The sequence below is a fragment of the Oryctolagus cuniculus genome, chromosome 2 (genome assembly GCF_964237555.1).
Source record: "Oryctolagus cuniculus chromosome 2, mOryCun1.1, whole genome shotgun sequence".
NCBI classification, from domain to species: Eukaryota; Metazoa; Chordata; class Mammalia; order Lagomorpha; family Leporidae; genus Oryctolagus; species Oryctolagus cuniculus.
The window spans coordinates 193,941,761-194,013,094 of NC_091433.1; the positions used below are offsets into that span (position 1 = coordinate 193,941,761).

Consider the following 71,334-nt stretch of genomic DNA (forward strand, 5'->3'; position numbering starts at 1 on the left):
TCCCAGGAGCTGCCCAGGGGCCCCCCTGGAGCACCTGGTCACTGTGCCCCTGGGCCTGTGCACCCCGCACTGAAAGGGCAGCAGGTGCACGAGGTGAGCAATGCAGTCTGGGAATTGAAGTTCAGGGCAAGCGTGGGAACCGTGGGTTTTAGCAGCACCTCTGAAACCACGGGGAGTGCCGAAGCCCGGCATCAAACGCCGGCTCGACCGCGGTGCTTCTGCAGGAATCCCTGCCCCACAGGTGAAAGTTTTAGCTGCTGTTGTCCCCGGGGCGTGGCACAGCAGGCGGGACATTCCACAGTCACGAGATGACTGCTCCGGCGAGCTCAACAATGCGGCATCTGTGTGTGTGTGGCGACTTCCTCCCGCGGAAAAGCTCCGGCGCGTGGAGAGGAGCTCCCCTGCCCCCGCATGCCTCCCCCCCACACACACAAGGCTCAGTCAGGGAGTCTGGGACAGAAGGCCCTCAGGCCACAGGAATGCACACAGCGTGGGCTGTCCGTATCCGTGGGTTCTGTATCCGTGGATTCAATCACCTGGGATCCAAAAGATCTGAACTGTAAGTGGGTCCTGCCTCTGAATCTCCCTCCCTCCCTCTCTCTCTTTCTCCCTCTCTCTCTTTCTCTCTCTCTCTCTCTCTCTCACACACACACACACACACACACACGCACACACAGCCTGTGAGGGATAGGGTGCTGTAGCAAACGTGGTGAACACTATTAAGTCAGTGATAGGAGACTGGCAGAGGTACAGAGACAGATCTTTCCTTTAATTTTTTTTCATAGATCTATTTATTTGAGAGGCAGAGTTACAGACACAGAGAGGGAAAGACAGAGAGGTCTTCCATCTACTGATCATGACCCACATAGCCACAATGTCAGAGCTGGGCCAATCTGAAGCCAGGAGGCAGGAGTTTCATCCAGGTCTCCCACGTGGGTGCCGAGGCCCAAGCACTTGGGTCATCTTCCACTGCTTTCCCAGGCCATTAGCTGGGAGATGGATTGGAAGCAGAGCAGCTGGGACTTCACCTGTGCCCATATAGGATGCTGGCACTGCAGGCGGAGGCTTAGCCCATTACACCACAGCACCAGGCCAGATCTTTCTTATAAAACAACACCATGATAAATATATATTGGTATCCCTAAGAGCTAATAGAAGGTAGCAGAAGAAATACACAGAAAGTCTATACACAGTGGGAAAAAAACCTCTGACTAACAGTCTGGGATGGTCTATGAGCCACGCTGGGTACCTCCCCCGTCCACACCTCCTCTCCTGCTGCCAGCATCCACACCACTGCATCCAGGGACAAAACCTCAGCGTGTGTTAGGCAATGATATAACCAGGACACGGCACCTGATGGTTCCGGTCAGGCCTATGAATGGCAGCCCACAGGGTCCACCGGAGAACGCCCAGGCTTTGGGGGTGGGGTCTAGGCCTGATTCTGCCATTCATTATCCCTCACCTTTGTCACCTGCCCGAGATGGGGGAACATCTGGCTGGTGGGCCGTGCGGGGCCCACAGAATCCCCTGGTCTGGCCCTGCCAAGGCAACGGAGGGTGGGACTCGGAATCCAATAAACCCACAGCAGGCTGATTCTGTACGGCCCATGAATGACATCACGACTAGCCACATGCCCTCAGTGGAAAAGGACTTCCCTCTGCAGACCCACAGCTTGAGGCCAAATCACGTGGGCACGGAGAGGGCCCCAGCGGAGCTGTCTGAGTCCAGTGTTGGGGCACTGGCAGAACTCATTGCTGCACCCCTTCCCCTCTAGTGCTGTGACCTTTCCTTGCCAAGGTCAATATGAAAGCTATGACAAGTTGGCCGGTGCCGTGGCTCACTAGGCTAATCCTCCGCCTTGCGGCGCCAGCACACCGGGTTCTAGTCCCGGTCGGGGTGCCGGATTCTGTCCCGGTTGCCCCTCTTCCAGGCCAACCCTCTGCTATGGCCCAGGAGTGCAGTGGAGGATGGCACAAGTGCTTGGGCCCTGCACCCCATGGGAGACCAGGAGAAGCACCTGGCTCCTGCCATCGGATCAGCGCAATGCGCTGGCCGCAGCGCGCCGGCCATGGCGGCTATTGGAGGGTGAACCAACGGCAAAAGGAAGACCTTTCTCTCTGTCTCTCTCTCTCACTGTCCACTCTGCCTGTCAAAAATAAAATAAAATAAAATAAAATAAAATAAAATAAAATAAAATAAAATAAAAAGCTATGACGAGTGAACTCGATGCACCGCTAAGGGCACAGGTGCCGTGGGGAGGGCGTGGAAAGTCATCGCAACATTTTCTAGCCTTTTCCGCAGATTTTCTGTTTTTATTGATCTCTCAAAAACACAACTGACATCATTTAATTTTCTCTTGAAAGTTAAATTCAAATACTTTCTGACTGCAAAATGTCCACGTGCAGTCCTGGGTGTTGACAGCTCCGCAGTCACCATTATTGAAAGTCTTTACTTTTTCACCATGCGGTGAGTTTCCTCGTCAGCTTCCCTGTGAGCCGTGGGTCTGTCCCTGCATCTCTGTGGAGACAGGAACACAGGCAGGGGAGGAGCTGCGTCTCACCAGGCATCGCCAAGTTCGTTTTTCATTTCCTTCTGCACAAGCCTTAGCTTTGACCTTGAAGGTAGATGCCTCACGGATGTTTTGCTTTTCGGGAAGTTAATGTGAGAGCATGGTGCTTCTTGCCTAGGATATTTAGGGGCTGTAGGACTCTTCGTGAAGAAGTAAAGCAGTGATAAACAGCGACAAGGAAGCTGCCATGTGCTCATTCTTCCCTGCAGAGCCTCACTGCCATTCACACAGTCCCTGGCGCATGCGTCCATTTGTCCTTCCGTTTAACATACACACTGGACAACCACCTGCTCTGTCCAAGGACCATGGCGGGACAATGAGCCCCACGCAGAATCTCCAGTCGGTGTCACACCGGGGTTAGTGCAAGGTGCTTGGGACATGTGGAAGACGTGATTGGGGGCAGTGGTGTCTGAGCCGCACCCTGGAGCACCTGGCCCTCAGGGACCCCGACAGTGAGCTGACTGTGCAGAGCAAGCAGGCTCCCGGGCCACACAAGGGGCTGACTCTGTGCCTGGAACGAGCGCTGTCCAGCTCTGCTTGGTCCCCATCCGGACTGAGCCCCACCCGACTGAAATGTGAGTGAGCATCTCCTCGGCGTTGAACTGAGCGCTTTTCGCAGCCCACGGGTGTCAGCCGTGTAGCATGAGTGACAGGTGGAGCTGACCCTGTGCTCGCCCTGCCTGGCCCCGGCTCCCCACCTCTGGGCTCACAGGCGGCAGACCCCTGCGGCTCTACACCAGGGAAGGGCCCTGGGTGTCAGTGAGCGACCCCCTCCCTGGTCCTCTGCTCTTTCTTCCTCAGGTCTAACCAGAATGGGGGACTCCCCTGTCTGTGTCTGCCCCCTGCCTCCCTCCCTATCCGTCGCCCACCGCTTTCTCATTGAACTGACAGCGACCGCATCCCACACGGGGCAGTGCGCCTGTGCGCCTGGCTTTGTGCTCGATGGTTTGTTTCTGTTTGCTGAGCCACCCTGCTCTCTGTCGGGGAGGCCCCGCCTCATTCACACAAGGGCCTGTGAGCAGGGAGAGGGGCATAGGTGTGTGTGTGTGCAGCACCTGTATGGTGTGTCTGTAGGTGACGTGTGGCATGGGGTAGGCTGGGGGTGTGGTGAGGTCTGTGTGATGTGATGTATGTACACGTGGTATGTGTGTGGAGTGATGAGGTATGTATGTGGTATAGAGTGTGTAGTATGACATGGTATATATGCATGGGGGGTGTGGTGTGGTGCAGGCCGGTCATGTGTGGGGTGATGAGGTATGTATGTGGTATAGTGTGTGTAATGTGACATGATATGATGTGGTATGTGTGCATGGGGGTGTGGTATGGCCCAGGCATATCATGTGTGGCATGTGTGTGATATGATGAGGTATGTATGTGGTATAATGTGTGTAGTGTGACGTGATGTGACATGGTATGTGTGCATGGGGGTGTGTGGTGTGGTGTAGGCATGTCATGTGTGGGGCGATGAGGTATGTATGTGGTATAGTGTGTGTAATGTGACATGGTGGTATATATGCATGGGGGTGTGTGTGTGCAGCACCTGTATGGTGTGTCTGTAGGTGACGTGTGGCATGGGGTAGGCTGGGGTGTGGTGAGGTCTGTGTGATGTGATGTATGTACACATGGTATGTGTGTGGAGTGATGAGGTATGTATGTGGTATAGAGTGTGTAGTATGACATGGTATATATGCATGGGGGTGTGTGGTGTGGTGCAGGCCGGTCATGTGTGGGGTGATGAGGTATGTATGTGGTATAGTGTGTGTAATCTGACATGATATGATGTGGTATGTGTGCATGGGGGTGTGGTATGGCCCAGGCATGGCCTGTGTGGCATGTGTGTGATATGATGAGGTATGTATGTGGTATAATGCATGTAGTGTGGCGTGATGTGACATGGTATGTGTGGATGGGGGGTGTGGTGTGGCCCATGCATGGCCTGTGTGGCATGTGTGTGGTGTGGCCCATGTGCGGCACGTGTGTGGTATGATGAGGTATGTATGTGGCGCAGTGTGTGTAGTGTGACATGGTGTGACATGGTATGTGTGCATGGGGGGTGTGGTGTGGCCCATGCATGGCCTGTGTGGCATGTGTGTGGTGTGGCCCATGTGCGGCACGTGTGTGGTATGATGAGGTATGTATGTGGTGCAGGTGTGTAGTGTGACATGGTGTGACATGGTAGGTGTGCATGGGGGTGGTTGCTGCATGTGTGTGGTGTGTGTAGTTCGTGTGTGGTGGGCCAGGAGCTGCCGTGAGGGCTTTGCCAGGTGGTCCCTGTGATTCGGCCTTGGCATGGGGACGGTGTGGAGGTGCGGAGGAGGCAGGGCTGGGAGCAGGTGCCGAGCCTCACTCGTGCTCCAGTGGGTGAGCCCCTGTCCCTGAGCACTGCGGGTGCGCCGGGGCAGCTCTGGGAAGGTGGATCCCTGTCTCTGCCAGGGGAGGTCAGCAGCCCGTTCCTTTGACAGAAGGGACCCTGGGGACATGGGAGCAGCTGGCTGTGTCCGGGGCTGGGCGTGGCTGGGACGCGGCCTGTAGCAGCCTGTGCGAGCCGCTCAGCCTGGCACTGGCCGAGCCTCTGGGAGAGGCCTGGACGGAGCACTGTCGGCGGGGTGCCCAGCTCTTCCAAGTCACCGCATTGCAGCTGTGGGGAGCAGGGCTGCCTTATTTGGTTGCTCAAGCCGGGACGCTGCTTGGCCGGCCTCCCCGGGGTCCTGTCTCCACCTGCACATCCTAGGCATCACGAGGCCTGTGCTTTCTCAGCGCGAGCCGGACCTGCAGACAGCAGCTGGCCCTGGGCGGGACTAATTTGGTCATGGGGAGCTCCGTGGGGCGACATTGACTGGATCTGCTGGGAGCTGACACACAGCCGAGCAGCTGGGGGCAGGCAGACGCAGGGAGCAGGGCCTGGCCACCCTGACGATGGGGACGCCTGGCCAGGGACATCTCCTAGCACCAAGTGTCCAGAGCTGCTCCCCCGTCCCTGTCTCTTGCCCGTGTGAGGCCTCCAGCCCACTGATGCACAATCCCTGGCCACGCTGAGCAGCCTTGGGGTGTGGGAGACAGCACTTGCCCTGCACAACGCAAACTGGTGCTTAATGGAGCCACCACGTTGCAGAGTCCTGGGTGGAATCACAGCTCCATCACCTTGGTTAGACCAGGAGTCACCGAGCAAACCGTCAGCTCCCGGCTGAACGCCAACAGCCTGGCATGAAGGAAGATCTTGGTTTCGGACATTCATCTTTCATTCTGGGCTCCCCAGATGTATGACCATCACGAGTGAGGAAGAGGTGAGGTTTCCCCTGGCTGCGATGTTGGCTGCAAGTGTTGTCTTTGCCCATGCGTGCCAGGGCAGCCTTGGGGATGTGCGCACGGCGGTGTTCCCATAAGACAGCCTGCCCGCCAGCAGGTGCCTCGCTGGACGGGGCTGCAAACCGGAGCCTGCCCATCCTGCTTCCCCTCCTCACCTGCGGCTGGGTGCTCACATGCCCTGGACCCCAAGAATGAAGATGTGGCCTAAAAGCCAATAGCTATTAGCACCGAGTTTAGATTTTATGGAGGGAAGAGGCCAGAAGTCATAAATAATTATGTAATAAGTAGCAGGTGATGGTACGTGATGATAAAAAGAAAAAACACGCACACGCAGGAAAGCTGGGAGGGGAAGAAGTGCTGGCATCAGTCCCAGCTCTTTCCAGATAAAATGCGATCCCGCCCAGAGCCCCGTGAGGACAGGGACCCGGCTGTCTCACTTGTCTTTCTGTCCCCAGTGCCTTCTGCAGCACCTCCCTGTCATGGTTCCGGCAGCTGGCCTGAGAGAAAGGAGCCCAAGACGTGAATTTTGAAACAGACGGACACACGGATCTCTGTGGTCTGGAGGACGGTACCCCTGGTGGGAAACACTAAGGCAGCAGGGAAATCCAGCTACTCCGAGGGGGCGGGGCGAGCGTTGTGGCACACACGGCAGATGGGCCTCCGGCAGACCCTCTTGGAGTGCCAGCTGGTGCTTCCAATCCGCCTCCCTGCTAAGGCGCCCGGGAAGCAGCAGCTGACGGCTCTAGCGGCTGAATTTCTGCCACCACAGGAGAGAGGAAGATGGAGTTTGGCCCCTGGCTTCAGCTCAGCCCGGTCCTGCTTGTTGCGGGCACCTGGGGAGTGAATCTGCAGGCGTGACACCCCTCTCTCTTTCTCTTTCTACCTTTCTCTGTCACTCTGCCTTTCAAGAAAATAAAATAAGTAAATGTGAAGTAAAAGAAGAATCCTGGATGTAATTATATCTGATCTTTATTTAATAAAAAGGAAAGGGAGCATACAAAGGTAACATAATTACTCTATAGCTTCCGTATATGCAATAAAATTTATTACAAGAAATAAAACCACACGGGCTGGCGCGGTGGTGTGGTGGGTAAGGCCGCCGCCTGCGGTGCCAGCATCCCATACGGGTGCCAGTTCGAGTCCTGACTGCTCCACTTCCGATCCAGCTTTCTGCTGTGGCTTGGGAAGGCAGTACAAGATGGCCCAAGTGCTTGGGTCCTGCACCCAAGCGGGAGACCTGGAGGAGGCTCCTGGCTTCTGGCTTTGGATTGGCACAGCTCTTGTCATTGCAGCCATCTGGTGAGTGAGCCAGAGGATGGAAGACCTCTCTCTCTCTCTCTCTCTCTCTCTGCCTCTCCTCTCTCTGTGTAGCTCTGACTTTCAAGTAAGTAATAAATAAATCTTAAAAAAAGACATAAAACCCATTGATGGCAAGAACAAAACAAAATACTTTGTAATAATCTAACATCTATGTGCCCTACGTACATGAAGGGGTATCCAGTAAGGCCCCCCACTATGAAGATGCCACGTGGCTGGTGTGGATGCACCCCATGCTTCAGCCCAGAAGGGAAAGGACCCCTTGCTCCTGCTTCCCTGGGCAGCCTCGGGTGCCAGGCGCTTGGACAAGGGCTCCGTGCGGCTCTGGCACCCTACGTTCCCTTCTATAAACAAACAACCTGCTTTCAGCCAGTGCCTTTCTCTTGACAAGAAGCACAGTCAGGCCTTTTGATGTTTCCATGAGAAAGGAAAGTAGGCAATTTCACCCATGAAAGGTGGTGTAACAATTCTAAATACAACGCCGTTACATTCAATCTCACAGTGCGCAGATGATCAAACACAGTGTATCTGGGTAGTGCATTGGTGGCTCAGACTCAAAGTGTCCATTAGCCTGATGGGACACATTAGTGACTCCGAAGAAACAATCACGTTAATGATGCAGAAAAGATTCGAGAGATTCAGTAAACACCTCTTATTTTTAAAATTCTTAAGAAACTGGAAGTAAATTTTCTTTATCATAAAAAAGAATACATCAAAAATTAAATCATGCTTGATGATGGATTATGGAGTATTTCATGTTAAATTTATTAAAAGATGAGATCTCTTATCACTAACCTCCTATTATTTAACATTTTCTTCAGGTACCAAAAATGTATTTTAATAGTAACAAAGAAAAGAAATAAGGAATATAAGAATTGGGAGGCGCCACAGCTCACTAGGCTAATCCTCTGCCTGTGGCGCTGGCACACCGGGTTCTAGTCCTGGTCAGGGCACCAGATTCTGTCCTGGTTGCCCCTCTTCCAGGCCAGCTCTCTGCTGTGGCCTGGGAGTGCAGTGGAGGATGGCCCAAGTGCCTGGGCCCCTGCACCCTCATGGGAGACCAGGAGGAAGCACCTGGCTCCTGGCTTTGGTTCGGTGCCGTAGTGGCCATTTGGGGGGGGGGGGTGAACTAATGGAAGGAAGACCTTTCTCTCTGTCTCGCTCTCTCTCACTGTCTAACTCTGCCTGTCAAGAAAAAAAAAGAAATATAAGAATTGGCAAGAGAGTAATGGAATCATTATTTTCAAATAATAAAGTTTTCTATGTAAAAATTCATTTAAATCTAAGAATTAGTAGATTCATAAGAATCATAAGTTATAAATGATACTGTAAGAATTAATGACAGCTTAGCAAAGTTACTAGATACATTAGTAACATATAAATAAAGATATGCTTTTATGCCAACAGAAGCTAACAGGGAGATGAAAATTCACTAATTATAATGGTGCCAACATCAAAAGTGGACAGGCAAGTCTGACCAAAGATCGTTTGGAAACGATGTTTTCATAAAAATTATTGATTTGGAGCCTCTCAGTCCTAGAAACGTCAGACACAGAAACTGCAACAGAAACCCCGCTAGGACACCGTAGCAGACGTGTGCGTGAACACGGGAGGCGGGACCAACCTGGCGCTAAGTGGTGAGAGACAGCTGGGCTAGAGCGGAAGGGAAGATGACACCCTGAAGCCAACGTCACGTTCAAGTGCGCTGTTTCTTGAAGACATTTACCATTAAGACAAAATGGAGATGACGGGTTGGAAAGGGCAAAAACAGCCCGGTGACTGCCTGGTGCCCACCCGCTCTTCACGCTGGCGTCTCGAGTGAGGCAAATTCAAGGAGAACCCATTGTCGTGGGGGTCTAGCTTGGGTTTACATCTCCTGCACCTTCGGAGAAACTCAAATCTTGAATCTGGAATTAAAATGATCCTAGAGATGCCCCTCCCCTACTCACGGTAATGAAACAGAAAAGGAGAGTCTTCTGTTAAAAACCTTGTGTTGTCCTGTGTTCATATTCTTCTAGTCATCTTGTTAAGTGTAATGATCGGAGCACAGAGGTGAACAGCCATGCAACAGAATGAGGTATAATGAGAGAAAACAAGACCATTAATACATAAGGAAGTGACCAGACCCAACCAGTCACTTGTGCTTCATATTAAAGTCTGAAGTGGGAGCCAAGGGAATTACTTACTTTAGTGTGTTCAAGGAGTATCATGTCATCTCCAAATGTCCAAATCATTGTGGAGACGATGAAATTCTCCACCAAACCCAACAAGACAGTTATGAGGACAAAAGAATTAGCACACAAGGGAAGCACAAAGTCAAATGGCCAATTTAACCCAAAATAGGAAAGCGGTTACACTACAGCAAAAGGTAGTATTTCTATTCTCCAATAGAAAACAAATATTTTCTGAGTGGATATGAAGAAGCAGATGTTGTGTGCGTGTCATATATTGCCTACAAAATCGCCCCTTCTTTGGTGACTTCCAACAACACGGTGGATGCTCTAACACTCGGTGTGGCCCCGCCGTCAAGACCACTCACGGGGCAGCAGTGGAGGCCCTGGTGGGGTGAGAGCCTGCCCCATCAGAAGCTCCGCTGGGGAGGGGTCTGAGTCCAGGCTCACGCTGTGGCTGTTGGTGGCGTCACTTCCTCAGGGATCTTGAACGATGGCCTCTGGCTATTAGCGGTTACCCCAGTTTCTGGCCTCTTCCAGGGAAACTCACAGCATCACCGCTGGTCCCACCAGGGTAACCATCTGAGAAACACCCGAGAGAGGGTTTGAGCGAGACATGAGTGACAGTTTTTACTTTTCATTATTTTTAAGGATTTATGTATTGGAATCTCAGAGTGGCAGAGAGAGCAAGAGAGAGGGAGAGAGAGAGGGAGAGAGAGAGAGAATGAGAAACACACACACAGAGATCTTCCATCTGCTCATTCACTCCCCTAGATGGCTGCAACAGCTGGGGCTGGGCCAGGTTGAAGTCAGGAGCCAGGAGCCAGGAGCTCCATTCAGGTTTCCCACGTCAGTGACAGAGGCCTAAGTACCTGAACCATCAGCTGCTGCTTCCCTGGCAAATTAGCAGGAAGCTGGATTGGAAGGGGAGCAGCCAGGTCCCAAACTGGCCTTTTGACATGGGGTGTGTCTCAAGTGGTGGCTTAACCACTTTTACCACAATGCCCACCGCTGTCACGTTCTTCTGTGACCTAACATAGGCTCCCCCCACCTCCCCAGACATGACTGCAGAAACCAGCGTGCGTTTTGGGAAGCTGGGGGCGATGCACGCAGCATCTCCAGCCTTCTGGGCACCAGCTGTTCTTCCTGCTCCCTGACCTCTGGCCAGGGGACAGCACTTTTGTAAAGGAAGGGGTGGCAGTGTGTGATGATGCCACAGGCACTTATGTAATTGAAATGATCTTGTTTTGGAATAGAGATGGCAAACGGGTAAGGGCTCCGGGGCAGCTGCTGCCGCCGTCGGTAGATACTCACCTGAACCGTGGAGGATTCCCCTCGTGGGTTTCCCTTCTGGCTCTCTTGGCCTCGCCCCTTCTCCCCTCCCCCACTATGTCTTCAAGTTGCCTTCTCTTCTTCCTCTGCAGATACTTTAATGCTTCCTCTCTCCAGGATCTCATGAAATGCATTTGCTGATACACGCTCTCTCTTCAAGGCTGGATTGCAAGAGTCTTGCTAAAGGCTGTGCACAAGGACACCTGTAGAACCTCTTGCCCCAAAGCCCTCCAACTTCTCCCCTGAATTCTTCTGTCGTACAAGGCCAGGGACTTGTGCCTACATGTCTGTGCCTTGCCCCGTGTTCTCCTGAGCCTGGACATGCAGTAGTGAATTAACTGGTGAGGTTGAAACGAATGTCCCCGGCCCCTTCCAGAATGTCTGTTTTCTGGGCTATCTGCTACCCTCCCTTTATTTCTTATCTCTGCCCACAAAGCATCGCGGGGCTATCAGCTAATCTGGAACAATAAGAATGGTTAACTTCTGCAGTGATGGTGAATTTTAATCACAAACACAGATGTTCAGATAATAAGATTTTCTGTAATGTATTCAAAGATGTTCAAGCATGCACGTTGTGGAGCCAAGTAGCGCCACGACATTCAGAACAGAGACAGTGCACAGCTCCGCCCCTTCCGCCCGGACTCCTGCCTCCGGGAGGTAGCCGCTGCAAACCCCGTAGTCACTGCTCACCTCTCTCTTTCTCTCTTTCTTTCTTTCTTTCTTTCTTTCTTTCTTTCTTTCTTTCTTTCTTTCTTTCTTTTTGACAGGCAGAGTGGACAGTGAGAGAGAGAGACAGAGAGAAAGGTCTTCCTTTTGCCATTGGTTCACCCTCCAATGGCCGCCGTGGCCTGCGTGCTGCGTGCTGCGGCCTGCGCACCGCACTGATCCGATGGCAGGAGCCAGGTGCTTCCTCCTGGTCTCCCATGGGGTGCAGGGCCCAAACACTTGGGCCATCCTCCACTGCACTCCCTGACCACAGCAGAGAGCTGGCCTGGAAGAGGGGCAACTGGGACAGAATCCGGCGCCCCGACCGGGACTAGAACCCGGTGTGCTGGAGCCACAAGGCGGAGGATTAGCCTAGTGAGCTGCGGCGCCGGCCTTACTGCTCACCTATCTCCATATGGCTTCTAGAGGCTTCTATTTCCCGATTTCTCCATTTCAGCAGCATCTGATGACTTCCAGTTACGAGACACGGTGACTCAGCATTTTCACACCAACGAGACACGGTGACTCAGCATTTTCACACCATGCGTAATGCAGGCACACGTGCTGCACCCACTCCCCCTTCCTCAAAACAGGTGCTTTTCTGGGCATTGGGGTCATCATTTCCCCCCCTGTAGACAATTTCGCCCTCACATTAATACTCTGCCTCTTCGAACCGTTTAGATTTCTAAGCAGCCAGGATAAATGTCCTCTTAACACAGGGAATTAAGTTTTCTTGAAGCTTTCCATAGGGAGTTTTCTATCTTCTTCTCTCATGATCAAGGCTTGTGTCCTGTTGTTCCCATGACAATTCCTTCAAAACCATCCTGGGAATTTGCCGACTCATGTTTTTCTGTTTTTGTCTTCTGGGTTACATGTCTCTTTCCTCTCTTTCGGGGGTTGGCCCCTCATTCATTGGCGTTCATCTTGCAGCTCAGATGTCATAGAGAGCAAGATCTAGAGAACGGACCTGAAGGCTCGTGCTCCCTTTCACACAGAGGTCGGCTTGGGTGCAAACAGGACTGCAGGCGAGAAAGCATTTTCCACATACACCCTGCAGACATTGCTCTTGTCTTCCAGCTTCTTCTGTCTGCTGGAAAACAGCCTTTACAATTGGCCTCTTGCTGAATTGAAGCAATGACTTCCCGTCTCTGGATTCTGGGGTTGGTCGGCAGTTCTCTCGCTGAGCTCCGTGTGCTCTGTCACATGACGGCGCCCAGATGGGGCACAGCTGGACACTGGCCTGAGATGCTGGGCCTTGCTCTCTTTCCAGGACTTTTCCCTAAGGGGCTTATGTGGGTGAGGCTTTGTCTCAAGGGGACACGGGGTTTGGGAGGCAAAGCCTCAAACGCAACAGCGGCTTACAAATCATGCCCTTGGTTAGGACAAGTTCAATGGCACAGCCCAGACTCAGCTGGAGAGATGATGATCCAAGGGCGTCGGGCATGGGAGGTGTGCTCCACCTGGTGACTTTAGCGTAAGCAGCTTTGGAGTCCATCTTCTGGCCCCAATGGCACGTAGCCACACACATGCAAAATATTCTAAAGCATCCTCTAACAAAACGCCTGCGATTCCAACATGGAGCTCAAATGAGCTCATGATCAACATCAGGTGCGGATGCGGAGCAGGCTCTGAACGTGTGTCTCTCTTTGGCCCAGGAGGTGTGACGAAGCCCTGCCGTAGGTGTTGGGGCTGTGCTGCATGCAATGGGCTAAGCTGCTGCCTGTGATGCTGGCGCCCCAAATGGGTGCTGATTTGTGTCCTAGTGGATCCACTGCCAATGCAGCTGCCTGCTAGTGGCCTGGGAGAGCAGCAGATGATGGCCCAAGTATTTGGGCCACGTGTTCCCCTGGGCGGCTTTCTCTGCCCCCTTCTTGCCAGCCGAGAGCTGGCAGCCCCCCGGGGGGGGACCCTGCAGTTCTGAACGTATAAATCCCCTCTAACGACGGTGATGGTGTTTGGCAAGTGTGACCCTGGCTATGCCACACTCCGGATTCTTTTTGAGAGAATCCTGGGTCACACGTGGGCTGCAGAAAGAACACACTCTACCATCCTTGGAAGTGTGTCCCTACGGGCGAGAGGATCTACCAAGCTGTGACCACATCCTTCCGTTCATCTCCACCTCGAGGGTCTTCCAGCGGTTCATGGGGGACACTCTCCATTTCCCAGCCATTCTGCCGCGTGTTTCGTTCCTGCTGAGCATCGTGGAGTCGTCTGGCATCGGACAGCTTGCCAGCCCTCCTGACGAATCCCTCCCTGCCCTTGCATGATTTACTGCTGTGCCTTCTCCCCGCCAAGCCTGCATGGTTTAGGTCACCAACTGCGGACAAAAAAATGCATCCGTGCAAAGCTCAACTCAGCTTGAGAAATAATGTCATCAGTATTATTTCCACCTAAAGATACAACTAATGGGAATGGTAGAGACGGAGTCTATTAACGCACTGCACGGACTTGCGAGCTGGGGTGCCGGTCCACCCAGCAGTGGCCAGCGTCCTCACTCTGAGATACCTGTCCTTATTGCCTCTCCCTGGAGCTTAGGCCAGGTGAGCTGGGTTTGCCTCTGCCTCTGGGTCTGGAGCTGCAGAAGCGCTGGCTCCCCGTGTCACCCCGGCGCGGAGCAGAGTGACCTCAGCCGGGCCGCCTGTGGATCCAGCTACGTTCTCATTTGTCATGTGGCAGGGTTGGGCCATCTGCTCTTCCTCACCTCTGCAAACCTTAACAGACACTGACACAACAAGCCGAGCCTTTAAACAAATCTCCCCCGGCTGGAAGCCGGACTGACTTAGCACCAAAAGGAGACAGCGCTGGTCCCTGGGAACGCTCAGAGACCCTCTTCACAAAAGGTCGGGATGGTTTTAGGGAAAGTCCCACGATTAGCCCAAGCTTCTATTTATTAAAACATTCAACCCTTAGGTAAACTACCTGGGCTAAATCATTATTTTTTTCAAATTCGCTGCTCATCCCCTCAGAGACGGAAGTGGCTCGGTTATGAACCCAGTTTCGATTGTGTTGTGTGAGAGACTAAGCAGGTGTCGGGTTAGTGGTGAAGACAACACTCACCGACTGAGCACAGCGTCATCTGTCTACACTGAGGCCTGCGTCCGTATCTACCCGGTAATTTCCCTTTTAGTCTCAGGTTCCACACAGACAAGGCAGGAGACTGCACAGAGCAGGCTACTATGGTCAGTTGAGAACAACTGTAAAGACAGGCAAAGAGAAAGCACAGTTTCCACGGCAGAAGGAACTCAGCTGTCCACGTAATTTATCTGTGGGTAGAGGAATTATGTACGAGATGGTCACAACTTATTAGACAGAAGACTCCAGCCCCGCCATGGGAAGACTCTCACCACCTCAGATCCTATTAAGTCAACATCAGCTTAACAACAGCACTTGTGACCTCTGGGTTCTCCTCGGTACCAGGCTACTTGGAAAATCTGCAGTCTTGATCCAATAAGTTAATCCTTAGCCTCAGGGTTCAGCTTAATCCAAGTTCACATTCAGCAGCAGGAACGAGGCTCAGTGACCCGCACGCTGTGCCCCGGGCGCAGGGCACTCCCACCAGCGCAGTCTGCCTGCTGACCTGGAGGGAGTGCACCTCCACAGATCAGCTGTGGAGTCAGGGTCGTGCACTTTGAAGGGCAAAGGACACACACAGGCACCTCAGCCTGCTCGGGAAGCCCTGTCACTCACCGGCTTTTTCCACAGGCCCTGAGGCTGCCCGTGTCCCGCAGGCAGGTTTCCTGCAGGTTTTGGGTCTTGTCCAGCCTGGCCCGTCCCCTGCTGGGTGGGCATGGTGACCCCTTCCTTCCTCCCGGCTTTTTCTTTCCATTCTGTGCCCTCTGGCAGATGGCAGGACGTGGCTTCTCTCGCTCCAGATCTAGTCTGAGTTTAATCACAGGAATCAACTTCACAAGACGTTTCAAGTCCATTATAAAGACTGTTTATATCATTAGATTTTCCCATCCAGAGTACAGTGTGTATCCCTGTTTATTTTAGAAATGCTTGTGTTTGTTTTCATATAATTTATATGTAAATGTTGAAAAATTTATAGCTGTGCTTCTCTTTTTCTTCGTGTGGTAATTTTGTCATTTTATCTTTTAAAAGCTTTTTGCTGATTTATAAGAAAATTACCGAATTTTGTGTTTCTGTGTTTTAACTGATGACTTTGCTTAAACAACCTATAGGGCCTACTGGTTTTCCAGTTAACTCTAGTGGGCTCTCTAGGTAAGGAAAAAAATCCAAGTTGATGCTTGAACTGTATTGAAGTATAGGTTTAAATATCTAAGAAAAGTCTAAATTATAATTAAATCTTTCTTAAAAATTCACTTTCACTCTCAAGGAAATTTTCATGTTAGATTGCTGGTTACAAAACATAAAACAAATATAATGAGTATGCACTTATTAAAGGAAAGACTGGACTTACACTGAGTTAGTGGTGGATAAATGCACTTTTGCATGTATTACAATAACAAACATAACATTTTTAACTAAGTTATGTGTTTTTAATTCCCAATAGTAGGCTATATTTTTAAAAAGTGGGATCTGCTATCCGCTGATTGGCAAGTTGCCGCGCTGAAGCCAGGAGCTCCGCCCAGGTCTCCCACGTGGGTGCAGGGCCCGAGCGCTTGGGCCATCTTTCACTCTCTCCCAGGTGCATTAGCAGGGAGCCGGATCAGAAGTGGAGCAGCCGGGACAGGAACTGGAGCATCACCCTTGGCTCCCAAGTATTAACTCTTTGTGTGCACGTATTTCATTCTCAAATCTTGGTAGCAATGTTGTCAAAGCCTTGAAAATGAATTGTGTAGCAAGGTGTGCAACTATAATCTGCATTTACTGAATGTTTTGGAATTCATCCTTTCCTAAATTTTGAAAAAAGTAAATTCTGTAGTATAGTCCTTATTAGCATTCTTGATACTGTTTTGACAACTTAAAAGGGCCCAATTACCCACTGACCAAGAGTGTAAAGTTACATTGACCCCGCATCTGATAGCCTAACGGGTTTGACACTCCAGTGTCTCTATTATGTAAACTTTATCATTGCTGATACTTCTATCTTTATGTGTGGTAGATTTGTTTCTTCATTTTCATTGTTTCAAGAGATTGATCCTGGGTATTTCTGTTGCATCTTGTTATTTTCTAAGTGTTGATGGATTTTATTTATTTTTATTTCACTCTTTTTGTTTTCCTTGGAATTGTCTTCTATTTCACAAATTTATTGCAATCAACATCTGGTTTATATCAATTTGTTTCATTCTGTGACAGAGTATTTGAAGAAATGAGCTTCGCTGACTCTGACGTTGGCAGTGCTCCCTATATTGTATTTATGGTAACAATGAGTGTTTTCATGGCATTGCTTTCAGTTGGCACACTCTTGTGTCTTCTGCTTTTATTACAGCATCGTTTCACAGACGCATGATGTGCAGTACCCTTGAATGGTTGTGCTGTGCTGGGACCTTAGGTGTCCTTGGGTGAATGCATGTGGGTGCTGCTGGCCTCTGTCTTTTTTCAGATTTATTTATTTATTTATTTGAAAGGCAGAGTTAGAGAGAGGCAGAGAGAGAAGCAAAGAGAGGAAGAGAGATCTCCCATCTGCTTGTTCGCTCCCCACATGGTCACAATGGCCGGAGCTGAGATGATCTAAAGCCAGAAGCCAGGAGCTTCTTCCGGATCTCCCACGTGAGGGCAGGGACCCAAGGACAGGGACCTTCCTCCTCTGCTTTCCCAGGGAGCTGGATTGGAAATGGGACAGCCGAGACTCGAACTGGTGCCCAAAGGGAGGCAGTGGCTTTATCTGCTACGGCACAGCTCTGGCCCCGCGTCTGTCTTTCACACCCCATCCTGAGCTCAGACAGCTGTGCATGGCGCTTTGTTCACTTACGCTGGGGTAAGATACGGCTCAGGTTCATTGTGCTTGAGTTCTGCTCTTCCGATGTGCTGGCCTCTGACCACACTAGAGCTGTGGAGACAGTCGGCAGTTCCGCGGGGTCACGTTGTCCATTACTGCTCAGTGTCGCTGCCCAGTTCTAAAGGATTCTTAGAGGGCCAATATCCCCAGGGATCGAGCTGTTCCCATGCACCCCTTTGTCTTCCATCACGCACCTGTAGTCTGGGCATCGGGGGGGGGGGGGTTAGGTGAGGGGCAGGAGCAGGGTGTGAGTGCAAGGGACTCAGTCACTCTGTAGGAAGACCCAGTCTCTGGTCTCTGTTGTCATTGCCTGGTTTTCTTTATGTTTTCGTTCTTTGGTTGGTTGTATCTTGACTTGCTTTACACTCAGTGCAAACCCTGGGCTCCCTAGAGAGAGCTAGGTAACAGGAGGGTGCTCAGCACCATTTCTGGGGCTATCTGACTTGGCTTGCCATGCAGAATAGACAGTGAGATACCCAGCACAAGAAGGGATTTGCTGGTGCCCACACGCAACAGAAGAGCTACTTACCCCCAAGTACCTGTTACCCCTTCTTCACTCGGCTTTCCACTCTTGCTTCCCCGTACGGTGTTGGTAGATTTGACTGATGTGGCATGGACATTGTCTGCCACAGCGAGGAGACGTCTTCTTTAATCTGTTGAGCAATGGGAAGAACTGGTGGAAATGGCTATCGACTGCAAGCGTCGGCTTTGTTGCTACGGGATTCGTTTCGGCCCTGCAGCTCATCTATAAAACCAGGGTGCGTGAGCTGGGAGGAGCAGAGGAGGCTGTTCCCACCACAGCAGCCTCTACGCCCGGTGCGTCTCAGTCCTGAAACGCCTCCAGAAGCCAGATTTGATTGGCAGGTGTGACACTGGGGCAACCTGGGCTTCAGCAATGCTCCTGAGATGTCACTGACTCAGCAAGTCTTTGTTGTGTGCAGGCTGTGGATTCACGGCTGAGAAGAGGATGCTGGGAGAGGCACGCGGCTCCTGCCCTCTTGGGGAGATGCTGCTTAGTGAGGACATAGAGAAACACAAGCCAGCAAGCTGCAGCGATGCCAGGGAGCAGCCACCAGATAAAGGCACCGGCTGGTTCACTACGTGTGATGAATTCAAAAAACAGCCAAGTTTTTAAAATAGTGAATACAAGGGACTATTGTAGGTGTGGACGTTAGGGAAGTCCTCTTCAAAGAGGCCGTATTAGCTGAGGGCCAAGCTACAGGCAGTGGATGTGGGTCAAGCAAAGGGAGACAGAATCCATGCTGGCACAGGGAAAGAGTCATAAAGCTCCAGCGGAAAAAGAAAAACAAAGCAGTCTGGAGACGTTGGAAGGCCGGAAAGAGCTTCTAGCCGGGGAGAAACAGCAGTGCAGCGAGGTACCCAAGGTCGGGGGTCGGGGGTCAGGGCGCAGCCTGCACGGTGGGCACGGGGGGTCAGGGCGCAGCCTGCACGGTGGGCACGGGGGGTCAGGGTGCAGCCTGCATGGTGGGCACGGGGGGATCAGAGTGCAGCCTGCACGGTGGGCACGGGGGGTCGGGGTGCAGCCTGCACGGTGGGCACGGGGGGTCGGGGCGCAGCCTGCACGGTGGGCACGGGGGGTCGGGGTGCAGCCTGCACGGTGGGCACGGGGGGTCGGGGCGCAGCCAGCATGGTGGGCACGGGGGGTCGGGGTGCAGCCTGCACGGTGGGCACGGGGGGTCGGGGCGCAGCCAGCATGGTGGGCACGGGGGGTCGGGGTGCAGCCTGCACGGTGGGCACGGGGGGTCGGGTGCAGCCTGCACGGTGGGCACGGGGGGTCGGGGCGCAGCCTGCACGGTGGGCACGGGGGGTCGGGGCGCAGCCAGCATGGTGGGCACGGGGGGTCGGGTGCAGCCTGCACGGTGGGCACGGGGGGTCGGGTGCAGCCTGCACGGTGGGCACGGGGGGTCGGGCGCAGCCTGCACGGTGGGCACAGGAGGTCAGAGCATAGCCTGCACGGTGGGCACGGGGGGTCAGGGCGCAGCCTGCACGGTGGGCACAGGAGGTCAGGGTGCAGCCTGCACGGTGGGCACGGGGGTTCGGGGTGCAGCCTGCACGGTGGGCACGGCAGGGTAGAATGTGGAGGCACTGGAGACTGAAGCAAGGGAATACAGTCACTTGCTTACAACTGGAGGACATTGCTTCCACTGCTGTCTGGGGCAGGAGTTAGAGAAGAGGAAGTTAGGAGCTCCTTAAAAGGCAGAGAGAGAGAGATTCCATCTGCTGGTCCGCTCCCCAAATGCATGCAATGGTCCATCAGTCAAGGCTAGTCCAGCCAAAGCCAGGAGCTGAGAATTCAGTTCAGGTCTCCCACAGGGCTGCGGGAACCTGATACTTGAGCCTTTATCTGCTACTTCATAGGGTCACAGGAGGAGGAGGCTGGACCCAGGAGCTGCAGTTGGGGTTGGATCCTGGATTCCTGCAATATGAGATGGGGCCTCAAACGCTGGGCCCAATGTGCGTGGGAATGCTGTCAGCACAGACACGGACAGGCCATCCCGTGTGAGCGCTTGAACCCAAGGCCATCGTTTTTTACTGAGTGTGAAGCCCCGTGTGGGAGGATGATAGAGACCGGAGTGACAAGGAGTCATGGAATTCCAGTGCTGGGAAAAGATAACTTTTTGCCACTGGGTAGGAGGCTTGAGATCGTGAATTGAGAGGGAGTCCATTCATGTGGTTTGAATTCTCTGCTGTGGATTAGAAACCACACTGACTAGTGGTGATTGGGGGGGGGGGGGTGCCGGCTCAGCAGGTGGTGACCCAGGGGCTCAGGTCATTTGCTGACAGGAGGCCTGCTCTGCAGCCACGCCCACCGTTTACCCATGAGCCAGCCGGGGCTTTGCTAACACTTCTTTCATGCCCTGGGGCAGCAGATCGTGGCTCCTTGGTCTGCCGCTTTTGAGAAGCTGCTAATCCTTACTCCAAATTTCCCAAAGAAGGCATTTGAAAAGTCATGGTCAGGGTCTGTCGTAGTTGGCCTGTTTGCATTGACGCTGCTCCTGGCTTTTCACTGCTTTCTGGCCCTTGCACCATCTCACGGCAGGTGGCTTTCTCTCTAACACTGGGCTATGTTGCTTCTTGTTTTGGATATGCACCACATGTGAACTCTTTTACTCAAAATGCTACCAGAAAATCACTTTTTTCTGGCTAATACCATATCTATTATAAGGGTCTTCCTTGACTCAGAGTGTATACCCCTCCATGTTCAGAAATGTGCACTTTCCCAGGAGAAGACCAGCCTTCCTCACCCAGTGAGGCTCCTGCTTAGTCATACCGGCCTTCACAATAGAATGCAAAGAAGAGACAGCATCTCTCCCAGATGAGAGCGTTGCATGCTGGTGCAGTGTTCTCACACCCTCCTTGCCCTCTGCACGGGCCGAGCACAGGCCATCAGTCATATGGATCCTTGGTGGACTGTGATGAGCAGAACAATATCGCTTACCCACAATGGACGTGTACTATGAGTGACAAAGATTTTCTAAAAATTTGATGTTTTGAATTGTTTGGCATTGTGGCCTAGCATTGCTCATCCTAATTTATAGAAATTGATAAAACAAAACAAAACAAAAAGGAATATACCCAAAATCATAGCTGGTGGGAATCCTCTGCTCTGCCAAGGGACAGTTGGATATTTATAGCATTGTTCATAGTCCATACAAAATGACCAGCTTAAAAATTAGCCTTAGGCCAGTGCTGTGGTGTAGCAGGTCAAGCCACTGCCTGCAGCACCAGCATCCCATGTGGGTACCGGTTCAAGCTGCTGCTGCTCCACTTCCAATCAAACTCCCTGCCAACGCTCTTGGGAAAGCAGTGGAGGGTGACATGAGTGCTTGGGCCCTGCACCTACACAGAAACCCAGAAGAAGCTCCAGGTTCTGGCTTCAGATTGTCCCAGCTCCCACCACTGCAATCATCTGGGGAGAGAACCAGCGGATGGAAAATCTCTCTCTCTCTCTCTCTCTCTCTCTCTCTCTCTGTATGTGTGTCTGCAAAAACAAGTAAAAACTTTTTTTTAATTTTTAAAAAATAGTCTGCTGTAGATTTAGGGAATTCTGAGTCCTGTCTGTGATTCCCTTGGCAGGGCCAGACTGAATGATTTCATGGACCTTATGTGGCCCACGGGCAGGACCCTCCCCACTCCTTCTATACAGCATTGATTTCAGAGACGAAGAGAGAGTAAGAACACTCTTACCAGGGCTTGCAAGGATGATAGTCTAGGTTGGTTTGCAGTGATACACAGTGAAACTCTTCCTTGGTACCCTGGAGGAAAAATACATCCCTGTAATATCATAGCTTTAGGTAATCGGATGAGAATAGAGGCTCTGATAGCTTGAGCTGGTTGCTAATGGTTACATTCAGCACAGATCTCTGAAAAGGAGATGAGGCTAGGAAAAGGTCGTCCAGTTTGGAAGCAAAAAGATAAAGGAACAGGATGCCCGTAATTCAGTGACTTGGAAACGTGTTGGAAAATGTAACTAATTCTCAATCTCTGACCTTTGAGAGTCATAGGTTGATTAAAATTCAGTCTTTTGACAAGGATCAAATGCAGAGGGTCATTATACTTCTTGTTGAACTACCAAAATTCTCTAAATTGCTTTCATTGGCACAATGATTCAGGTAAAAAAGGAACTGGCTTGGTTCCTCCATGAAATGTGCAAGACTCAAAGTACTAGCTATTAAATCTAGAAAAAAATGCATGTCTAAAAATAATCCTGGATGTGCCATTATAACCAAGCAGATATGAGAGAGTTACATTTTCAAAGATCCACTAGTCTGGACTTAAACTGAGGCATGGCCCCTGCTCTTGCCCAGGGATGGAGCATGCTAAGAAACATGCTAATGTCTAAGAACAGATACTCTACCGATCCTTGCTCCCTGGCCAAGTAGTATTGTTAGGGTCTAAAAAAAAGCCCACCGCCCGAGGAACGACTCCAAGAGACTTTTTCTCTCATGCAACCAGCAAAGGGTTAAATTTATTGATCCAACATGTTGGGGCCCTCTGACAAGGACAGAGGAGCAGTGAGGAACTACAGCATAGGGTTTATAAAGGCAAAAACCGCAAAATCGGGAGGAGGGAGAGAATACACGGTTGCTAAGCGGTTGCTAAAATCTTACAATCAGCAATTATGATTTTAAGACATAGACAAATCACATCTTCATTATTAGCCCAGGTAACCCAGGTGCAACCTTTCTACTTTTAAGCTTGAGCAATCATGCTAGGGGGTTTTTGTGCGTTGCCAAGGGTGGTGTAGTGCACTGCTATTGTCCGACTATTTGAGATCATAGTTTCAGACCAGAGTCTCACGGTGGGGGGGTGCATTCCCAGAATGGAGTCTCAAGTGCTCCAAAATGGAGTCCCTACTGTCAAGGTGCTACTTTACTCTGTCTTATTTTCACAGCTGCACCAGGAAGGTTTTTAAACCTGTAAGCTTAAGCTTAACTTTTGACACCCATACATATACAATTTTAACTCTTCAGTATAATTAAACAGAAGACGGAGCTGTGGAGGGAAGTATTTGCTCAAGGTATGAAGACACAGCACGAGGCTGTGAGAGGAGTGGTCGTCAGCAGGGTTTCAGGGTGCTGAGACGGACCATCCTTCCCTCATCGCATTCTGGATACAGAGAGGGAAGAGGTTGTCTGTTTGTTCTCACTGGTTTGTTTCTTTGTTGTTCACTTGCTCTGTATATGATCTCTGGAGCAGAAAGAGCTACAATCAGGCCTGCATCGATCTGATTGTGGGATCCGAGACTCTGAACTTGTTACCATGATGGGATGTTTGTTTCCTTTGGGAAGGAGTGTGTACTTGCAAACAAAGACAGGGTGAACTTAATATTTGTGAGTAGAAAGGAAGACGTGTGTGGGGGAGATTGTGTGTGTATATATATACACACATGTATATATGTGTACGTATATGTGTATATATGTGTACATATATGTGTATATGTGTGTGTATACACACACGTATGTATATATATTTAGCTGTGAAAGTGAGCATTGCCTTCACTGATGCGAGTGAGCAAAGTGACTTTGAGAACAAGTGAGGATGTTAACTCTGTAACATCTATGTGGTTTGCAAATATTTTCTTCCGTTCCACAGGCTGCCCTCTCATTCTGATTATTTCCTTTGGCAGTCAGAAGCACTCCAGTTTGATGTAAGCCCACTCGTCTGGTTTTCCTTCTGTTGCCTATCATTTTGACAAGATATCCAGGAAAGCATTGCCAGGACCAACGTCACGGAAATGTTCCTGTAGATATTCTTCTAGGAGTTTTATAGCTTCAGACCTTGCATTTGTCTTTCATCCATTTTGAATTTATTTTTGTGTGTGCTGCAAGACATAGATTCAATTTCATTCTTTTGCATGGGGGTTCCCAGTTTACCCAACATCACTTTTTTTTTTTTTTATTTTTTTTTGACAGGCAGAGTGGACAGTGAGAGAGAGAGAGAGACAGAGAGAAAGGTCTTCCTTTGCCGTTGGTTCATCCTCCAATGGCCGCTGCGGCTGGCGTGCTGCGGCCGGCGCACTGCGCTGATTCGATGGTAGGAGCCAGGTACTTATCCTGGTCTCCCATGGGGTGCAGGGCCCAAGCACCTGGGCCATCCTCCACTGCACTCCCGGGCCACAGCAGAGAGCTGGCCTGGAAGAGGAGCAACCAGGACAGAATCCGGCGCCCTGACTGGGACTAGAACCCCGTGTGCTGGCGCCACAAGGCAGAGGATTAGCCTAGTGAGCCGTGGCACCGGCCCCAACATCACTTCTTGAAGAGACAATTTTTGTGTTCCATATCAACCTAGGGTTGATATCAAAATATGTCAGAAGTTCCTACTACTCTATACTAAAATAAGTAATCACTCTAAAAGTAGGCAATGGGCCTGATTAGTCATTTCTCCAAGGAAGACATACAGATGCTGAACACGTGCATGAAACTGCTTGTGTCGGTGAGGCTGACCAGGGAGATCGATCCACTGGAAAACACACCGGTAGACACAGGCGTAGATACGTGGATACAGAAGCAGATGTAGACAGATGTGGATGCAGACGTAGGTGTAGACACGGGAGAGAGATTTGCATGGAATAGCTGCTTTGTGTGATTCAGAGACAGGACTTGCACAACCGACCATCTGCGGCTGGAGAACCAGGAAAGTCGGTAGTGTGGCTCGGTCCCAGTCCGGAGGCCAGGGGACCGGAGAAAGCGACGGTGCGGCTGTCATACAAGCTGTGGTCCTGAGTGCCGGGGGCTCAGTCCTGAGCACGGAGGCTGGAGAGACCTGCAGCCCTAGTGAGGGGCTACAGAAGGGACCCCAGCTCCCGGAGGGAGAGTGAATCCCCTTCCCTCTGCCGTTGTACTCCACTGGGGCCCTCAGACACTGGAGTGGCACCTGCCCGTGGTGAGCGAGAGTGTGTCTTCCTTACTCAGTCTGCCGATTCAAATGCCTATCTCTTCCAGAAACCCCTCGGAAATAGTGTCTTACCAACTCTCTGGTCATCCCTTAATCCAATCCTAAAACTGATGACCTCAGTACTACCGTAACTATTTACCAAAACTAAAACCTCAATGGAAATCTCACACCTATGAGGATGGCTGTGATACCAACAACAGCAGGTAAGAGGTGTTGGTAAAGATGTGGAAAAAGGGAGCCCTTGTACCCTGAGAGTGTAAAATGATACAACCACCATGGAAAACAGCATGACTCATTCTCAAAAAAACTAAAAATGGAGCTAGCATATGATCCAACAATCACTTCCGGGCGCATGTCCAAAGAATTGAACTCAGGATCTGGAGGCAGAGCCTGCCCCTCGTGTTCAGGGCGACGTTATTCACAATCGCCAGCTTCGAGTTTGTTAAACCTCTCTGAGCCTCTGCTCCCCTTTCCAGGAGCAATAGCTGTGCCGGAGCTGCTGTTCTCTTGTGAATTAAATCAGACAACAGCGTGTCCATGGTGGGGCAGAGTCCGTAGTTTGTGGGACAGTGAAAAAGGCTCGGTGCTGCGACCAGACATGAGAAATGTCGTCTCCAGCCCTGCGCAGCCTTGACGTGGGTAGTTAACACTGCATGGTGAGCTTTCTTCTCATCACCGGGAGAAGATCGTGCCTAAGTTTTAACTTGCACCACTTTACTTACTGGATGGTAAAAGCGATTTCAGATTGCGCCATTCTGGCAGCACCCTTAACTCTGAGCAAATCATCGTTTCCCAAAACAAAGTGGGAGACGCGTTGTACACATTCTTCACAAATCAAAATAAAGAAAAAAGTCCTTTCCATTAAAACTTTTATTTAACTGTCTGGGTTCCAAACGTGGGGAGGTAACACAGAAAATAAAAATAATGCTTTTTAGCATTCTCAGCTGCTGTAAAAACGCACACTTGTAATATTTAGGTTAAAAATTGGTTAGACTTCCAATGCACTGGCAAGCATAGGGGATCACTGCCATCCTGGGTGGGTACAGATGAGCCCTTAGCCACCGGTGAGAACCTGCAGTTGCTTTAGACAACCATTGATCCCTCAGACACTGACCACAGTCGGAATATCTCCAGGGCCACGCTATGGAGTTCCAGCTCTCAGGACCTGGCATCTCCGTCCGGTGACTCACTCCCAGGGGAAGCCTGGTTGTGGGTCTGACCCAACCAACCGCAGGCTGCAGCATTCATTCTCTGTCCGGGATCTGGGGACCAAATCTAAATGAAGGTGGCACCACCCAGCTTATGGGAAGTGCACAGGGAGCTGGGGCTGGCTGCAGCTTAACGCAGAGAGGTGCATGATGGGTGCAGGTGTATGGCCATTGCTGAAGGCACCTAAGCGGGGGGAAGGAGGTTGGGGGGTTCCCAGGGATAAACAGCTGATTCTCCGTGACTTGTCAGCAAAGGGTAGAGAAGGAGCTGTGTGCTACGTGAAGAGGGTCCCAGGAAATCTGCCCCTTGCCCCCTGTCAGATTCCCTAGGGTTTGAAAAGTAAATCCGCACCCAATGGGCACCATTTTGGTTGGCTTTTTCTATGCTTCTTGACCTCAGAGACGCTGAGCTGGCCAGTGTGTGTCAGTTAAAGAATCTGTTTGGATTGAAGAAAATACTGTTGGTGCACACATGACATACATTTCTCCCTCAGGGTTTGCAGGGAACTTGTTGCAAGACCTGCCCTGGTTACTGAAACCCATGGGTGTTTACATTCCTTGCATACAATGGTTTTTCATTTGCATGTAACCTAGGCACGTCTCCTTCTATGCTTTAAGTTGTCTATAGGTTACTTAGAATACCTGATACAAGGTGGTGAAGAGTTGCCATACAGTACTGTTTAGAGAATTATGACCACACAACCTGCACATGTTGGCTACAGATACATGTGTTTTTAAATATTCTTCAGTTAGTGGTTGGTTACATCTGCAGATGGGACCTCATAGATATGGAGAGCTTACTCCATTCTTCTTGTTCAAGCAGCACCCTGATCCTATTCCATCCCTCTTGGGACCTTTAACAGGCTCTCCACTGCCCACAAGACAGGGCCAGCCTCGGGGTAGTGATTTTCAGGGGTCAAGCAGTTTCCCCACAGATCTGTGTGCTTTTAGTTACAAAAATGCAAACTCCTGCTCATCATTTAGACTGAATTCAGGAATCTCCTGCTCCAGGCAGCCTTCCATGGCTGGTGCTCACGGAACGGACTCCTCCTTCTTATGCACTGAACATGTGTCTCCCACAATCCTCTGTGACAACCCCATTGTGCTCTTCCATAGCTTATAGCTTAGCTTCCTTCAGAGTCCGATTTATCTCCAGAGAGGGAGGAAGTTCAGGTGCTGATGTGTTCATGGTTGGCAGAGATAAGCACTTACACAAGTCTGTTGAATTGAGATAGAAAGTTCACCGTAAGTAAAGTGTGTCTAAGCCTTCCCGGAGTTGCTTCGCACCAAGCCTTAAGGGAGGAAGAAGATAGCAAAGGACCAGGAAGTAGATGTCCGACTTTGATTTAACCTCTTCACCATCAGTTCTCTATTCTAGGATGTCAAGCACTGTAGGCACCTTGGAAAGCAATGTCATTTCAAGTCATTATTGGGTTTCTCTGTACATCCAAAACACAGGGATCTTCAATGATTTCTTGGAAAACACATACCGTGTAAAAACTACACATGAATCTCAAAAATGTTTGTACCAAAACAAGCTTATCTTTTCATTCAATGTTTATTTTTCCACAGTGTCTTGAAGGACCCTCGTGGAGACACAAACCTGGCAGACGGAGGGGGAGCATGCAGCAGCCATGAGCTTGAAGGAGCCACAGCCTGTCCCTGCTCACGGAGACAGAAATGTTGCTTAGGGGCTAAAATCCTAGACCACGGAGGCCAGCAGCCAGGGTCCCACGTACGAGGGGGTCCCGGAACTGTTGGTGGCATCGAAGCCACAGTGGACATTCAGATTCCAGGGGACGTCACCGCCTCACCAGGTGCTGTTTTCTCCCATCAGGACCAAATTGACGGCTGTGCTTGAAGGGAAGAGCGTGCGCGGCAAGTTCAGGAGCAGGTTCTTCCCAGGCTGCTCCTTGGAAAAGCTACGTTGCTTTGCCTTTTTCCTTCACACGTGTAACCACCACGTGCCTGTAGTAACTCACAGTGGCCCCAGGAGCTGCGGCATGTAACATTATCAGTGGATGCTCTGCATCTGTGCAGTTCTTCCCGAAGGTTCTGCCCTGAAAGGACATTTTCCACAGTCGTCCTTGCAGGTGGCATGTGCACCTGCTTCCTGGAGATGAGCTTTCTGGGAACTGTTCTCATTCAGCTCTGGCACTGTCGCCTTCACATTTATCAGCCATCCAAAGAACATTTAAAAAAATTTCCTAAAAAACGGGATTAAAGGAGAATTTTATTTTGGTGCAAATAATTCTGAAATCAATGCAGAGTGTTATTCACAGTATACATTTTCCATGAACTTTTTGAAGACCTCTTAAGCATAAGAAACACATACCTGCCTCATCTTATTTGATCCCTATTGAATCCAAGGGAACTGAACTCATGGAGCCGATTTCTAGGACAGGAGAGGGAAAATCCCAGTCTTGGACCCTGAAACCCGTTCTCTAACATCAGGTGGTCCTGTTCTCTTTCTCCGACTGGGGTGAGGCTGCCCTGTTCCTTAGACCCCAGGTCCTCCATGTTACAGTCACTGAGGCAGGGCGAGGTTGTGGTCAGCTATGAAACTCAGAGTAAAGAGCTGAAAACTCAAGGACACCCAATTCCTCTTGCCGAAATAGGTAACTTTCGAAGACGCTCACCAACTTACCTGCATTAAAAACATATAGCTCTTCTTTTTCTCTCAATGAATTTTATTTAACTTAAAAAATATTTGAGGGGCTTGTGCTGTGGTATAGTGAGTGGAGCCGCAGCCTGCGGTGGCGGCGGCTGGCATCCCATATGGGCGCCGGTTCAAGTCCCAGCAGCTCCACTTCTGATCCAGCTCTCTGCTGGTGCACCTTGGAATGCAGTGGAAGGTGGCCCAAGTGCTTGGACCCCTGAACCCACGTGGGAGACCTGGAAGAAGCTCCTGGCTCCTGGCTTCGGATTTGTCCAGCTCTGGCTGCTGCAGTTCATTTGGGGAGTGAACCAGTGGATGGAAGATCTCTCTCTCTCTCTCTTTCTCTCTTTCTCTCTCTCACCCTCTCTCTATAACTCTGCCTTTCAAATAAAATAAATAAATCTTTTAAATAAATATTTGAAAGACACACACACAGAGACTGAAACAAAACCATCCACTGATTCACCACTCAAGTGCATACCACGGCAGAGGCTTGGCCAGGACAAAGTCAAGAGCCAGGAGCTCAGTGCCATCTCCACTGGTGGCAGAGTCCCAAGTACTTGAGAGCTGGCTCTCAGGCTGCATTTTAGCAAAGGGCTGGAATTGGGAGTGGATCTGGGACTCGAACCCGAGAACTCCAATATGGGATAAAAGCTCCCCAAGCAGCCTTCCAACTCCCACACCAAACACCTGCTCCTGTGGCTCTTTCTGGAATTTTCATTTGTTGATTTATTTGAGAGGGAGAGTTGTTTCCTCTTCTGGTTCACTCTCCAAATGCCCTCCATGGTCTCATCTGGCTGCGTTGAAGCTGGAATTGGGGATTAGATTAGGGCCCAAGGAACTGAGCCAGCACCTGTGCCTCAGCTGGGAGCTGCAGTCAGCAACGGAACCGAGATAAGGCCGGTGTGGGGTGCGGGTGAATTAGACTGGGTCTGAACTGCTTGGCTGCACACCTGCTCCCACGCTATTAGTCTTAGTCTACCCATGTAATCGGCTTGACTTGCTTTTAACAAAGACGTTTATTCTGTTTTTACTAATATGAATGCAATACTCAGTAAGAAAAAAATGAAAATGCAGTAATGTGAAAAAATTCAGTAACTCAGTGAAGAGATAACGCCTGCAGAGCGAAGTTGTCTGCTTTGCTGCCAAGGCAGCAACACAGCCCTGTGCCTCCGTGTGCACCCAGCCCCTCGGGCCCACACGTCCAAAGGGCCCCTGACACCTGGGTGACCACGATCCAGCGAGGGCACTGTCTTCTCTCCCTTGCTGGCTCTTCCGAGGACTAGGGTGTATTGCAGAACACGTAACTGGAATGCCGCCTGCAGACTGCAGTATCGCAATAGTCAGCTCTCTCTCCTGGAAGGCCTTGGAAGTGCCGTCTCCTCTTCCCGCATGTCCAGGATGGCGGTCAGCCCAGAGCCTGACGGTGAGACGTCATTGGGAAGACCTTAGAGGATCAGTTTTATTCTCTCCTCCCTACTCTGCCAAGTGCTTTGGGAAGGGCTTTTAAGCTCTCTGAGAACAAAATTGGGTCTGTTTGCTCATTGCCGTGTCCCCAAGGCCTAGGACTCTTTGAAGCACAATGTGGCATTGACAAAAGACAGTAATTCATTGTGTTTTTACAACAGCAAATCCATAAGGTAAGCATTTCTAGAAGCATTAGCAGCCTGGGAACGGAGGGTTAGAGAAGTCCAATCAGCCATCGAGATCACACAGGGTCATTTACAGACCAAGTCCTGTGCGCGTCCCCGTGCACAGGGTCCCTCACAGACCTATGCCAGTCCCTGTGGTCAGGGTCCTCTGCCTGCCTCTGCCACCTCCTTTCTGCAAAATGCCATTGTGACTTTTCTCTGACAGTGCATTTGATATGCTGGTGTGTGGTTTCAGACTGACTTTAATCCTGGCAGAGAAAAATATCACCAACAAAGGTCTCATTCTAGTCACCATTGATTCATGTGTTCTCATCTGACGCCAGCCTCCTTCCTACATGCTGGATTTCCTGACCAAAGCATTGTGTGTAGGCAGTTTATTTCCTCTGAAATCCTCTAAATAGCACCCTTTATTAAAAATAAATAAAATAGAAAGTCATTATTCATTCTTCCATCTTTGTTAAGCACTCCATGCTGGTCTCCCTCTGCAAACTGTTAAGCCACATTAAGGAGTTTGATCCCGAGACAATGGGGGGTTTTAGGACCTGGCTGACCTAACCACATTTGCTTTTCAGAACACCTATTTTTCAGAAAGATGGAGAACGATTGGAGAGAGGCACGCTTGGGGTTAGGGGAACCAGTGAAGACAGCATTGCATGACTCCCAGTGAAGGATCAAGTGTTGTGTGGCGAAGGCTTGCCCCTGCCCAGAGAAAAGTCTTGAAGTGTCCTTCTGCCCCCTGGAAACTGCTCTCTGAGCCTTGAGGATATCACGCCTGATAGCCGTGGGTTCATCCTGAGCCTGGGCTCACAGGTGTGGAGCCCATCAGTGTGCCCCGAGGGGAAGATCTGGGGCACGCAGCATCAGCTTAGCTACAGGGGCTACAGGCAGAGACCAACTACACGGGAGGCCAATCAGGTTTAGTGATTGAGCCCAGTACATTCTCCAGACAGCAAACAGCCTCCGTGGCCGGCAACGCCCTGTGCACTTGATCACACACCTGCACTGAGAGAGCAATGCTGCCCTCGGTTCCCCAGGAGTGAGAGATTCCAGGACCCGGCTCGGGCTCCGCCCGTGGACTTCTTCAGGGGCTTGGCTGTGAGGTGCTCTTTTGCTGCACTAAGTACCGCTGAGTATAACCACTTTCAATGAGTCTTTCCAGGGAACTGTTGAAAGTAGGCGTTGTCTTAGGAACCCCCAGTCATGTAGCTGAAGTCACATGGAATGGAAGTCTTGGGTTGGCTCCCCAGTTTTATAGTTGGTGTCAGAAATTAAAGCAATTGAGGGACAATTTCCTCAACCTTGACAGGTCTAGATCAAAGGAGTATTAGTGGGACTGGAGAGGAGCACAAGTATCCAAGTGGTATTTGGAAGAACTGATTGCAGAGTGCTGTGGTGGTTTGAATATGATGTGGTCCCAGAACTCACCCCCAGGGTCTATGTTAACAGCATCACAAAGGTAGAAACTGAACCCCACAATGGGGTTTGCAGGTGGGGTCTCTGGAAAGTGGTTGGATTGGATGAGGGCATGAGGGTGGGGTCCTTTGAGTGGATCCTGGTGGCTTTATAAGGAGAGGGAGGGAGACCACATGGATAGAACCTCGAGCACGCCCAGTAAGATGTGATGCAGCCCAGAGGTCCCATGGCAGGGCCAACCTTGTGTTGCTGTGTGGGCTTCAGAACTCCATAGCTATGAGCTCACATAAACCCTCGTAAGGTATTCTGTGTCTGATAATGCATTATAGTTGCAGAAAGCTATCCCATACAGCAAGGCTGGTGGTGGAGTGACCGTGTTGACAGAGAGGATGAGAGATGCATCAAGCACACACTCAGGTTCCGTAGGTGACAACGCTGGCTGAGTGTTTCGTGATCATCACGCAGCTTGATGCATTTCTATTCCTAATGCCTGGAGCAATCTGGGACACGTTAGATGCAAAACGAAGTCTGAATGAAGAACAGCCTGAGGCAGTGGGGAGGACCTCACAGACAAAGCAGAAGGGGAAATGATAGCCAACTGCGAGCGGACCACTAGTGGGAGATAAACACTCCTGATTCTTCATCCGTCTGGGAGGCGGACTCGGATGGAAGGCAGGTGTGGACTCACAGGAGGTCCCTGCCCTGTCCTTGCTGGTTTGCTGTGTGCTTACAAAAAGGGATTAAAACCACTCCAAATAGACACATTAAATCTCCTGCAGGTTCCTCTCATCAAGAATGTGGTTCTGCCGCAATTTGGGACTGTTGCTGCTCAAGCCATGGCACTGCTCCTCCGCTCTCGGGACACCTGCAACTCTGAGAGGTGGCCGGAAGAAACCCGCCGCCTCCGAGATCTCCTTTGGTTGCTCTCTGCTTAGACCCTGGCCACGTTTGCAATCATCCTCTGGTTACCACGACTTTGCTCTTGCGAACCATCGGTTTGATTTCTCCTGTTGCTGTCATAGTGCTACGTCTACATGGCGGCCACGACGTCTGCACTGCTGTGTACCTTCCTCGTGTTCGTATCCTTTGCTTCTTAGTAGATTTGGAGCACATGGATGTCTCCCCGAGAGAATTTTAGGGTCACTACTGTCTCATCGGTATTGTATGCACATGGAATTTATCAAATTGAACACAGTCAGAAGACTGGATAAAAATCCCTTTCCTCTGCTATCCAAGAGGTTTGGATACTCCCTGTGTAACTGAGACTAGCCAACAACAGCAAAAAAAGCCCTGTGTATTAACCCTTGCTTAATGTTTTACTTCGTAGGGAAATTAGCTATAATAACCGAGGCCAACATGCTGAGTGAGGCGTGGAATTCCATGTAACCATCGGCAATGCTTGTTTCCATGGGCTGGGGTCTCCTAGATGAAGGCCTTCCTTCTGCCCTGCCCTTTTGTGAAGTGGAGGCATAACCCCATTGACCACGTAGCAAGAAGAATGAGGTGAAATGACACTGTTGCTCTTTTTAAATGTTCTCTGCCCAGTCCTACATGCAAACTACTGAACAATAATAGTATATCTTGTTTCCTGGTGATAACAGTAAGTGCTGACATTATTGTGGATGACAGGGCTAGAGTCAGTGCCTCTCCTTTGATCCTGACCGCAATCTTGCCAGGTATGGTCTGCTATCACTATTCCAATGAGGAGCCTGATGGGACAGACGCTAAATTAAGTCCTGCAGTGGAACAGCTGGTTCCCAGCAGAGCTGTGCGCTGGACCTGGGCAGCCGTTTCCAGAGCTGTCATTTAGTCGTAGCCGTCAGTAGCTTAACTCCAGATTTTATTTCTTGGATCTGCTCACAAGGAAAGAAACCCAAGGCTAGTCTGAGATGTTAGATGATGGTCACTACTCCATTTTCCAGATGTGTTGGGAATATCTAAGAACATGTCACAGAGCACTAAATGTGGATTTTATTGCATAGATATTTCAGGAGGAGCAACACAATTCCACTGTTTTCCAAGGAAAATAGTCACCCCCTGTGGAGAGTACTCAGGGTATTTCAATCCTGGAATGATGTCTTGGTAGAAAATTAAAATGTCTGTGAGTTGGAAATCCAGAGTGAAAACGCTAACCAAAGAACCACCATGAGAATGATGCTGATAACTTAAAAAAAAAAAGAGTAGAAGTTAAAATATCTCATTAAAACTGCATTGCAAGGCCTTCACATGTGAGATGGCTGACTGCTTGCCTGCTGGGCGAGAGGCCCCGGCTACAGCCAGATCAGCCAGGCTCCCATAGTCAGCCTTACGCACCCTTACACCTGTGTGAAGAGAGGCTCCGGGCATGGAAGGGGCAAAGTAAACTCTTCGGCAAACTGCCTTGGTTTTGAATTCTGTCTCCAGCACCTGCTGACCGTGGGCATCCCTTAACTTGTCTAAACCTCAACTTTCTCATCCGTGAAGTAGGGGTTAATTGACAGCTGTGCCACAAATCGCTCCATGGACATGGCCTTGGCACCATTGCTGGTTCCCCGCCCACAGAGTCTGCCGCACTTCAAGAGGACTGAGCAAGATCACCCGGTGTGCTGTGTTCCTGATTTTCCCAGCTCTGGAGCAGGAGAGCATTGAATACGCAAGGACTTTAAGAAGTGCATAGTAGAGCACCGAAAAGGAAATCTGTGGAAGTGAAATTGACACTTTGAGAAGCAGTGACTTGAACAACCCTTGTCTTGACTGTCAAGGAACAGTTTTTTTTTTTTTTTTCCTTCTTCATACTATTCGTTGAACTCCTTACTTACAATAGAGTTAATCACATGTGTATAAAGTCAATTTAAAATAGACCTCAGTAAAAATGACTTGGAATAAGAGAGGGAGGAGGAAGTTTGTAACTGTATAACTGTATAGTTCTGCATACATTCCTATGACCTTACTTCTTAGGGTACAGTTTAAAAACATGCCATGGGACCCCAAATCCCATTAAGCTGGGTGGTAAAAATGCCATCTGAAGTGTTAAAGTGATCATTATTAAGTGTTAAAGATGGGCTGGCTCCACGGCTCACTAGGCTAATCCTCTGCCTTGCGGCGCCGGCACACTGGGTTCTAGTCCCGGTCGGGGCACCGGATTCTGTCCCAGTTGCCCCTCTTCCAGGCCAGCTCTCTGCTGTGGCCAGGGAGTGCAGTGGAGGATGGCCCAAGTGCTTGGGCCCTATACCCCATGGGAGACCAGGATAAGTACCTGGTTCCTGCCATCAGATCTGCGTGGTGCGCCGGCTGCAGCCTGCCAGCCGGCGGCCATTGGAGAGTGAACCACCAGCAAAGGAAGACCTTTCTCTCTGTCTCTCTCTCTCACTGTCCACTCTGCCTGTCAAAAAATAAAAAAAAATAAAATAAAAAAAGATAGGATTAAGTGTTAAAGGTATCATATAAATAAGATCAACTGTCTGGTAATAATAATAGAATTAAAAAGGAGTGAATGCTCAAACATGGGAAGCAGTCCACACAGCAGACTCATAGAATGACAGTCACTTTAAATAGCATTTTGACCTCAGAATCAGCCCTTAAGGCATTCTGTTCTGGCTAAAAAGCCCGTGAGAGCATTTCAGGCATGAAAAGCCAAGACACCATGGGAAAAAAATGTCTTGCATGAAGGATCTCTGTGAATGAGACCCCAGTGGAAGGAAGTGGCCATCAAAGAAGGATGCGCTTTTCTCTAAAGGGGGTAGAGAATTTCCACTCTGCTTATGGCCTTGTCTAAATACTGATGGACTTGTGGATTCAAAGGCTTCCATAGCCTTGGTAGCTCATGTCAAGAGACTTCGGTGACCACTGACATCGTACATAAGTTTGTTAATTGTTAACAATAGGAGTCACTGTGCACTTACTTCCCAAGCAGGACCTCTGTCCTTAATGAGTTGTACTATGAGAATTAACTATAAAACTTGTTCTCTTTTTTTAAAGATTTTATTAATTTATTTGAGAGGTAGAGTTACAGACAGTGAGAGGGAAAGACAGAGAGAAAGGTCTTCCATCCACTGGTTCACTCCCTAAATGGCCGCAATGGCTGGAGCTGTGCCGATCCGAAGCCAGGAGCCTCTTCCAGGTCTCTCATGTGGGTTCAGGGGCCCAAGGAGTTGGGCCATCTTCTACTGCTTCCTCAGGCCATAGCAGAGAGCTGGAATGGAAGAGGAGCAGCAGGGACTAGAACCGGCATCCATATGGGATGCTGGCGCAGCAATAGGAGGATTAACCTAGTGCGCCACGGCTCTGGCCCCGGCCCCAAAACTTGTTCTCAAATGGCATGTGTGTGTGAATATTGTTGAAATCTTTATTTAGTATAGAGTTGTTCTATATTCCTGAAGTTGTACTGAGGAAATTTGTATTCCTTAGATAAAAGGTTTCTTTGGGAAAAAAAAAAAGCTGGGAAAAAATACAGCTATTTTTCCTCAAAAAATAAGTGCATTGAAAAGGGAATTAAAATCTAAATTTATTTTGAGAATCTGAAATTCATGCATTTGAGAGGTCTTCAAAAATTTTGTGGACAGTGCATGCTGTGACAAAACTGTGGGTTTCCAATGTCTGGGTATGAAAGCAAACTTGTTTCGTTAATTCTGTTTTCTCCATGAACTTCGCCACTGCTCTGTGACGTGTATGACCTGTGGGAATCACCTCTATTCTTTATCGTTGCAGGGGGCAGGGAAGAATTCTAAAGGTCAAGTTGAACTTAGTGGTGGAAGGAAGGCAGGAAACCACGGTACAGGTGTGGGTCTAGGCAGGAGCGGCACCCCCACGGCTGGCTTTGATCCCTCACAAGCTCTCAGAAGCCACGGACGTTTCTGCACATGCGAGACACTGAATTACAGTCCCTGAGCAGGGAGTAAAGCCCATTTTGAGTGGGCTCACTACAGCTTAGGGCGGTCTTGGTTAGTTAATGCTGCATCTTCTAAAATTGTGTTTTCCCTAGAGTAATTATGAATCAAAGAAGAAAAGACAAACTATAAAGTAGTCAGTGCTTCCATAGTAAGCACTAAACCTATCCAGAGGCTTCCTGGGAAATGCATCGGCCAAGGCAGCAAATCTTCGCAGTCTGTATTTCTGGACAGGTGTTTGGCCTAGAAGTGAAGATGTGGGTTAGCACTCCCTTGTCCCACAGCACAGTGTCTTGGTGTCATGTCTGGCTTGTCCTCTACCCCAGCTTCCTGGCCATGCACAGCCTGGGCAGCAGGGACACAGGGGGGATGGCTCAGTCATTGGATCCTGGTCGTCCTCAAGGGAGAACTGGACTGAGCTTCCAGCCCCTGGCTTCTGCCCAGCCGAGCCTTGGCCATTTGGGGCATCTGTGGAATGCAACAGTGGGTGAGAGCTTTCTCTTCCTCTCAGTCTCTCTCTTTCCCTCTCACAATAAACGAGCTGCCTGTGTCAGTAGAGACTTGCAGGAACTACGATGATCTTTCCTTCCTCCGTCCCTCATTCCTGCGCCGAGGCAGGGCCGTGGAGCGCCACTGTGGGCAGCATCCCCAAGTCAGCAGCATCCCCTTGCTGGCTGATTCTCTGCCAGCAGCTCCACGTGAGGCTGAGTGGTCTGGGACAAAGGGGCTTCTCCCTCCAGAGGAGCACACAGTGTGGTCACCCAGGCCCTGCTGCACACAGTTCTAGGGACCCAAACAGCTTTGCTCTGCCCTCCTGCGTTGCAGGTTCCTGGATCAAGGTCACCATGGCATCATCAGTTTCCTCTCTCTGTAAGAAGCCTCCAGAGTGGGCTCTGGCCTCTGTTTCCTCCCGTAAGTCTCATCTGCAGCCAATCAGCAAGAAGTGTTCCAGCTGTGGTCTGGGCGATGTGCCCCCCACACACTGGTGAGGCAGACCCTGCTGTGGGACCCCACGTCCAGAGCTGTGCGGTCTCCAGTGGCTCCCCCTTTCTAGGTCTAACGATGCTAGGAGAAGACTCCTGGGGGAGTGTGTGAAGAAGCCCCTTGGCCCAGGGATTCCAGACAGCAAGCATCTGAAAGATCCCGCACATATTACCTTGACACTAAGTACTGCCTGCTTCCACGTATCACCTGTAATCAGGTATTATCTCAGTCCATGCGAGTTCTTCTGTGGGACAGATGCCCCTGGTCTCAGAAACAGATCAAAACATGTGTCCCAGGGCAACACAGTTAGGACCTGGTGGGATCCGTGTGACTAGTGCCTTCTGTCTTACAGAGGAGGGTCCAAAGTGTTAGAAAGCCTGCAAGCCTCCAGGCGCTCTGTCGGAAGCGGGTGAATGTGCCCCCGCCAGCCCCCACCCCCAATTCACCAGCAGGTGGTTCCTTGTGGACACTCTGCACAGGTAGACTGTGTGGGTGGGTGTCTGTCTTGAGAGAGACTCCTATGCCCTGTTCACAAGTTATTAGTACACCCTGTTGACATTGTGTACAGACAAACATGACAACCACACATACACACACAGATAACACACACACACACACGTGCACACCAGGCAGTGAGGATGACTGTGGCTTAGGGCAAGCTTCGCACAGGTGTCAGCGTGGGTGTGAATTCATTTTCTAAGCAAGGGGCCCAAATGACAAAATGAATAGCAAAACCACAAAAGAAACTGTGCTTGATCTTGGTTAGAAAAAGATGCAGACGACAGTGGGAGAAAGTGAGGTGTAGGTGTCATAAGGAGATGGGAAAAGAGTGAGGGAGAGACGAGAAAAAGTCACAGCATAGCTCTCTAGCAGGCTTTTCTTAAAACAAACGAGTGTGGCCCTCGCCTGCCACATCCCCGTCTTGTGGGGCGCCTCGCGTTCCTAGACCTGAGAATAAGGCAGAGGGCCCAGGGGTCTGGTTCTGCGGACGATCGTGTTGAGTTTCCTACCGATTTGCCGGAGCCGGCACCGAAGGTCCAGCCACGCAGCTCGTCTGCCGCTCTGCCGCCAGCTGCTGCAAGGCTTTCTGGACGTGTAGCTCCACCTCCGTGAGAGGCGCAAACCTGTGTGCGGGTGCTTGTGGACCCTCCATCGGCCACCACGCTGGGCTCGCGGTGGCACCTTGGCCATTAGCCTGCTCTGTGTCGGAGGCGCGAGTGGGACCAGGACCTCTCAGGGACACAGCTTGTGTTCAGTCCCAGACTCTAATTAATTAGCTAACTAGCTCCCCCTCTGGAAACTTCCCTTTCAAACCAGAACTGCACGGTGTGTAAAGCAATGGCTGCAGTCACACAGGATTGTCTCATAAGCACATGCCTGAATGCATTAAAATCTGTACAAGTGCAATAGCAAACTGGTAACAGGAACATTTTTTATGTTTACATTTTATGTTTACAGCTTTCGAATCACTGTTTTTACCCAAGACTTTCTGACACAGCTTATAAAGAAAAGGAATCACCCACTTGCAGAATTATTGAGAAAATCCTACTGCTTAAAGAGTTAGGTCAGGGGGCCAGCACTGTGGTGCCGTGGGTTAAAGCCCTTGCCTGAAGCGCCGGCGTCCCATGTGGATGCTGGTTCTAGTCCCGGCTGCTCTTCTTCCCATCCAGCTCTCTGCTGTGGCCTGGGAAAGCAGTAGAAGATGCCCAAGTCTGCTGTGCCCATGTAGGAGGCCTTGACGAAGCTCCTGGATCCTGGCTTCAGATCAGCACAGCCCCAGCTGTTGCAGCCATCTGGGGAGTGAACCATCGGATGGAAGACCTCTCTCTCTGTCTCTAACTCTCTCTGTAACTGTGTCTTTCAAATAAATAAAGTAAATATTAAAAAAAAGAGGTCAGGAAGCACAGCAAAAAATTTGTCACCAAAAAATGAGCTTGTGTCACTGTTAGCAATGCAGACCCTTGGCAAAATCCATGGCGCTGGTATTATCTATTTTATATTTTTATCATTTTATTTTTCTTCTGATCCAGACTTTCTCTTACTCTGTCTTATTCCAAAAGCAACACAGTATTGCCTATCTCCACAAGTCAAGCAATGTGGCTGGCTATTACATCGCATTCCGCGTAAGTGGTGGGCCGCTACGTGGTCTGTGGGTGTCTCAGGATCAGAATAGCAGCAAAGAGATAAACTGAGAGCGGTCAGTGCTGAGACAGGGCAACTGGCACCTGTTGGCTCTCTAAGCCCCACCTGTCAACCTTGGCTGAAGGTCACACCGTGCACAGCGCTTACGTCACTGCTGGTGTTCGGGTGCCCTCTTCAGGGGCTCTGATTCCACAGGTCTGGTGTTGCAAAGGCCTCCAGAGATTCAAGTCCATGGCCACAGCAGAGTCCTGTTTTCTGCAGACTGAGCTGCAAACAATGGCTAACAGAGGCCACGGCCACCCCGTGTCCCTCACCCCCTCCCTGATCCTGGTGTTGGCTCCTCTGTGGACTCCGGATTTCTTCTGCATGGGTGACCCTGCCTTGTGGCTGGGGCAGTTAGCCTGGCGGCGGCTCCTGCCCAGGGCCCCAGTTTGACCTCTGCTGTGTCTTAGCTCGCCGAGGCTGCCTCAGCAATGCTCCCCGGGCTGGGCTCCCTCAGCACCGAGGGCTGGAGCGCACCTTCGCTGCGTGGCCTCTGTGCACGACTTCCGCGTGTGTCTGTGTCCTGGTTTTCTCTGCTTATGTGGACGGTGCTCAGATTGGCTTAGGCCCACCCCCATGACCTCGCTTCTCTTTAAATACCTCTGTACAGGTGCTCTCTCCAAGGACAGTCATGTTCTAAGGTCCTGGGGATCAGGGATTCACCTGACAAATTTTGGGGCCAAGCTTCAGTTCATCTCAGCTGGGCAGAGTGTGCCTGCACCAGTAGCAGGTGTGCCCTGGTCACAGCTCTTAGAACAGTGACTGCAAAAAAGTGTCAGTGGAATCAGAGCACACAATGGCTCTTTTTTTTCAAGATTTATTTATTTGAAATCAGAATTACAGAGAGAGAAGGAGAGGCAGAGAGAGAGAGACAGAGAGAGAGGTCTTCCATCCGCTGGTTCACTCCCCAGTTGTCCACAATGGTCGGAGCTGTGCGGATCCGAAGCCAGGAGCCAGGAGCTTCTTCCAGGTCTCCCACACAGGTGCAGGAGTCCAAGGACTTGAGCCATCTTCTACTGCTTTCCCAGGCCATAGCAGAGAGCTGGATTGGAAGTGGAGCAGCCGGGACTAGAACCGGTGCCCATATGGGATGCTGGCACTGCAGGCAGTGGCTTTACCTGCTACGCCACAGCACCGGCCCCATGATGGTTCTGACCTGACTCCCTGGGCTCGCTTAATCCGATTCCAGCCGTAGTGACAGTCCTCGGAGGCCCCTTCCTGGGCAATCCATCCCTCCCCCCACATCCACAGCAGAAGGAAAACGTAGACGGCCCAGCTCTCACCTTAGGAATTTCTTGACATCCCAAGTGGCTTCATCCTGGGCTCTGGCAAGTGTCCACCCCCACGGCCCCAAGGGCTGGGTAGGGTCCTGCCTGCACTGCAGCTCAGCCTGTGTCACCCGCAAGGACCCTGTGTGACCTCAGACAGTTTGAGACACGGGGGTGCACGTCGGCGCCCCTTGGCAGTGGCCGATTGTCCAATCTTTCCTTCGGTCCTCGGATCCTCACACTTTCAGTCACCCTTGGTCCCTGCCAAACCTTAGAAACCTTCAAGTGCTTGCAGTTTAGAATTTCCCTTCTAACTCTGCATTCCCTGCACCGCAAGGTTGGCTGCACTTCTGTTGTCATTCGTGCCAGGGAAGGCTCAGGTCCACTCAATGCCGAATCTGCAGACGGAATTCTCCCACCAACTCTGTGTGTCCTCCAACTCTGCACCCATTTCAGCTTCACCCCCTGCCAAAGTAGCTCTGTGCAGCTGTGGGAATCTGGATTTATTTTCTGCTAATTAGTGCTGTAGGATGCCCACGTTATTCCAAGTCCACTGCATTGGGAGGTTACATCGAGTACCAAGACAGAAACAACCATAAGAACAAAGCGTGACCTTGACCTCCCTAACGCAGTCGTGTCTCCATCAATTCTGACACTTTGTAGATCCTCTTTCAACACCTGAGGGTCTGAATCGGATCCGATTTCATTCAAGGGATCGTTTTCAGGCAAAATGGGAAAGAGACCAGACTGTTGAACTTTACAGGTGAATCAAACCAGAGAGGAGGAGTGGGCAGTCCAAAGCCACGCGGAAGGTTAGTCAGAGCTGGAATTAGCCGCACAGACCCGGCTAAGCTGCACGCCTCAGGACCCTCTGTTGGCGTGCTCCAGGGGGTGGCAACACCGGACAGTACCAGCTCCCTCGAAAAGGTGCATGGATACAGGAACTAAAAACCAGTTTATTTTGGTGCAAAACTTTCTGCAATCCACGCCAACAAGTGGTCTTCAGAAAATACTTGAAAGGTGTGGCGTTTGGCGGCATGGCGAAGTCATGGCGTGGGATGCCTGCGTCCCGTGTCTGAGTGGCGGGCTTCAATCCCAACTTTGCTTTTGACTCCAACTGCTGGTGTGGACCCTGTGAGGCAGCAGAGGACGGCCCAAGTGCATGGACCTCTGCCACCCAAGCGGGGCACCTGGACGGACTTGAAGGCGTCTGGTTTCCATTTGGGCCAGCCCTGACCACTGGGGATATTTGGGAAGTGAACCAGCACGTGAAATCTCTCTCCCTCTCTCTCTCTCTCTCTCTCCTCTCTCTCTCTGTGCCTTTCAAATAAATAAAAATAAATAATAAATAAAAAATTTTCAAAGTTCAAGGAAGCAGAGAATTATATATAAAAAAACTATTCATGAGCTTCAAAATTCTTACACCAAAATACCTTTACCTTATTCCGTTTTCTGGGCAATTTTAAAGCTGCCTCCGGTGTCACTGTCTTCCATAGTGTCTGTGCACAAAGCCCGTGACGTTAAAAAGTGAACAGCGGTACACAGATGTTCCCTTGAATTCTTAAACACCCATTATATTCAGAACACACAGGCCTGCTGCAGAGACCAGGAGGCAGTGGGAGGGGGGCGCTCATAAGAAGAGCTGGACCGGGCGTCCTCAGGGCCACTCCCTCTCGACTCCCAGCAGCCATCTGGTGGTCTGCGTGCCGGCCAGATCGCCCGTGACGTCCACCGAGTGAGTCGCCTGGCCCTGAAAAAGCCAACACAAAGCAGCCACCAAAGAAGCCTGCACCTCCTGCCTTCCCCTGCGCTGAAAAATCTGGGGGTGACAGCTGCCTGGGTGGGGGTGGGGGTGGGGCAGGGGTGGGACCTGCATCTCAGGGGCAGGGAGAGCGCCAGGAGGAAGCGTTGGAGTGCGAGGTTCCTCCCCACTGCACAGGCCTTTAAGAAGGTAGCTCCTGTTTCTGGGCTGCACGCCTCCTCCTGTCCCCGGGGTTGGCTCACAGAAGGCAGAACCCGGGCCTGCTCCCCTGCAGAGCTCACGTGTGAGTGAGTGACAATCCCTTCTTTTGCTACAAAAAAAAAAAAAAAAAAAAAAAAAAAAGAGAGAGAGAGAGAGAGAGAGAGAGAGAATCACTAAAAGGCTGAAAATGTCTCTCCTTAAAAAAAAAAAAAAAAAAAAAAAAAAAAAAAAAAAAAAAAGAAAGCTGGTTTGACGTGGCATTGAATTCCTTAGGGCACTGTGTCCGTTTCAGGAGAGCGGGCTTCTCCTCCTCACTACCTCACTAGGGAGTTTTGCCTTGTCAGCTTCTTCCCACGTGGGGTCGATTTGGCTGGGGGCTGTTTCGGGGTCCAGCCCAGAGCAGCCGGCACGTGTGTTTCTGGTGGGGAGCTCCACCAGCCAGTGGGTCCTGCAGCACGAACGGGAACAAGTCCCTCCCCCCTCTCTCCCCCCTCCTCCTCCCTCCCCCCTCCCTCCCCCATCTCTCTCCCTCCCTCCCTCTCTCCCCCCTCCTCCTCCCTCCCCCCTCCCTCCCCCATCTCTCTCCCTCCCTCCCTCTCTCTCTCCTTCTCTCTCTCCCCCCTCCTCCCTCCCTCCCCCCTCCCTCCCCCATCTCTCTCTCTCCCCCTCTCCCTTCCCCATCTCCCTATCTCCCTCCCTCCCTCTCTCTCTCCTTCTCTCTCTCCCTCTCTCTCTCTCCTTCTTTCTCTCCCTCTTCCCTCCCCCCTCTCTCCCCCTCTCCCTTCCCCATCTCCCTCCCTCCTCCCTCCCTCCCTCTCTCTCTCCTTCTCTCTCTCCCTCCTCCCTCCCTCCCTCCCTCCTTACCTCTCTTCCTCCCTCCCTCCCTCTCTCCATCCTCCTTCCCTCCCTCCCTATCTCCCTCCCTCCCTCCCTCCCTCCTTCCCTCTCTTCCTCCCTCCCTCTCTCCCTCCCTCCCTCTCTCCATCCTCCTTCCCTCCCTCCCTATCTCCCTCCCTCTCTCCCTCCCTCCTTCTCTGCACCCTCCTTCCTTTTCTCCCTCCCTCCTCTCTCCCTCTCTCCTCCCTCCCTCCTTCCTTTCTCCCTCCCTCCCTCCCTCCTTCTCTCCACCCTCCTTCCTTCCTTCCCTTTGTCCCTCCCTCCTCTCTTTCTCTCTCCTCCCTCCCTCCCTCCCTCGCTCCCTCCCTCTCTCCCTCCCTCTTTCTTCTTTTCCTTTAGTGCAGCTAGAGCACTTGCTGGGCTGAGCCCCCAGGGAGTACAGGCAGCAGAGCACTGACTGGCCGCCGTACCAGGACACGCACGTGCAGTAAACGTCCACTTAGCACGTCCACGTGTGACCTGGTCACATGTACATGTGTTTGCTTCTGCTACAGGCTGTCCCTCAGCCTGCCTCGATTTCCCACACAGCCCCCCCGCCCCCACCTCCCCGTATTGTGGCTCATTTCCTTTCTTTCTTAAAGACGTTGACTAAATAGCACCCCCACCCCCACCCCACCCCGGGGCCTTCCTCACCATCACTCTCCTCACCATCCGGCCGGCAGCTCCTCCTCTGTGCTCCACACACTCCTAGTTTTGTTCTGGTGCACCTGGGGTTGAACCTGGGTTAAGCCCCTGGGGCCACCTCCGAGGAGTCTGATTCTTTTCAGTCCTGTGGAGGACTTGGTTCCAAGCTACCAGGTTCCTGGGGGAGGCCAGGGCTGCCCCAGGGTCTAAGGCGTGCGGTGATGTGGGACTGAGTAGAGGCGGGGCCTCCAGCTTGCAGCGCTTGCTGTCCAGTGGCGCTGCCAGGACACCATTGCCAAGGACACAGCCGCCCCGCAGAAGCCCGCAGCTCTGTTTCTGGGTGGCATCTGCCGCGGGCGTGGGGAAGATGATGCTGAGGCCCAGAGGTCTGGGTGTTGGCTAGAGACGGGGGCATCATGGGAAGTGGAAGGCAGGTGGGCACGCTCAGGGAGCTGGAAAGAGCAGGTGTCTTTGGGTGCAGGTGAGGTCGTGGGAGGGGAGGCTTGGCGAGCTGCACGGGGCCAAACGGAAGACGCACTTGACTATGATGTGAGGATTTTTTTTTTTACTTTTTTGGATGCAGGATAGTGAAGCCATATAACAGTGCCAGATTTCCATTGATGGGGATCCAACTCGCTTATTTACCAGGTCCGGGAGAAATTGCTTCACTCTTACTTTCTGCATCTACAGAGCTGTTACTGACCTCACAGGACTGTGGGTGGGCTCAGATGAGTCAAACTGGACTAAATGTTTAGACCAGCGCCAGGACGGGGCAAGGCTAGGCAGTCTTCGCTGTCGGTGACCCGCAAAGGGGCTTGGGGACCATTGTGACGGACGCTGACAGTGTAGACCTTCCGCAGCCCCTTGCTGTTCTCTACACGAGGAAGAGCCCGCAAGTGCAGCTCCCGGCACCCGAGCTCCACATTTACATGAAAGAAGCACGGGCCGTGTCAGAACTGGCTCCGGCCATGATGGAAGTGCTGTCACTGCGGCCGGCGCTGTGGTGCGGCGGGTAAAGCTGCTGCCTGCAGTGCCAGCATCCCATAAGGGTGCCGGTGTCTGCTGCTCCTCTTCTGATCCAGCTCTCTGCTATGGCCTGGGAAAGCAGTAGAAGATGGCCCTAGTCCTTGGGCCCCTGCACCCACGTGGGAGACCCGGAAGAAGCTCCTGGCTTCCGATCAGCACGGCTCTGGCTGTTGCACCCATTTGGGGAGTGAACCAGCAGATGGAAGACCTCTCCCTCTCCCTCTCTGTCTCTCTCCCTCTCCCTCTCCCTCTCTGTCTCTCCTTCTCTCTGTAACTCTGCCTTTCAAATAAATAAATAAATCTTAAAAACATGCCAGCGTTGCCATGCTGCTTGCATTCGTTTGGGCTACAATGCGAGAACAACCAGGTGACAGTGTGAAGTCCACCGACGCTGCCCGTACACGCTGACTGCTGACAGGTGTTTGACAAACATGTAAAAAGGAAAAAAACATGTGTAACTCTCATAAAGCAGAAGAGTATAAAATAATTCCATTATCAGTTGAAGAGATGATGCGTCGCTGACATTCATTGTGATTGCTGGCACCGCCAGACTCACAGTTGAGGAATAAGTAGAGCACTCATTGCCACGGCGAGTTTCCCTCCTGGACGCCGGGCTCTGTCTTCCGTGAGCAGTACCCGGAGTCATGGAGTCATGCTTGAAACCTCAGCTGAGGATCCATCGGTATGTGAATTCCGTTTTCTGCTGTTACGTGAAACGTCACGGCGGAGGAGATGCGGCTACAGACTTAGGTTGGAGAGCTGAAAGAGTTTTTACAGAATCTTTCATACCCTGTCTTAATATTTAGGAGGAAACTGTGCAAAGCAGACTGGCTTCTGAGAGAAAGACTTTAAATTGCCTTTCTTTTTGAACTAGGTAAATGGCACTGCAACAGTGTTCAAATTCTATGGAAAAGTGGCGTGCATCGTCCCGGTGGGTTTCAGAAGTGGAGCAGAGCGCCACCCCAGCGTTTCACAGAAGCACATCCACCTTGGCATCGTCTTCCGATCTTTCATGTGAAGGAACGATTTTAGATTGTGGTATTTAAAACAGGCACACTAATTTTTTTTTTTTTGCTTTTTATTTTGAAATAGTTGTGACATCATTGAAAATGATTTGGAGTATCTAAGAGGACAGTGCAGAGAGATCTGCCGGCTTCCCACTATGGCAAATCATCTCATGGGAGTGGACTGCAACAGCCAGGCCGGGAACCAGCCTGGAGGTCACCTCCAGCCCTGCCCAGGGGCCGCCAGGTGTACCCAAGTGCTGTGTGCGACTCTGTGCCGGCCAAGCTGCCCCTCTGCATTTCTTCCTGGTCAGGAGTCTTCAGAGTTCTGTGGGGCTACGTAGTATGCGTAACCCCCAAGTGTCTCGGTATATGAACTGTGTGATCGCCTGGCAGGAGACACGGTAGAGCGTTAAACAATACCCGTCCGTGATAATTTCTGCTAATGGGTCATCATTCCTTCTAACTAAAGCAGGGCTTTTGGTTTTTGAAGTTGAGCCATTGACTTGCTCAGTTCCTGCTACCATCCTGGGGTAGACCCATCTCTTCATTGGCCGCTGGTATTTTTTGTCTGGCACTGTATCTGTGGTCCTTGTTTGATCTCTGATGTCTCGAGATCATTGTTGAATTAAATAATTATCATGTGAACCTAAACTACAGGCTACCCACGTGGCAGGTGGCGGAGATTCCAGACTCCCCCTTTGCTACGTGGAGGGCCGGCAGGTGGACCTGGGGGCTGAGGAAGGAGACGTTCTTCCATTGGCGACGGCGGTCGACGAGCTTCCCGGAAGGCACCAGCACCGCAGTGGTGCGAGGGAGACCAGCACCCTGGCAGAAAGACCTGGAAACTAAGTTCCGGGTTGTTTGGCAGAACACAGACGGATGCAGCATTTACGGAGACCCCAGCCTGGTGCAGACTTGATCGCCTAAGACGTGGAGCTGAATTTACCAGGAGAAGCCGTCACCAGAGGAAGGAGGAGTCTTGCTAGACAGAGGCAAACACAGGCGTTCCCAGGCCGACTTCTGCAAGTCCTGGTGCTGCACATGTCTGTGACGTAACACATGTGTGCCTGGAGCTACACATGTCCGTGACATGACACATGTGTGCCTGGTGCTGCACACTTCTGTGACATAACACATGTGTGCCTGGTGATGTACATGTTTGTGACACGACATATGTGTGCCTGGTGCTGCACATGTCTGTGACATGACACATGTGTGCCTGGTGCTACACAATGTGCCTGGTGCTGTACACGTCTGTGACACAACACATGTGTGCCTGGTGCTGCACACATCTGTAACATGACACATGTATGCTTGGTGCTGCACACATCTGTTACATGACACACATGTGCCTGGTGCTGCAATACCTATGACACAACACATGTGTGCCTGGTGCCTGGTGCTGCACATGGCTGTGACATGACACATGTGTGCCTGGTGCTGCACATACCTATTACACAACACATGTGTGCCCAGTGCTGCATGTGTCTGTGATATAGCACATGTGTACCTGGTGCTACACACATGTGCCTGGTGCTGCACACGTCTGTGACATAACACGTGTGTGCCTGGTGCTACACACATGTGTGCCTGGTGCTGTACACATCTGTGACATGACACATGTGTGCCTGGTGCTGTGCTGAGGCCTGGAGCGACCAGAGGCAAGAAGTCACAGGCGTGGTGGACGTGCAGGGGTGAAAGGGTGGGTAACTGAACAATCCTCAATTTGCAGGGTGCAGGGACGTGTTTCTCACAAAGCGGGCTGAGGGCTGCAGGGCCCGGCTGGGCTCTGCTGCTTCAGGAGACGGGAGGAGGAGGAGGGTGGGACTGCTGGGGGCTGGCGGGCAGCCCAGAAAGACGCCTGTCAATCACCTTGTTCCGTGCACCACCGTCAGAGAGGGCAGTGTTCCTGACTTTCAGCACACAAGGACGCCCAGCACCCGGAGACAGGCCACTCCCTGGAGGCTGGGTGGGTGGTCGTGGCACCCCAGGGATGCAAACTCCAGTTCACTCACTCTAGGTCCAGCTCTCTGGCTGCTGAGGTCAAGTCTACTAGAAGAAACACGTGGCAGGAAGGGGAACCCCTCCCCCTCCAGGCAGGGCGACAGGGGCCAGGGCTTTCCTGGCTGTCCACTGCTGTGTCTGCTCCGTGCCCCTGGCAACCTGCTGGCCCTCACCATGGCCTGGGAGCTGAGCAGCCACCAGGTGTGGGCGAGGTGAATTTGGGTCATGGCCAAGGAACCCCAGGCCCAGGCTGGGGTCTTGTGCGAAGAATCAGGACCATTTCACTGGGGCCTGGGTCTTGTCATCGGTCAGGGATGCAGAAAGGCAATTTATGGGGACTCTGGGGATGGGTGGGGGGCCGGCAGCCCCTTCCAGCTGAGGAGCCCAGTGCTGGGGAGCCCACGGCCTGGCCGCTGCACCCTTGATGTAAGTGGCGCTTTGGTACCTGCTGAGATCTGCAGCTCTGGGCTGCCTGCCTCCCGGGGCACCCCTGAAAGCCCAGGGCAGCCGTGCCCACCTCCCAGGTGCTTAACATAGACGGTGCTCACAGAACGACAGTCAACAGCTCTACTGACAACTGGGGGGGGTTCCCCCAGCCCAGCCCGCACCTTGGCCACTCGGGGCTGCTCTCACAGAATCCCACATGCATTGCAGTTCTTGAGGCTGCAAGTCCAAGATGATGGCCTCGAGGGTGGGGCTGCTTCTCTCGCATTCTCACATGGCAGAGAGAGAGAGAGGAGAGGGAGGGACGCGAACCCCCTCCTGTCCCTTCTCACACGGGCACTGACGCCATCCGGAGGCGCCGTCCCTTCTGACTTCATCACCTCTGAGAGCCTGACCTCCCACTGCCGCCGTGCTGGGGCTCAGGAGCTCACCGCGTGCATTTAGGGGGTACGCCAGCAACAGACCCAGCTGGCTCACTCTTCCCCTTGCTCTTCTGACACTCAGCTCACTGCCAAAGCCTGGGGGGGGGGGCTTCATCCATCCGGTGCAGGGGGAGACGGGGAGGGGCGGGGGGGGCTGGGGTGATGGGCGGGGCTCAGGGACCGTGGGATCTGCCCTGTGACCGCCGGTAATGGGAGACACTGACCGTCCAGCTCCTTTTAGAAACTTGCGCTTGAAAACAGGCATGGATTGCAAATGTCCTGAGAAGTGACATGGGGGGGGAGGTGGATGGGAGGGGGAAGAGAGGGGAGGGGGTGGGAGAGGAGAGGAGGAGATGGGAGGGGAGGGGAGGTGAGGGGGGAAGAGAGGAGAAGAGGTGAGGGGGGGAGGAGGGGAGGGGAGGGGGGGAGGAGAGGAGAAGAGGGGAAGGGGGAGGAGAGGAGAAGAGGGGAGGGGAGGGGAGGGGAGGGGAGGGGGGGAGGAGAGGAGAAGAGGGGAGGGGAGGGGAGGGGGGGAGGAGAGGAGGAGAGGGGAGGGGAGGGGAGGGGAGGGGAGGGGAAACAGCTGGCTGCCACACCGGGGCCTCGCAGCCCAGGGCCTCCCACACTGCACAGGGTGAGTAGAGCGCCAGCTGTGGCCCAGCTCCCAGGTCAGGCCATAGTGAAGGCCCTCGCTTCCTCCGCACCTCCCCTCTGTGGGAAAACCGTGAACCCTGGGTCTTTTCTATAGGAAGAAAACGCTGTCGGCCTGCAGATCTTCGCTGGAGCGCGGAACTCAGCCCCTCGCTGCCTGAGCGGCCACGGCAGTGGACAGGGGCTTAAGTGATGCGCCCGTGTCTCCATCGTGAGGCTGGAACGTGAAGACTTGTGTGTGCTGGGCTCTGCTCGCCCTGAGGTCTCTCCCTGGCTTGCAGTGACCACCTTGTCACGGGGTCCCCACAGGCCAGATGGAGACGGGCGAGCTCTGGGCTCTTCCCCTTCTTGTCAGCGTACAAACCCCATCATGGGACCCCACACGCACGATCTCATCTAACCCCAAATCCCCTGCACGCCCCACCCTCAACTGCGGTCAGGCTGGGGTTATGGTGTCAACCTGTGAGGAGTGTTCTCCATTCAAACGTGTTTGTGTGTTCTCTGTTCACACACGTCACTGTGTGTTTGCTGTTCATGCGTGTTCTCGGGGCATACGGGATCACATGTGTTCTCTGTGCCTGCATGCCCATGTGTGCTCACATGCATTCTCTATTTGTGAATGTCCATGTGTGTTCTCCAGTCATGCATGCGTTCCCTATCCATACATGCTTGCATGTATTCTCTGTTCACAAACGTCCACGTGTTCTCTGTTCATATGTGTTCACATGTGTTTCATGTACGCAATGTTTCAGTTCATATGTGCTCACATGTATTTACTGTTCACACATGTTGTGTGTCCCATGTTCACGTATGTTCTCTGTTCACATGTGTTCATCCAATCACATGTACATTCATGTGTGTTCTTTGTTCAAACATGCCCACATGTATTTGCTATTCATATAGGTCCATGCATGTTCTGTGTTCATGTGTGTTCTCTGACAGGCGGTTTGAAGCTGGGGAAGGAGCCTGGGAGGAGACAGGCCAGCTGGTCCTGCACAGTGTGTGGAGGTTGAGCCCCCACACTTCACAGTGGCTTCCGGGGCCTGGGTAAGGCTCCCCGCTCTCTCATAAGCACCTCTGGTCGGCCATCGCTGCCCAGAGCCCCTGTCCCTGCCCTTGGAGGCTGCACTCCCTGAGCTTTTAGGGACCTGTGGGTACAGGGTGCGAGGGCAGCAGGCAGCTCAATGCAGTGACCTGGGACATGAACCAGGAAGATCAGTTTTTCCTACAAACATGATCCCACACCTACACAGCTCTTACCCCTCCCCCTCAAGTTTATTTGTCACACGATGTCCCATTAAATGGTAACCCAATTCTATCTTCTTTAAATTCAAAAAGCAGGGCTGGCATTGTGGCCTGGCAGTTAAGCCACTGCCTGTGACGCCAGCACCCCATGTAGATGCAGGTTCAAGTCTCAGCTGCTCCGCTTCCAATCCAGCTACCTGCTAATGGGCCTGGGAAAGCAGAGAGAAAATGGCCAGTGTACTTGGGCCTCTGCCATCCATGTGGGGGACCCGGATGGAGTTCCAGGCTCCTGGCTTTTGCCCAGCCCAGCCCTGTCTGTTGTGGCCATTTAAGGTGTGAACCAGTGGATGCTTCTCTCTCTCTCTCTCTCTCTCTCTCTTTTTCTTTAACTCTGCCTTTCAAATAAATAAATCTTTTTTAAAAAAGTCAAATAGCAGGGAAGGAAGATCAGGGTCTATCAGCCCCTTATTGCTAATAAGTGCACTGCATGGCTCTCTCCTCCAGCGTGTGGAAGGAAGTGGGTAAGGGGGTTTCCAGGAAACACTGATGAGGTGAGCTGCATGGCGATTTGCAAGCTGGAACTTCTCGAGCAATGGGGCATGAATCTTGGACATGAACCTCCTACTTAAGCGGCAAGTTGTGGGCTTCCGGGCCACCAAGAGAGGGGTTGGGAAGGGTAGGTGGGGGTAGTCCAGCTCTTCAGTACTTGCAGAAACACAAGCTTGCTCTCTCTCCCTTCCTGCTGCTGGAACCCAGGGCTCAGGGCAGGGTCAGTCAAGTCGTCCATTGGGCCGGTGGCACGTGGAAGACTGGCCGGAGATTCTCAGCTTCGTGAAGAATGTTAACGTGGCAGAAAAACATGGGCCCTCAATAACCGAGTTTCTTTGTTTTAGTATTAGACATTCTCACGTTTATTGGGGTCTTCTGCTTTTGAAGTTTTGATTTATAGAGAAATTTTTTAAGCTAATGAGATGAGTCTCCCACCTCATATTCAGCCCTCACTCCGGGTAACTTGCTGGAATCAGCACGGCGTGTTTGTCCCAGATAATGGAGCAATATTGATTCATTATTGCTCATTGAAGCCCACACTGGATTCCGATTCCCTCGGTTCACCCGATGCTCTCTTCTGCTTGTATTCGCAGACCTTGCTCTGCTGTTATGATCTTGGTAGTTTTGAGGACGCTTGCACTCACCAAATTTCCCGTTAACCTGGGGGCCTGAGCCCGTGTGGAAAGGGGGCTCCCGAGGGTGCTTGCCGCGTGTAAGACCATGCGGCTACAGAGCAGGCCGGGGTGCAAGGCCTGGCTGCCCTGTGGCCATCTGATGCTGAGCCCTCAGGGAAGAAAGGCCAGGGGCTCGCAGAGGCTGGGCAGCCGGAGTGCACAGACACCGCCGGCGTTCAGTCCCGGTGCTGCTCTGTCCTTCCCGCCACCTGGGGGCTTCCCTTGCGCCAAGCCCCGCCCCTCAGTCCAGCCCCTCCTCCCCTCTGCACTTGTGTCCCATTCAAGCGGAAGCAGATCCCAGCTCCTTAGTTTCGCTCAGCTCTTTGTATCGGAGACAGAGTGAGGCGCCTGCGGGAGCAGCCAGAGTGGAGCTGGGTGCACCTGGGAGACGGCGTGAGTCCCCGTCTGTCTTGCCCAGAGAGACCTGAGTAGGAGTCCAGGGCTCTCTGACTCCTGACTGAGAGGAGCATCCTGATGAAGGGTACTTCTCAGGGATGGACCCGCAGTGCAAACAGTAAGCGCGGGAATGGACTTAGTTGATCTGTCCTTAACTGGGAGTGGAAATGGCAGTGGTCCCTGAGAAACAAGTCTTCATTCAGCTGTCAATATAAATCCTCAGTTTAACAAAGTGAAGTGAGTTTGCTCGTAGAATTTTTTAAGAGAATCTGTTTCCCTAAGCAGCGAGCACCGTGTCTCCTCGATGCTGGCTGGCGTGCACCGTGCCCTGCCGCTCTCTGGGGTTAGCACGCTGATGCAGGCAGGGGCAGAGGGAGTCCCACAGGCCACGCTGGAGCAGGGAAGGCAGAGGAATGTCCAGACCTCGGTCTTCAGGTGGAAGGGCTGAGCCTCTGGGCTCCTGGGCTTCAGGCAGACAGAGAAGGGAACATCGGGAGGAATTCTAGGAGTTTGGGGAAACCATGAAATTGGAGTCAAACCGTCATGGATTGAATCCCATGCAAACTGTGTGACCTTGACAAGGGCTCATCTTTATTTCCAAAAAGTTAGGCGATAGCAACTCCTTCTACAAGAGTGGATTTGCCCTTAAAAACTAACAGATGAGGAGAAAGTCAGTGTGGTGCCTAGATCTGCATGTGACATAAGTAGGCAACAGCACAGGTCAGCGGCAGGGGGAGGGCGGGAGGGCCAGGCTGGCCATGAGTTACGTGGGCATGGGTGGATGCTCCGCACCAGTGGACTGAACTATGGAGAGGGTCAAGGCTCCGAGTAAGAGAAAGGAAGAAAAAGCCAAGCCAAGCCGTTGTGTGCAACCATTCTGTTATTTTATGTGAATTCTCAAGGGAACACCAGAAATTGGAATTTTGTCTCATTTTATAATAGCTATAGTTGAGAAATTGAGGGTCCTACAAGCTTTCTGAAGCACACGGAGTTTGTTAGGCAGAAAGTGAGGGAAACCCAAGAGAATTCGACACCAAGACACAGCACTGCCCACTGCACTTGCCTGCTCCACTGCACGTGAACTTGGAGGGCTTGAGTTCTTGGTGAGCTGCAGCAGGCTCACCGTTCGCTCTCTGCCTGACATGGACATTTGGACATTGAACACTTGTAGGAGAAGAACGCAAGGCCTCAACCAAATTGGGTTTCCACTCCAAGAAACTAGCCCTAAAGAGCAAAAAAAGGAATGCAGTAGCCAGAGGGAAACATAATAAAGGAGCAAGAACCAAAGAAATGAGAACCAGGACAGCAATAGAGGAAATCAAGAATGTCAAAAGCTTGTCCATTGAGGCCGGCGCCGCGGCTCACTAGGCTAATCCTCTGCCTGTGGCGCTGGCACACCAGGTTCTAGTCCCAGTCGGGGCGCCGGATTCTGTCCCGTTTGCCCCTCTTCCTGTCCAGCTCTGTGCTGTGGCCCGGGAAGGCAGTGGAGGATGGCCCAGGTGCTTGGGCCCTGCACCCCATGGGAGACCAGGAGAAACACCTGGCTCCTGCCATCAGATCAGCGCAGCGCGCCGGCTGCAGCAGCCATTGGAGGGTGAACCAACCACAAAAAGGAAGACCTTTCTCTCTGTCTCTCTCTCTCACTGTCCACTCTGCCTGTCAAAAAAAAAAATAAAATAAAAAAAAAGCTTGTCCATTGAATAGGCCATCGAGCCAGATGGACCTCTAGCAATACAGGTAAGGAATCAGGAAGGGGCGGAGCCTACCTGTGTCAGGAACAGCAGGGAACTGTCAACCACCTCTGTAGTCAGGAATAAGCAAATCCCATGAACAGCCGTGGGGATCTCGGGACAATGGCTGAGCCTTAGACCTTACAGCTATAAAATGTCAACACCAAACCATCCCAAGAAGACAGCTGTAAGAAATAAGTGGACATAAATGCATGACTGATTGCATAGGAAATGCACAGAGATGGGTAGATAGATTCACAGCAGGTGGATGGACAGATGGATGGACAGATGGATGGACAGGTAGAGGGATTAGCTCAATGAGGTGTCTGGTGCTTTCCGCATTTGGTAACTGCCCAGTGTTTGGTGCTAACCAAGCCAAGGGGACAGAGGAAGCCAGGGAGCTCCAGGTTCCAAGGTAAGGAAAGGAAAATTAATAAAGGAAAGGAAATAAAGAATAAATTAATAAGAATAAATGAGCTTTCAAACAAGGCTCAAGAGAGCCTGACTGTGAACTTGTAAGTAGGAAGTGAAAGAGGAGGGGGAACAGACGCCATGACCCAGAAAGTCAGAGACTCCCCTGCCCAGGGAGCTCCCGGCACCCCTCACTGGCAGAGACCCCTGCCCAGCGAGCTCCTGGCACCCCTCACTGGCAGAGACCCCTGCCCAGCGAGCTCCCAGCACACCTCACTGGCAGAGACCCCTGCCAGGGAGCTCCCGGCACCCCTAAGCAGTGAAGCCAGGGGGTCCGTTGGTGAGGAATTTCTTGGTGGGAAACGCACAGTGGGAAACGCAGTGTTGGCTGGAGGAGAAGGCCCAGACACGGTGTCGCCACCTGCAACCACTCCACAGGGAGCTGGATCCCCGGATAAGGCGTCTGGGCTGCACCTTAGGAGGACAAGGACGCTGTAAAGTTGATGCTTGAATTTCTTTCTAGAAAGACTACTTGGGGATGCAGACTACATAACGGGCAGGAGACAGGGACACTGGTGGAAAATGCAGAGGTTCAGGTGCTGGGGTGTTTCTGTGTTGGTCGGGGTGTTGGGGTCCTTTCTGTCATGGTGCTTGGGGTGTAATGGCACCCTAGGGACAGGGCACGAGTGCTGAGCCAGTTTCTGGGCATGCAGAGAGCTGTGAGGCTGCCTGGCCTTGACCGTATCAGTGCTGCTAATGCTGTTACTGAGTGATGAGAACAGGAGCTCCCCACGCTGATGACATTTGCCAGTGGTGGCGAGCCGGCTCATGTCCTCAGAACTCGCGACCCTGAACCTCAAAGCAACAGGGTTTATAAAGGCAAAACCACCAGGAGAGGAGGGAAATACACGGTTGCTAGGATTGGGTCGGGGGATACTTACGAGGGTCAAGCTGACCTCAGGCCTATTGGAAAATAATACCAATTACAGTCTTGACAATAGACAAATTACAGTGTCAGCTAATCCAGGTGCAGCCTGTCTGCTTCGAGCTTGAGCAGCCACTCGGGAATTTCCATTCTCTGCCAAGTGGGAGGCAGCGGCAGTTATTGTCCGAGTTTTAGGCCGCAGTTTCAGACCAGAGCCTCCCGCTGGAGGGTGCTTTCTCAGGATGGAGCCCTGGGTGCTCTACAATGGCGTCCCTGCTGTCAGGGGTCACTTCAGCAGAGCTCTTTAGTTTTGTGATAATGCTTCTGAGCCATTTTCCCTAGTGCACTGACGACACATGTGAAGTATGTACGTTCAAGCTTGTGAATGTGGCCTGCCTGCCTCGCTGGTTTCCCTGGTGCACGTTAGCTGGGCTCCAGGCTGAAATTCAGGATTAGACCCAAGCTTCACTCTTCCAAATTAATTAACTTCAGAGGTTGAGAGACACAGAGAGATCAAGAGACAGCTAGAAAGTGATGGAGAGAAGTCCCAGCAGTGGTCTGGATTAGGCCAGGCCAAACCCGGGAGCCAAACTCCAATTCAGTTTTCCCAAACTGGTGGCAGGGATCCAACCATCTGAGACATCGCCTGCTGCCTCTCAGGATGTCCATTAGCAGGAAGCTGGAGCCAGGCGTGAAACTCGGGTACTGTGGAATGGAATGAGAGTGTTTTTTTTTTTTTTTTTTTAAAGATTTTTATTTATGGCCGGCGCCGCGGCTCAATAGGCTAATCCTCCGCCTTGCGGCTCCTGCACACCGGGTTCTAGTCCTGGTCGGGGCGCTGGATTCTGTCCCGGTTGCCCCCCTTCCAGGCCAGCTCTCTGCTGTGGCCAGGGAGTGCAGTGGAGGATGGCCCAGGTGCTTGGGCCCTGCACCCCATGGGAGACCAGGAGAAGCACCTGGCTCCTGGCTTTGGATCAGCGCGGTGCACCAGCCACAGTGCACCGGCCACGGCGGCCATTGGATGGTGAACCAATGGCAAAGGAAGACCTTTCTCTCTCTCTCTCTCACTGTCCACTCTGCCTGTCAAAAAAAAAAAGATTTTTATTAATTTTACTTGAAGAGAGAGAGAGAGACAAGGAGAGACAGAGATCATTCATCCACTGGTTCACTCCTCAAATAGCCACAATGATCAGGGCTGGGCCAGGCTGAAACCAGGAGCTTCTCCCGTCTCCCAGGGGGTGCAGGGGCCCCGAGACTTGGGCCGTCTTCTGCTGCTTCCCCAGACGCCTTACCAAGGAGCTCTGTTGGAAGTGGAACAGTCCCATGTGGGCCTCGATTCAGCAGGTGACGGCTTAACCTGCTGTGCCACAGCCCTGGTTCAGCTGGCGTCTTAACCAGCATCACCAGCTAAGCACCCGCCACAGACTTCTTTTTTTAATATTTCATTTATTTGTTTGAGAGGTAGAGTTGCAGACAGTGAGAGGTAGAGACAGAGAGAAAGGTCTTCCTTTCGTCGGTTTACTCCCCAGATGGCTACAACGGCTGTAACTGTGCCAATCCGAAGCCAGGAGCCAAGTGCTTCCTCCCTGTCTCCCATGTGGGTGCAGGGACCCAAGGACTTGGGCCATCTTCTACTGCTTTCCCAGGCCGTAGCAGAGAGCTGGATTGGAAGAGGAGCAGCCGGGACTAGAACCGGCACCCATATGGGATGCTGGCGCTGCAGGTGGAGGATTAACCTACTGCGCCACGGGGCCAGCCCCTACCACAGACTTCTTTCTTTGTGAATGATTAGAGCTCCCTTCCACAGAGGTGAGGTTCACAGGCCGGGGGAGCGTCGCTCAGCACTGTCTCCGTCTTGGTGCACAGGAGCCCTGGGCAACGACTTCCCATTGCCCCCACCTGCGTCTGCACTGGGTGTTCAGGGCTGCAAGTTACAGCAAGGCCCACCCGGGACCGTCCCGATCGACTTAGGTTTCTGCTCCATCTTACCTGATTGTCCTTCTTGCCATCTTCTCATTGTTAAGAAGCCTTGGCGACTGAATCTCGGTCTGCGGCATGGCTGCTTCTGCATCACAGCTGGACCAAGTGGTCAGCCCCTGGACCTGAGGCTGCAGAAAGCACAGCCACGCGGCCTTCCCCGGCCCACGCGGAACCTCTGCTCCCTGGGGCTGGAGCCGCATCCTGCAGCGCTGCGTCTTCAAGATCCTACCGTGTTTGCATCTCCCCCACACTTCACAGATACCCTTCCTTTTTTGTTGGTGGATAAATACCTGCAGGCTTTCACACCTGTTTTCCTTTCAGGAGAATGAGAATCTAAAAAAAAATAATCGGTTTCTTTACTGACAGGTGGGTGTTTAGTAAAGTTTCATGGTAATTAAAACCATATTCTAAATATTTAAATAAGCAGCATAAAATATGAAAATAAGTTTATATTCAATAATTTGCTGCACATTATTCAAAAATATCAAATGTTTCTTTAAAGCCTTTTGTTTGATTAGAGAGTGCATGAGCTTGTGATGAGCTGACTTTGGCATTGATGAGTTTAAACGATATTGGTTTTCTATGAGACTTAGAAAAATCATAGCTAGAAGTATAAATGTTAGAATAATGTCAACCACCAACAAGGAATAGGGGTGTATAATTTTTAGATACTTATTTAAGTTTAACAATTTATTATTTTAATGTTTTTGAACTTTTATTTGACACAGAAAAATTGTGCATATTGATGGGGTATTGTTTGATGTTTTGTTGCATAGGCACTGAGCAGTGTCCACTCAGAGGAAACACACCTCCCTCCTCGAACCTGGAACCGTTCTTTTTCATGCAAACATTCCCGGGGTTTTGGAGAACTAGAGAGCACATCACCTTTCTGTATAGTCGTTTCCTGTGACCCAGAACACCGGAACTCATTCTCATCTCTCCAGAACTCAGTACCCAATAATCGACCCATAATTCATCATTTTTCACTTTCATTTCAAAATCAAGTACTTCTTTGAAAGTGTTTCTGTGGCCTTTCTCCTCCAGAGAAAATTAGAAGACAAATGGGAGGGGCGTGTGTGGGGTGAGGGGACATGCACGCTTCCTGGGTGGTCACCATCACTCCGACCAAACCTGGACTTTGCAATGAGGTCAGTGCGCCCACAGAGTGGCCTTGTGCTTGCTGCCCAGGTGCTGATGCGCAGAGCTGGGCAGAGTCTTCCTGGCCCAAGGCCATGGGCAGGTGCAGGCGTTCACACTGTGTGGAGTGTTTGCCTCCTTCTCTCGTGGACACATGTGACCTGGTTGTCATCTATTCTTGAAAGGCAGTAAGTGAAGATTCGATGCCTTCTCCAGGACTTCATCATAAGCCAGTGAGAACCCAGAATGAAGTTTCTCTTTCTCCTGTTAGCAATGTACATCATTTAAAGCTTTTTTTAAAGATTCATTTATTTATTTGAAAGTCAGAGTTACACAGAGAGAGGAGAGGCAGAGAGAGAGAGAGAGAGAGAGAGAGAGAGGTCTTCCATCCACTGGTTCACTCCCCAATTGGCCGCAATGGCCGGAGCTGTACTGATCCAAAGCCAGGAGTCAGGTGCTTCTTCCTGGTCTCCCATGTGGGTGCAGGGGCCCAAGGACTTGGACCACCTTCTGTTGCTTTCCCAGGCCACAGCAGAGAGCTGGATAGGAAGTGGAGCGGCCGAGTCTTGACCCAGCGCCCATATGGGATGTGGGCGCTTCAGGCCAGGGTGTTAACCCACTGCGTCACAGCTCCGGCCCCATCAGTGCCCGTTAAAACTGTCTTTCTCTTCACCTCTCCCTTTTGGCTCTTCCCTCAATTAATATTGCCAATCAGAGCCATTTATAGATGATGTAAACCAGAGAAACATCACCAGAAGAGACGTGTGTCATCTCACAGGGACGCTGGCAGTAATCCTCGCCGACAGTCTTGGCCACACCAGACTTGACACTGGGAACATTAGCAGGGCCAGGAGCACCTCAAAAGGAGAAGCAGGTGTGAAACCGCCTTCCCGCCTCCCGGGGTGAACGTGCCGTGCGCAGAAGGGCAGTGCACCTGCACCATTGTTCCCGAGGGAAAATAGCTTTGGAGCAAAGACTCTTGGCTTGGACAGGGACAAGAGACGCTCGCGTAATCTGAGCATAAATGGGTCCCTTTTCCTTTTATGAGGGTTTACGTGGTGTTAACTCTTTGAGGAAATGACTTTCAAGCTCTGTGGGAACATTTCACTGCTGCTGGCTTTAGGGAGCGGGGGGCAGGAGGCTACAGTGGGTTGCCATGTTCTGGGAGCGTCTAGGGACAGGAGCCTATACACAGGGCAGACAGCATAGCCCTGGGGCTGGGGCCCCGCCCTGCTTCCCCATGGCCGAGATCAGGCAGGGATGGTCGGCTTGGTTCTCCACCCCTTGTCCTCCTCGCTGCCCTGGCACCACCTTTGTCCATCCCAGACCCTGTCTGCCCCTCCAAGGACCCAGTCCTGACAGCATGAAGGTGGCCCTTCCCCAAGGAGGGACCATCCCAGCACTGGCAGTAAGTCCCCGCTCCCTCTTCCTCCCTCTGCTGACGGCTGACTGCTCTGATTCCCTGTTAAGTCCTAAACAGCCAAGGGCAGTGTCTCTTGGGCAATACAGGGCTGCCCTCATCCCCAGATCCACCTCGCCCTGAGCACTCCCCAGTGGATGCTCCCTGAGAGCCCCCACTGTCCCAGTCCTCTGCCAGCCCTGCCTCTTGTCTACTTCCCTTTGCTGTGCCCAGCCCAGAGCTGAGTTGGGGGAGGGGACGTGGATGGAACAGCTCAGACTTGAGTTTATTCATCCGAGCTCGCTCTGCAAGGCTAACGGTGAAGTGGTAAAGGCCAGAGATGGTCTCTGTCCTGCTTCCTTAGCTGGACCTCAGCCCCTGCCTGCAGGGGAGTCTGCTTGTTCCCTGGCTTCTTCGTGGATCAGGGTCCTGCCCTTCCCTGGTCACACCGTGATCCAGACACGAGAGCTTTGCTCCTACAGACTCCGCACTTCCCAAGACAAACGAAAGGTGCTTCGGCTGGTCTCCCCTTGCCCCTGTGTGCTTCCTCTGGGATTTGCTTTTTGAAGGGACTTCTGTATCCCCTGGCCAATTCCTTTTATGAAACATTCATTTCCTGTATTTGAAAGTTAGAGTTACAGAGAGGAGAGAGAGAGAGAGAGAGAGAGAAGCAATCTTCCATCCTTTGGTTCACTCCCCAAATGGCTGCAATGACCAGGGTTAGGCCAGGCCAAACCAGGAGCCAGGAACTTCTTCCAGGTCTCCCACATCGGTGCAGAGGCCCAAGCACTTGAACCATCTTCCATTGCTTTCCCAGGTGGATTAGCAGGCATCTGGATCAGAAGTGGAACAGCCAGAACTCGAACTGGTGCCCACAGAGGATGCTGGTGCTACCGACCATGACTCAGCCCGCTGCACCACAGAGCCGCCCCCCTGTTTGACTCCTTGCCAGCACTTCCACTCCTCTTCGCAAGTTCTTTGAACGAGGACCTTGAGTTTCAAAAGAACTCTCCGTTGGTTGGGAGAGGTACCCTCAACACCTGCTCTGATGGACACACCTTGCACCTGTGCACAGCAGGCCTGTGTCTGCTCAGATCAGATCAAGCTGGGCAGTGACCAGGGACACTCTGGGCTGTCTTGGCCGCTGCTGACCTAGACAGTGATAACTAAAATGATAAATAATAAAGAATATCAGGAATTTAGGGCATCACTGTGCAGTAATATTTTCTGTGGTATTGGAAATGTATCCATGCTTTTGTATGGTAGCCACTGGCCATGTGCAGCTATGGAGTCCATGACATGGTTTAGTGAGACTAAAAAGTCCAATTTTTAGCTATCTGATTTTATCATTATTTATTTGAAGGGCAGAGAGGTAGAGACAATAACACAGTCCGAAAGTGAACTTCGACTTACTGGATCTCACCCCAAATGCCTCAACAACTGGGTTGGGCCAGGCCAAAGCCAGGAGCTGGGGAATGAGTCTGTGCCTCCCACATGGGTGGCAGGGACCCAAGTACCTGAGTCGTCTCCTGTTATCTTCCAGGGTGCGTAAGGGCAGGAAGCTACAACCAGAGCCGAGACTTGATATGGGACACAGGCGTCTCAAGTGGTGTCCTCACCACTGTGCGAATTGCCTGGCCCAATTCTAGGGATTTTAGTAAGTTTATGGACCAAACTCTTCATCCCTAGAGTCTGACATGCTTTTCTTAAGTGCTATTCACATACATTTTTCCATTTCCTTTTATTACAAAAAATGGATTTATTTATTTGGAAGGCAGAGAGAGATTGAGAGAGATAGAGATAGAGATAGAGATAGAGATAGAGATAGAGATAGAAAGAGAGAGAGAGAGACCTCCTCCCTACAAGTCTGCAGCAGCCAGAGCCAAACCATGATGAAGCCTGGAGCCAGGAACTCAACCGAGGTCTCCCACATGGGTAGCAGGGAACCAAGGACCAGAGCCATCACCTACGCCCTCCTAGGGTGTGAGTTAACAGGAAGCTGGAAACAGAAGCAGAGGCAGCTGGAACCCAGACCCTGACACATCCCAGCAAGGCTCTTGAGCCAATGTTTGTGATCTGTTCCATTTTCAGGCAGGTATCTGAGCTTCAGAGACATATGTTTACAGTAGTTTAGGTTTAATCCTCTCGCTGGGGAAGCAGGAGAGCAATACCAAAGTCCCATGATGCCTTGGAATGACCATTTGTCAGGAGGCAAATGCTCTAACTCGTTTCCCTGGGGAGTACCGCTGCCTTGGGTTTAGCATGTGTGCACCTGTGTGTGCAACTCTGTGTGTGTGTGTGTGTGTGTGAGAGAGAGAGAGAGAGAGAGAGAGAGAGAGAGAGATACAGAGAAAGGCAGAGAGAAAGAGAGAGACAGAGAAAGAGAGAGACAGAGGCAGAGAGAGAGAGAGAGATACAGAGAGAGTGAGGGAGATTACGGCAGCGGGAGCCTGGGGTGAGGAGCAGGCTCATTTTCTTCTCCCACGTGAGAGCCCGAGTGGAGCAGAAGGGCCTGCGCATCTTTCCCTCTGATGCTCTTGCCTTCAGAAGTCAGAAGGACACCCTCAGCTAGAAACGCTCACGACTCTTTATTCATGCTGCTCGGAAACGAGCGAAAATTGAATAAAGACACACAGGGCAGTTTCCATACTTCTGTAATTTCTCCTGAATGGCTCACAAAGTGACTATTATTCTCCTGCCATTAAACACAGGGCCATCTGGGGCATAGATATGCAAGCGAGATGAAAATGCGACTGCTCAGAACCCATTCTTCAGCTTGCACCCGCGCTGCTGTGCTGTGCAGAGGACAGAGGGATTCTGTGAACTTCACGGGCGCATCCCCGAGTCACTGTGGCTCCCACATCTGCACTGCGTGCAACCGAGGGTAATCGTGGTTATTATGTGGTGTCTTCCTCCTGAAAACACGGCCATCTGGGCTCTGTGTGGCAGGGAACCGATTAGCATTTTTGTTCAAGTGCTCCTCTCCTTTGGTAAATATATTTCACGGAAATTATTTCAGAGAAAAGATGATGATAATAACGATGATAATGCTAATAACAGGGTGATTGTGTGGGATTGCCTTGACAAAAAGGCCCCAGCAAGCACAATCCCCAGCAGGCAAGGCCAGGAGCTGAGCACCTGGGCTGGCCTCTGGAAGCTGCCCGCACAGTGCTCTGCCCCGCAGGCTGCCTCTACGAGACAGAAGCAGGCAGCACGGGTCGGGGAAGGACCGCGGGCGCCGAGTCCAAGGGCTGGTCCAGACTCCTGCTCCGTCAGCTCTTCACTGCGCATCTTTGGGAAAGCTTAAAGTGATCTTTGTAAAGAAAAAAGCGATCAAGTGTTGCCTGCGACAACTCCAGCAGCTGCTGTGTGTGCCAGCATGCGGTGCAGCCCTGGCTGCGGAGTCCCAACAAATGTTTAAGTAGCAGAAAAGAGAGACTGCGTCTAACTCTCAGCTTCAGGATTTCCAGTTTCCTTTCTTTTTTTCCTTTCCTTCAAATCAGCATCAAAAAGTGGAGGTATTTAATCATATTCAGCCATACTAGAACAAATGGGTGGATAGAATAAAAATTCATGGGTTAGCAAGGTCAAGGAACAGCAATAAGTAAAGTCGGTTGAAGGAAGGCAGAGGAACTTTGTCTGGGATGAATCAGGACGGAGGCTCTTTAATCATCTGGGGTCTCTGCCATGCTGTTTTGAGTTGGAAATGGAGTGGACAGTGAGACAGAGAGACAGAGAGAAAGGTCTTCCTTTGCCATTGGCGCATCACGTTGATCTGAAGCCAGGAGCCAGGTGCTTCTCCTGGTCTCCCATGTGGGTGCAGGGCCCAAGCACTTGGGCCATCCTCCACTGCACTCCCTGGCCACAGCAGAGAGCTGTCCTGGAAGAGGGGCAACCGGGACAGAATCCAGCCCCCCGACCGGGACTAGAACCTGGTGTGCCAGCGCCGCAGGGGGAGGATTAGCCTATTGAGCTGCGGCGCTGGCCTCACAATAGCGTTCTGGATTGCCCCCTTCAGGTCCTGGTCACCGGCGGCCCCACTGTAACCCGTGTGCTGAGTTACCCTCTTTCCTGTGGTCTGCATAGGTCCCTTTGTGTGTGCGTGGCAACAGCTCAGGTCTTGGATCCTTGGCAATCCTTGGCGACCCCTGATATTTCTGCCCCAATTTCTCTGTTTCTGCTGATACACAATCTATCACACAGAGGACACACTGGCATAGAGACAATCCTTAACCAACTCTCCCAAGTCCAGTTGGCTTTAGCGGACATGGTGATCAAGCTGACATCAACCAGAATGTGGTAGGGTGGTCCCAGCTGTGTAGTGCACAGGAGTGATAAAGCAGGGAGGGGCTGGGGCACTTCTCTTTCCTCCAGGACACTGGGATCTTTCTTTGCCTTCTCAGAAGGTCTTCGTCCATCCCTTCCTTTAAGCCTCTGATCGCTTAGACTCAGCGTTTGCTCCAGGGAAGCACATCTCCTCGCTTCTTTTGCTTTCTCATGTCTATGTTGCCCTCTGTCTCTTCCAGTTCCCTTCATTTTTGAGTGGTCAGCACATTTGAAGGATGTCATAGCACTTGTATCTCAGGGTTCAACTATCAGCTTCAGCCACTGCTCCATGTCAGGAGGCTGAGCGAACAGGGAACCTTATTTGAATTCATATTAATCTGTGCCTTTAAGATGGTGACGCATAATGAGAAGAACAGGATGTGGAGTCACAGGAAACTGGCTTTGAGGGGCAGGCGGCATGGCACAGCCAGCTAACCCGGTGCTCAGGGCATCTGCATCTCTTACCAGAGTCTGGTTTGAGTCCTGGCTGCTCTGCACTTTCAATCCCGCTTCCTGCTAATTTGCGGGGGAGGGAGCAGAGGAAGCTCACGCATTTGGATTTCGGCCACCACATGGGAGACTCAGATGGGGAGTTCCTGGCTCCTGGTCTTAGACTGGCCCAGCCACAGCTGCTACAGGCATTGGAGAGTGGACTATTAAATAGAAGGTCTCTCTCTGACTCTGTGTTTCAAATAAATGAATGACTAAAAGTCTCCTTTTAAATTACGGGCTTTGAATTGCTTATTGCCTGCTCTTTGAGAGCTGAGTCTGCCGTATCTGAGAGTCCTTATTCATGGTGCCTCCACGAGGAAGGTGCATCCCTGTGTGTACAGGGACTGTTCCAGTTGAATGACTCACCTGACGTGAAGGCATTTCACAGTAGGCGCTGACAATGCAGGTTTTGACGTATGCTTGTATTGGTTGAACAGTTTATAGAGTGCCGTGTGTATATGGTATAGAGTGCCATGTGTATACGGTCTAGAGTGCTGTGTGTATATGGTATAGAGTGCCGTGTGTATACGGTATAGACTGCCATGTGTATACGGTCTAGAGTGCTGTGTGTATACGGTATAGAGTGCCGTGTGTATATGGTATAGAGTGCCGTGTGTGTACGGTATAGAGTCCTGTGTGTATATGGTATAGAGTGCCGTGTGTATATGGTCTAGAGTGCCGTGTGTATACGGTATAGAGTGCCGTGTGTATACGGTATAGGGTGCCGTGTGTATATGGTACAGAGTGCTGTGTGTATGCTATAGAGTGCTCTGTTATATGGTATAGAGTGCCGTGTGTATACGGTATAGAGTGCCATGTGTATATGATATAGAGTGTCGTGTGTGTACAGTATAGAGTGCCATGTGTACATGGTATACAGTGCCGTGTGTATACGGTATAGAGTGCCATGTGTATATGGTATAGAGTGCTGTGTGTGTATACAGTATAGAGTGCCATGTGTATATGGTGTAGAGTGCCGTGTGTGTACGGCATAGAGTGCCGTGTGTATACAGTATAGAGTGCCGTGTGTATGGTATAGAGTGTTGTGTGTATATGGTATAGAATGCCGTGTGTATATGGTATAGAGTGCCATGTGTATGGTATAGAGTGCTGTGTGTATATGGTATAGAGTGCCGTGTGTGTACGGCATAGAGTGCCGTGTGTATACAGTATAGAGTGCCGTGTGTATACAGTATAGAGTGCCGTGTGTATATGGTATAGAGTGCCGTGTGTATGGTATAGAGTGCTGTGTGTATATGGTATAGAGTGCCGTGTGTGTACGGCATAGAGTGCCGTGTGTATACAGTATAGAGTGCCGTGTGTATACAATATAGAGTGCAGTGTGTATACGGTATAGAGTGCCGTGTGTATACGGTATGGAGTGCCGTGTGTGTATGGTATAGAGTGCCGTGTGCATATGGTATGGAGTGCCGTGTATATATGGTATAGAGTGCCGTGTGCATATGGTATGGAGTGCCGTGTGTATATGGTATAGAGTGCCGTGTGTATACGGTATAGAGTGCCGTGTGTACATGGTATAGAGTGCCGTGTGTATATGGTCTAGAGTGCCGTGTGTATACGGTATAGGGTGCCGTGTGTATATGGTATAGAGTGCCGTGTGTATATGGTACAGAGTGCCGTGTGTATATGGTATAGAGTGCCGTGTGTATATGGTATGGAGTGCCGTGTGTATATGGTATGGAGTGCTGTGTGTATACAGTATAGAGTGCCGTGTGTATATGGTATGGAGTGCCGTGTGTATATGGTATAGAGTGCCGTGTGTATATGGTATAGAGTGCCGTGTGTATATGGTATATAGTGTTGTGTGTATATGGTATAGAGTGCCATGTGTATATGGTATAGAATATCGTGTGTATACAGTATAGAGTGCCGTGTGTATACAGTATAGAGTGTTGTGTGTATATGGTATAGAGTGCCGTGTGTATATGGTATAGAGTGCCGTGTGTATATGGTATATAGTGTTGTGTGTATATGGTATAGAGTGCCGTGTGTATATGGTATATAGTGTTGTGTGTATATGGTACAGAGTGCCGTGTGTATATGGTATAGAATATCGTGTGTATACAGTATAGAGTGCCGTGTGTATACAGTATAGAGTGCCGTGTGTATATGGTATAGAGTGCCGTGTGTATACAGTATAGAGTGCCGTGTGTATATGGTATAGAGTGCCGTGTGTATATGGTATAGAGTGCCGTGTGTATATGGTACAGAGTGCCGTGTGTATGTGGTATAGAGTGCCGTGTGTATATGGTATAGAGTGCCGTGTGTATGTGGTATAGAGTGCCGTGTGTATATGGTATAGAGTGCCGTGTGTATGTGGTATAGAGTGCCGTGTGTATGTGGTATAGTGTGCCGTGTGTATATGGCATAGAGTGCCGTGTGTATGTGGTATAGAGTGCCGTGTGTATATGGTATAGAGTGCCGTGTGTATATGGTATAGAGTGCCGTGTGTATATGGTATAGAGTGCCGTGTGTATGTGGTATAGAGTGCCGTGTGTATATGGTCTAGAGTGCCGTGTGTATGTGGTATAGAGTGCCGTGTGTATACAGTATAGAGTGCCGTGTGTATATGGTATAGAGTGCCGTGTGTATATGGTATAGTGTGCCATGTGTATATGGTATAGAGTGCCGTGTGTATATGGTATGGAGTGCCGTGTGTATATGGTATAGAGTGCCGTGTGTATATGGTATAGAGTGCCGTGTGTATATGGTATAGTGTGCCATGTGTATATGGTATAGAGTGCCGTGTGTATATGGTATGGAGTGCCGTGTGTATACAGTATAGAGTGCCGTGTGTATACAGTATAGAGTGCTGTGTGTATATGGTATGGAGTGCCGTGTGTATACAGTATAGAGTGCCGTGTGTATATGGTATAGAGTGCCGTGTGTATATGGTACAGAGTGCCGTGTGTATATGGTATAGAGTGCCGTCTGTGTATATGGTATAGAGTGCCGTGTGTATATGGTATAGAGTGCCGTGTGTATACAGTATAGAGTGCTGTGTGTATATGGTATAGAGTGCCGTGTGTATATGGTACAGAGTGCCGTGTGTGTATACGGTATGGAGTGCCGTAGTGTACGGGTGCTTCTCCATTGCACTGTGCTCAGTTCAGTGTCGTCTTCTCTCCTGTTCTCACAGGAAGTGGTTCCGCAGCTGCTGTTCCCTCTCTGGACTTGACGTCATCTGCGCTCTGAAGTGTTGCGTTGGGCTCTAGCGTCCCCTCAGTGTGCACTCTGGCGCTTGAGACGCTTGTCTGATCTCTTCTTCCTGAGACCCTGCCTCACTCTCCCGTGCCGTCATCGACTTAGACTGGTTTGTGCACATGAGAAACAGACTTTGTTTGCAGGACATGAAGTAAACAAAGGCATATTGTTTCCTAATAATATATGTGAGCCTATACTTTTACTTAATGAGAACATTTCCTTTAGAGACTATACGCCTGAATCTGTCTATTTACATAAATATTTATTTTCTTCATTGTGTAGGCACATGTCTCGGCTATTACACACTGCCTAGGATAGTATATTTTCATCTGTTTAGCAAACTAGAAAAGTAAGACTGGAATCATACATTCTTGGCACCTGTGCCAGGATGAAGGCAGTTCTTTTACTGAAGCCATGAGCTGCACTCTGGATCCCAGATCTGAGGACCGCCCGATCAGAGGCTTCCGGGAGGCTAGCCCTGGGAGCGCAATGTGCCCCGAGCGGGTCTCAGGACTGTCTGCCTGAAGACCGGTTTGTTGCTCTTGCCCGCAGTTGCTCTGCTGCCTGGCTCTGCCTTGTCAGGCTCTGATCAGCTGGTGGGGAGTGGGAGGTGGGGAGTGGGAGAGAGGGAGAAGTCAGACTCTGCGGGGCTCCTGTGGCTGCCTCCCTTGGCAGAGTGCCTCTGTGACCCAGTTTTCACCTGATGACCTGGAGCCCCATGCTGCCTGTCCTCAGCTCTTCTGCTCCGCTGGTCTGTCACAGGCAGGCTCTTCCTGTTTCTGAGTCCTTGGTACCCCCGTCATGCTCTGTTGGGGTTCTCCTATTGCCCATGCAATCACGTTCCTGCCTTGCTGTCCTCAGCTTGCTTATGTGAACCTTGACCAATGCAAGCGTCCTGCTTTTGAGAGGTTTGCAAGCTCTTCTCCGCACTGTTCACAGGGCAGCAGTGCTGGGCCCCTCACAGCAGTGGAGATCTGGTGGCCATTAGGAACTGCTTCTGTAGGCAGGATGCTCACTGCCCAGGAGGGCTAATGCCATTTGTGTGTCTGACTTCTCTACAGGACTGAAGTGGGATCTTGGTCTCATCGTCTGGTGAGGCATCTTCCTTGCTAAAGACGTCAATACATCCATGAATCAGTCAACCAGTGGGAAAAGAACACTCCATAAATGGCCAGGGATTTTGCCTATACTTCAATAGGGATGGAAAAGAACATGGCATGAGCCAATGGAGAGACAGACAAGGAAAGGACACTGGATCAGCAGCCAAGAGTTCCTGCCTGCACGTGCTGTTGATGTGTGCATGACTTTGGGAAAGTCCTTCTTGGATTTGTGACCTTGCCTGTGCGGCACAGCACTTCTAGCAGGCGAGAGCATGTCCAGTTGGTAGTGGTTTCATGTCTCCCATGATGGGAAGGAGCTGAATGAGGGCCTCGAGCATCAGTGGACAGAATGCCTTGGTCTGTTAGTGCTGCCTGCTGTGGGCACGTGAGGAGCATGTCTACACATCTTCCTGTGTGGGCATGAAGGGCAGCCCTAGGTCTGATGCTGTGTCTCTGTTTCATGCCAATATTTCCAAACAGTTCCCATAAACTGCTTCACACAAAGACCCTGGAAGTCACTGACACTCCCCTTCAAAAATGTGATTTTTGCTGAATTGTACAAAACGGATTTCTTTCCATTACAATTGTCCATTTGCCCCCTGGGTCTTCCACACTAAAGAGGCAGCTTCTATGGGGAAGGGTGCTGCATCAACACTTTTAGATCTTCAGTATCCAACGCTGGTGCAACACAGGCTAAATAAGAGAATTTCTGGTTAGATGTTCTGTACATGACTCGCACAAACCAGGCTACAAGCCTAAGCATCAAAGGTAGTGATCAGTATTGAGTGGCCTTCCTGTATCAGCCGGTGGACTCCAAAGACCTGAACTGAAGAGAGTCACTTTTGGAAAGTGGGTTGAGGATGAGTGAAACAAAAAGCAGGTGGAGCTCCACAAGAGATGATATTAACAGCTCCTGGGGTGGCGGGGGCCTGCACTGTGCAAGGGTGGGCCGGGGTGTGTTTATGAAGAACCTTCCGTGCTCCTGTGTGTAGGGGTTGCTCCGCGGGGAGGAACCTCCCTCAGACTTCCACATTAGTGCAGGCCTCAGAAGAGGGGAGCTCTTGCTTCAGACTCCAGCTTGGCAGGGACAGAGAAGCCCAAGGCTAGAAAGTGGAAGGAGCTAAGTTGTACCTAAATGCGTGTCGACTCAGCACACATGGGTGATGTGACAAGGTGGGCAGAGGGCAGGAGTGGAGTCGCTGGACAGGGCTAAGCATTGGCTCAGGGCATCTCCTTTGTTTGGTTCCTTGGAGGTGCCCCTGAGCACTGAGGGTACCCATGCCCATCTCTCTTTGGCATTTATGTCAGCAGAGCAGCTGCAGCTCAGAGGCACAGCAGGTGCAAAGCCCCACAAGGACAAGGGCTTCACCTGGAGGTTACTGTCCAGGCCCTTGCCTGGATCAGTAGCATGCCTGGTGGAACTGTCCCAGTCTAGGACAGAATGCAGGGGAGCCCAGATGAGGCTCAATGGAGACAGGATCTCACTATCTCTTTCCCTGCGATTCCAGGGACTCAGCTCCCTTGCAGATTTCAGGCTGCCCTATTTGCGCTTGAGACCACTGTTTGCAAATGTCCACCATCAAAGGGCCAACCTTCCAGGTGTCCCACAAAGCCAAGGTGATGCTGGCAGGGTGGCGTTGGCACAGGGAGAGAAAGACAGGCCAGAGGAACCAAAGCCATGATAGGGGCAGGAACCTGAGGATTTCCACACACAGCTGTTTTTTGACAATCGACATGTTGGAAATAAAGTCAA

At 51.3% G+C, this 71,334-nt stretch overlaps 1 long non-coding RNA gene across 1 annotated transcript; it reads left to right on the forward strand.

The window, feature by feature from the left end:
- The first annotated feature begins 18,174 nt into the window (after window positions 1–18,174).
- Window positions 18,175–28,568, forward strand: LOC138848839 (uncharacterized). The gene is made up of 3 exons (XR_011386975.1): window positions 18,175–18,678; window positions 24,769–24,924; window positions 27,502–28,568. It is a non-coding gene; the product is annotated as an uncharacterized lncRNA (long non-coding RNA).
- Window positions 28,569–71,334: the final 42,766 nt, after the last annotated feature.